This window comes from Cebidichthys violaceus, unplaced genomic scaffold (genome assembly GCF_023349555.1).
Source record: "Cebidichthys violaceus isolate CVI_PGR_0920_01 unplaced genomic scaffold, fCebVio1.0.p SCAF_4, whole genome shotgun sequence".
In the NCBI taxonomy this organism is placed as follows: domain Eukaryota; kingdom Metazoa; phylum Chordata; class Actinopteri; order Perciformes; family Stichaeidae; genus Cebidichthys; species Cebidichthys violaceus.
This window is the reverse complement of record NW_027176594.1, coordinates 16,840,234-16,908,757: the sequence shown is the minus strand read 5'-3', so window position 1 is coordinate 16,908,757 and position 68,524 is coordinate 16,840,234. Positions and strand designations below refer to the sequence as shown.

Below are 68,524 nucleotides of genomic sequence, written 5' to 3'. Positions count from 1 at the left end.
TGCACTCTCGACAAACAATGCTCATAATCAGCTATTTCTTTGCAAACTTGTGTGACCCCCAGCCAAGAAAAAATGCACAAAAAGTACTGCATGATCTGCTGCCTGTCACTGGAGTGTGTTTTCCCCACACAGAGCTGATAATGTAGCACAGCAGTCACCAAAACTGTCCCGTTGCTCTGAATAACTTGCAGCTCTTGGTTTGTTTGTAAAAAGTCAATCTGAATGCAAAACAGACAAGAACTTAAAGGCCACAATGAACTGTGTTTTGCTTGGCTTGGACCAAATGAGTCACTCAAGTGACCTACGGGACGCTTCCTTTGATGAATTCAAAAAAATGCTCCTTGCTAAGTTTGAATCTCCCAAGCTTTCCCCATATCTTTGTTATCTTTGGAAGCATGAAAAACAAAAATCAATGGCTTTATTTATCTGCCTCCCTCCTCCTCACTCTTCTCTTGTTCACCTCTGCATAGTTCACTTGAATCATCCTTTTCAATTGCCTCGCTCTGCCCGTCTTTGCATTTTTTCCAACATCTAGAAAAACAATTCTCAGCTACAAATGGACTCTGTGGCTGCAAGATATAAAAGCAACAAGAAAATAAGAACTTTTTTCAGAGGCAGTGATGCTAACCCTGCCGTTTCAGTACAATAAAAAACCTTTGGGGTTCAGCTTGGAGCCGTGTTTCTCCAAGGCTTTAGAAGAGCCTATTCTCGTTGGACTAAACAATGAACGTGTTGTGCCACTTCCTGAGCTTATGGGCATTTGCGTTTCAGCCGCCCACAGACAGGCTACAGTTGACTCACCGCCCGCAGGTCCTCGATGCGTTTGATAAGCGGAGCAGGCAGTCCGTCAGGCAGCAGAGGCGGAGAAAACAGCCCGCTGGAGGACCCCAGGCCTCGCCCTTGGCCACTTCCTCCTGCTGCTGCTGCTGCTGCTCCTTTAGAACCCGGAACGCCAACTCCCAGAATGCCATTCTCCCTGGCCGCCACCATGGCGTGCTGCTGGTCAGTGTCCAACAAGCTGAAGTCCAGGTCGCCTAGGAGATCCTGCAGCTCCTTCTCATTGGCCGAGCCTAGCAGTGACATCACAGCGGGGTCTGAGGTGAGGTCAGCCAGTGACAAGTCGCTGCTGGCCGTGTTGCCCTGCAGATGGGTGGAGTTGGAGGCTAACAGGTGGTTCGTTGAGTTGGTGGACTGGAGCTTGTTAGCCACAACTCCTGCCAAACCGGGGTGAGCCACGTTCGTGTTTCTTTTCCTCATCTCCTCCTTCTCCCGGGTGAAGCGGCGGAGCATGGCTGCCAGGTACAGTGAGTCCTTCATCAGCTTCTTCCTCTTCTTCTTCTCCGGCCGGTGGAGGGTTAGGGTTGTCACTCTGTTGGAGGAAAGCATTGCAGTGCCTTGTTAGCAAAATGCTTAATACACATTTTAAATGAATGGCAATACAGGTCCTCAAACTGCATCTGGATTTAGTTTCACTTCATTCATTCAGCCTGACACCGAGTACGCTTACATGCACATGCGTATCCAGGTTTTGATTTTATTCAGGATATGACGTTTGACGAAACCCGTGACGCAATCTGCCTGTTTACATGATTTAATCAGTATTCCCTTTTCTGATAATCTCTGTGCAGTTGTGTCTTGATTCGTCAACATCTCAGTCACTATGTTTTGTACCGTCAGAGAATGATCAAAAATGTGGATGAGTGTTCACATGCCACAGTGTCCCAGTTCCTGGAGTACTGAGGGATACTCCAAAAATGTATCATAATATATTTAAATATGGGAAGAGGAACTGTGTGTTCTGCGGGATTAACCTGCAGGCTGCTATGAAAGATCTAACACACGCCCACACACACACACACATATAACATCATCTGTTTCATAATGGCACAATAGAAATAGCTGCTACTATTTTTGGAGGTTACTTTCAGCGTGGCGGCATGTTGCAGTATTTGGCCTATCTGAGCGTGGATCACGGAGTGTTCTCTGAAAGGTGGTTGGCTCGTCACCGCAACTAAGAGCAAGTCACAGTCAGCATTCCTGCCTCATGGTAGATGTATGAGAGGATCCGCACAAAAGCACAGGAGTATAATGTCACGCCGGGAGGTGGATTATTAGCGCAGTAAAGAGTGGACAAATGCATCATCACATATTCACAGTGGCCCACAAATCTACAGGTGTCCAAATGTCAACTTCTCAAGCATAGGAGAGGAACATTTGTCATTTAAATAACAGTGTCTATGTGACATTTACTATTAGAATAGCTTGGATTAATGGCTATGACTCATTCAATTAGGTGGTAGCTTTTCCTACAAGGGTTATAAGGAAAGTGACGAGACACAAGGCAGCTTGCTCAGCTTCTCATGAGCCATTTCAATAAACATAGACCTAAAAATCCCTTACATCAATAAGTCAAAATTCATCAACTGACACAAGACGACCACAAGTGTAAAGACAGACGGTAATATTGCTTTGTCATGATTCTCACCCTTGTTTAGGTACTCTGTTCTTCTTCGGGTTCTTCTCTTCCAGGTTATTCACTTCCTTCTTTTTCCTCTTCTTAATCACCTGCTCCTTGTTGTCATTCGGCTTCTGAAACGAAAGCACATACACTCCTTAACTCAAAGAAGCAGAAGACAGTGAAAATCAATCAATTCTGTCTGAGGAACGCACGCTGTGTGTGTGTGTGTGTGTGTGTGTGTGTGTGTGTGTGTGTGTGTGTGTGTGTGTGTGTGTGTGTGTGTGTGAGAGAGAGAGAGAGAAAGAGTGAGCGTGCACCAGTATGTCCTTCAGAGATTTTTCTTGATGTGGTGACAGATAACATCTACAACACGTTTCACTAAACCCAATGAAAACCAAGCTCCTGTTGGGAGAACACTGATGTGCCTGTTCAGATCCTGCCGTGTCATATGTTTCAATAAACAATGGGAAGTAAGTTTTTGCAGTATTTTTCATCAGAAATGACAGATGCCACTCACCTTTTCTCTAGGAAGCCGTGCTTTATTTACTCCGGAATAAAGAATGGTTTGGTATTAAAGCTCAGACTTCTTAAAGCCAAATAAAACCATGTAATTGCTAACTTCTAAAATGCATTACTATTTCCAAGACCGACATTTGTCCACAAGGTCCAACGTGTTGTTTTGCCTCACTGAACTTTTTATTGGGAGGTAGTGCATTAAAAACAAAACGTCTACAGCGCAGCTAGCCGCTCTGTGAGGCTGTACTTAGGCACAGCAATGTATTGAACTAAATGCTAATGCTAGCATGCTACCATGCTCACAATGACAAGGCTGGTGTCAAAGGAATACACCAGAACAATCCAAGTCTCACTTACCCATTCGTATGCTCACTAGTTCCCACACATGCATCTTCCCTAAAATCTTAACTACTAAAAACAATTCTTCATTAACTGTCTCACACCGAAGTGTACTAAATAGGAAGCTTTTAGCCAAGCTGCGTGTTTGGGAAGACTTTTCTACGTTTCTTGATTCTTCATTCATTTTGGAGTCATGCGAGAAAAACTTTTTCCTTCAAGAATTCAAGGGGACACTGGGCGAGTAATTGATATGCGTAGAATCACTTTTTGGGTGAAGTATTTCTTTAAGCAGATATGTTTACCGTGGTTACCATCTAAGTTTAGCAGGTCGGCATGCTAACCTATGCTAATTAGCAAAGGCAGGAAAAGTCAGGGGATCACCAAAATCATTGGGATTGATCCTCAAAGGAACATGAATGTCTGTACAACATTTAGTGCCAAACCATCCAATAAGTGTCGAGATATTTCAGTCTGGACCAAAGCGAAGGACCGATGGACCAACTGACAATGACACCCCTAGACCCACCCAATCTTACATATTCCCAACACGGATACTTAATACTTTAGGTTCTTAGTGCAAATATTTGGAATAAGTTACCCTCACAAATCAAAGTAATATGCACATATAAATTATAGCTTACCTAAAATGTGACGGTAAAAGCTTATCATCATAGTTTTTGTTATTTTTATAATTTTGTAACATTTAGTTTCTGAATATTTGACTTGGAGTGTTTTTATTGGTGATAATATGGGTTACGTATTGAGTTGGCTTGTTTGTAGTATTATGTTGCCTCAGCCACTTGCATTCCAGCATCTTTGCTAGTTTACGTCAGGCACCATAATGGAAATGAGTTTTGGACTTTGTGTCCTCCTCATCATCTTATGTGTAATTGTATACTCTCACTCATAACTCTTTCTCACAAAGTCACATAAATTAAATCCAACAAAATAAACATTTTCCAGGCCTGAGAGTGATTTTGAAAACCCTTGAATAACAGATTCCTCGTGTTCTGTTCTGAACGCGTTGAAGTAGTCTCACCTTGTCCTCCTCTGGCTCGGAGTCGGAGGCCGCTCTGAACTGCAGCGTGCCGGTGTTGATGTAAAATCCCCCCAGCTTTGTGGTCAAAGAGGCAGGAACCAGCTCATCATACTGAGAAAAATAACAATAGAAGACAGTTTGTAGTATAACGTCACAGTAAATCCTCTTACACAACAAAAAGCGGATCCTGTGCTAATGTTTCTTGATAATTTTACAAATAAGATGGTGCTCTTATGTTGGTCAGAGAAAATGGAGGACTTGTTGTGCGCCAAAATAAATAAAATGTCACAGTCCCTCCAGGCCACAGATGAAACACTTTTCCATCACCGAGCATATCAAAACAAAAAGAGGAAAAAAAGGGTCGAACAGGCGCTGCAGAAAAGACAGCTATCAAAACAACAAAAACAAATATCACACAATAGCGGATATTTCATACAAGGAGCATAATTGTAGCTATTACAGTCAGACAGAGTGATATCCTCTGACTACAGAGCAACAAACACTGTCAAAGAAAACCAACGACGTATCCATGTGTGTGGTCACAAGCAGCACATATGTATTTATGAGTCATGAGGCTGATTTTAGACCATGGTCTCAGGTTGGTTGTAAGAAGGGACAAGGGTCTATGTTTAGAAGAGCCACTGAATGCACTGTATAAAGACACCATGCCAGGAAATAAATATTTAACAGCCGAGGAATAATGTCTGCCTCAACAAAACAAGGAACGAGAACAGCAGTTCAGGAATGTGACGAGGACGGCGAATTAATCAGCAGATAATAAGGGAGAAAAGAGAACAGTGTGCAACGTTATTATTAAGACTGAAGGGAGATATCTGACTAAATAAAAGTGACATCCTCAAAAAAAACTAAACCATAGGTGAAAAATCACCTCATTATTAATAAAGTGAGGGGCACTCACAGCTTCTGAGTTGTCGATAAAGGGGTCTGTGTCGTCGTAGCCAAAGCCTATATCAATCAAATCTTGCATTCTGTCCTTCTTCTTCTTCTTCTCCTCTGTGTTACCCTGAAAAATAATTTAAAAATATTATATAATATTAAGTTTGGATTTTGATTCCCATGAAAATACCTCACACTTATTCTAATCTAAATCTTAAAATAGCCCCTTTTCAGAGTAAGGATTTACAAAATGTCTTCACTTTCTCAATGTGTTTTTATGGGTATTTGGTCCTCTTAAGAGACACATTAGACAACTGAAGCCTGACTGATAAATCCATCATGCCCATATAGGCTTCTTATAGAGATATGCTTATTAGCCGATAAGTATCAAGAAATTGCACAACAGAAACGCCAAACAAACGTTTGAGCTCATTCATAAATGTTTTATTTTAAATGTCACTCTTATGTCCACCACAGAGCACTGACTAGTTTCATTTTTCAACTGTAAAATGTTCCAAAAATGATGTATCTGGGTACGAATTCTTTAAAAAATAAAATAAAATAATAGGGATTTCTATTAAAAAATGTTTATGGTTTGCATTAATGTAAAAAAAAAAAAAAAATAGTATCAGACATTGCATTGTTATTGGATATTTAAATTCTTGGATATCATATATTAGTTGAGATTTTGCTATATAAATTAAATTTACTTGATTATAACAAGTAACTAACTAAAGAAACAAACAGTAATTTAAACCAATATTGCAGCCAATATTATCTTATTGTATATCGTGGTATTGATGATTGTGTGGGTCCATGAGAAACAAGAAATCGCAGTACAGAAATACCAAAGATATATACGAGGTGATTCAGAAACAGTGTCACCATCACATGGGTTGTCCCCCAGAGAGAACTGGCAAGTTGATTATTCAACTGTAAAATGTCCAGCTCATATCTGTTCATGTTCATCAACAGATACATGATTATCAGATTTTTATTTCAACTCTCAAATATGAATATTGGAATCCGCCTCAAAAATCCAATATTAGTCAGGGTATAATTCTAACATGATCAAAATCGCAACCCATCAGAATTGAAGTAAAATATAATAACTCACATATTTATTGTCAAACTTTTTTGCCAGAGCCTCAACCTGGAGCCGCTCTCTCTCGTCGTCGTTGAAGGGGTCGTTGGGATTGTGAGCTGAAGTCAAAGTCGGAGGATTATTCTTTACCTGGAACAAAACAGTGAAAATGATTTACATTAAATATTATGAACAGGAATAATTACATGTCAGAGCTATGGTTCAAGTGCCCCTCACAGTAAGACGTGACTTAAATATAACTAAACCTCAAGGAAAAGAAAAGTCGAATTGACAAAATATCAAAACATTATAAAATTATTAGCAGCAAACTTAAAATAAATGAATTAAGAAAAAACACAATATGTCAAACATGGTGCTTTTGGATTCAATCAAGATACATTTATTCATACTGTGGTTTTGCAACTCATGTAAAGCATAATATGATAAACTGGATTATTATTGTCAAAATGAGGCGAGCTTCTCTCTGATCTCTCAGCTCTGACATTTGCCTTGCTCCCATGCTACATCCTGGTACTTCCATCAGCAATGCTCTATCATCTATCTATCTATCACCCGCAGCCAGAGGGCCAAACTGCATGTGGCACTTCCAAGTGCTGTAATGGCTGTGTGTATGGGCTGTTGCTGGGCAAGTCTGAGTGAACAGGACACAGGTAGCAGCACGAGATGAGCACTATCTCTGTATGTTAAAAGAGAGGAGGTCCCTCGACTAAAAGCTAGAATCTAACTAGAGCTAATCTAGAGCGCAGCAGAAGTTGGATAGCACACAGAGTGGACTGGCTGGCTGCGTGGTCAGAAAGCTGCTGCTGTCTTTTGTGTTGAGTCGTACTAATGGTCAGTTTCAACCACGCCAGTCCACGGAAAGACACGGTGCACTTCCCCCTCTCACTTAGCAATGACAAGTCTACACAAACACTTGCCAAAGCATATAGAATGAACTCCAGCTGCAGTGTCAGCCGGCCTGGTGGCGTTAGTCAAACTGGGAGATCTCACCTGGAGGTTTTGGATGAGTTCACCGTAATTAAACTCGGCGGAGGAGCGGTCGTCGGGCTCCGGTAGGGTCAGGTTGAGCCGCACCGTCGCCCTCTTCTCGGCTCCAGCCTTCTCCCTGTCGCCGTCGCTGGCAGCACCCCCTGCCCCGGTCGCTGCCTCGACCTCCCCGGCTCCACCGAAGTTGAAGTCGGCCTCATCCTCCAGCCGGCGTTTCCTAGACTCCGCGGCGGCTCCAGCTGCGAAGGCCGAGAGGGTGACAAATTGCACTTTTCTCGGTTCGGCCATTTGGATGAGCTGCCTGCCTGAACCTCGCTCCGGACAGACAGCGACAGCGAGGAGAAGAGCTACTTCGCGAAACTACTCCAAATTGGGGGATTGAAGAAGGTTTCGCGAAGCTCCGACGGCTGCTCAGTGCCTACACGGATGTGTGGGCCTCCTCCGCACCATACGAAATGAACTCCAGGGGTTGAGACGGTCGGGGAAAAGTTGTTTTTACGGCAGCTACTTGCATCCTCAATTTGCTATGGGGACGAGACATTCACAGGAGCCATCTTGGGTTTCGGGAGTAAATAAAATATCAGAAGAGAGGGGTCGCTGCGCCTGCGCGTACGCACAGAACGGAAGCATCGCGACACGGGGGGGGCGCGTCACGTCCAATCACCGCGTGCCCCGATCCTAAACCCGCCTCTGTCACAACTGGCGATAATAACAACACTGTTAGTACTATTATGACCTTTATAAAGTGTATGGGTGAAGGACGGGCTGTGGGAAATGCACACCACATGCTGCGTGTATTCAAATATCGATTAACTCATCTCAATTTAACAATCGACGGCTTTCAGTGGAAGCTTTTCTTTCTGTCTATTCAGGGAAATGCTGAATTGTGCATGTTTCTACAATGGCACCAGCACACACTCAAACATCAAATCCTGAACGGAAGAAAGCAAGCCAGGTGGTTGGCTGTCTCAGTTAACCCGCCCAACACAGCTGATTTAGGAAGAGGCACTACTCACCACCTGTTGATATTCAGTAATGGACCTGCTCCTTGTTACAATAAACTTTGGGAAATCATTGAAATCTGACATTGATGCTTGTATATTATGTATGTCTTTGGTAGAAACCACGTATGGAATAACCTGTTAGAAAGCCCCAGGGCAAAATTTTGTTTTGGGCCCCTATTAACCCCCCACATACCGCCTCCTGTGTAATTTAGACAGTCCTGTTGAATTGCAATATTTGCAATTGAAAGATCACTTCACAGATTGTATGCATTGATGATCAGTTTAATCATGTGGAGTACAGCTCCCGTTAGTGTGAAACAATTTGCGTCCACATTAGTGTTATAATATGTGTGTATATACCTAATACACACACACACACACACACACACACACACACACACACACACACACACACACACACACACACACACACACACACACACACACACACACACACACACACACACACAGTTAGGTCCATAAATATTTGGACATTGACACAATTTTCATCATTTTGGCTCTGTACACCACCACAATGGATTTGAAATGAAACAATCAAGATGTGCGTTAAGTGCAGACTTTCAGCTTTAATTTGAGGGTATTTACATCCCAATCAGGTGAACGGTGTAGGAATTACAGCACATTTTATATGTGGCTCCTCCTTTTTAAAGGACCAAAAGTAATTGGACAAACTAACATAATCATCAATGTAATTGTCACTTTTAATACTTGGTTGCAAATCCTTTGCAGTCAATGACAGCCTGAAGTCTGGAACCCATAGACATCACCAGACGCTGGATTTCATCCCTGGTGATGCTCTGCCAGGCCTCTACTGCAACTGTCTTCAGTTCCTGCTTGTTCTTGGGGCATTTTCCCTTCAGTTTTGTCTTCAGCAAGTGAAATGCATGCTCAATTGGATTCAGGTCAGGTGATTGACTTGGCCATTGCAGAACATTCCACTTCTTTGCCTTAAAAAGCTCTTTGGTTGCTTTCGCAGTATGCTTCGGGTCATTGTCCATCTGCACTGTGAAGCGTCGTCCAATGAGTTCTGAAGCATTTGGCTGAATATGAGCAGATAATATTGCCCGAAACACTTCAGAATTCATCCTACTGCTTTTGTCAGCAGTCACATCATCAATAAATACAAGGGAACCAGTTCCATTGGCAGCCATACATGCCCACGCCATAACACTACCTCCACCATGCTTCACTGATGAGGTGGTATGCTTTGGATCATGAGCAGTTCCTTCCCTTCTCCATACTCTTCTCTTCCCATCATTCTGGTACAAGTTGATCTTTGTCTCATCTGTCCATAGGATGTTGTTCCAGAACTGTACAGGCTCTTTTAGGTGTTTTTTGGCAAACTCTAATCTGGTCTTCCTGTTTTTGAGGCTCACCAATGGTTTACATCTTGTGGTGAACCCTCTGTATTTACTCTGGTGAAGTCTTCTCTTAATTGTTGACTTTGACACAGATACGCCTACCTCCTGGAGAGTGTTCTTGATCTGGACAACTGTTGTGAAGGGGTTTTTCTTCACCAGGGAAATAATTCTTCTGTCATCCACCACAGTTGTTTTCCGTGGTCTTCCAGGTCTTTTGGTGTTGCTGAGCTCACCAGTGCGTTCTTTCTTTTTAAGAATGTACCAAACAGTTGATTTGGCCACACCTAATGTTTTTGCTATCTCTCTGATAGGTTTGTTTTGATTTTTCAGCCTAATGATGGCTTGCTTCACTGATAGTGACAGCTCTTTGGACTTCATATTGAGAGTTGACAGCAACAGATTCCAAACACAAATACCACACTTGAAATGAACTCTAGACCTTTTATCTGCTCCTTGTCAATGAAATAACGAGGGAATAATACACACCTGGCCATGGAACAGCTGAGCAGCCAATTGTCCAATTACTTTTGGTCCCTTAAAAAGGAGGGGCCACATATAAAATGTGTTGTAATTCCTACACCGTTCACCTGATTGGGATGTAAATACCCTCAAATTAAAGCTGAAAGTCTGCACTTAAAGCACATCTTGATTGTTTCATTCAAAATCCATTGTGGTGGTGTACAGAGCCAAAATGATGAAAATTGTGTCAATGTCCAAATATTTATGGACCTAACTGTATATATATATACACACAAACACAATTGGCCACACAGATGCTCTCTCTTAAACAGACAGAAAGATGCATTTACAAATTAAACCACCTTAATGTGGACAAAATATCTGCTGTGGCTCTGGAGGAAAATAACCCTGATGGTGTCATTAGGGTTGGCTTGGCCTTGAGAACTATTTTTATATAAAATTATTTGAAAGGCAAGGGCATTAAAACAAAATGGTAAGATTAATTGAAATATGCTTTTGAGTTGCATGATGGGAACTGTAGGATCCAGTGTTTTTGAATCTTAATTTAAACTGCGGACTACAATTTAGGACTTCTCTGCCTCAGCTGCTTTTATTGTATTCTTGTTTTAAACGGTCTCTCACAAAACCCTTAATGGAAGTGCAATACAAAATCAATAGAGAACTCCTTGAATCATGTTATACTAACATACATTGATACATTTCATGCACAACAATGTGCATGTTATGTTAAACAAAACTGCAACTTTGATGCCATTGCCAAATACATAATAAATAAATCAAAATGTTTTTTCCAGAGTTTCTTATTAATACTTATTAAAGAATACTTTTGTGAGTTTATTTGATATCAAAATCTTTCTTTAGCTCTTGATAATCCTAATAATTCATTTTTGTCATGCGCTCGTTTCTTTTTGTTCCTTTTCTCTGCAGGATTTCTTAAGCATAACTGTACTGAATTTCATGCAAATCAATCACTGACAAAACCCATTTACAAAAGTCACATTTTAATACAAATATATAAAGAATTGCAATTCAAAACGTACATATTTTCACAACAATGTGGCAGAGATAATAGTTCCATATTTTTTCATGGGGCATAGATATCATTCATACAATTCAATCAAGTGAAATAACCAAACGCACTATGACTGCTGACGTCTGCATAATGTAGCTACTCTTGATGTAGTGAGCTGAAGTTCAGTACCCAAAGCTTTCATGAGAGGAGAACTTTGTGGTCCTTCGCCCACTTCCTCAGAACTCGGATGATGTATTCAACCTGGGGGTTTCCTGAATTTCGTAGCAGAGACAACACCTCTTTAAGTGTCTCCCTAGAACACAAACATTAAATGTGAGGAAACAAGATCTGATCAAGAATGCACTATCTCTCATATTTCTTTTATTTAGACATCACACCCATCCACTCAAACAGACCACGAACGTTTAATGTTAGTCCAGATTCACTTTCACTGGGTGATGACAGAGATCTCTTTCACACAATGTTTTGCAACAACAACAAAAACAACTAGAAAAAAAAGGTTAAATATGTAACATGTAAGGAAGAAAAAGAGACAAACATACCAAGACTCCTTGTTTGCCAGTACGAGCTGGAAGATGCCGACACAAGCCCCTCTCTTGCCCTCCCAGTAGTTGGATCCTGGGTCCAGTTTCTCCAGCGCATCGAACGCTTTAGCTGCATAGTAGAACTGACCCATCTGAAACAACACGCTGTGGTCATCAGCACTAGTATGCAAAAACAAATGACTTTCCAGGCACAAGTTATACCCCCTATTTACCAAAATAACATTTTGTATCAGTTGAAGTTTATCCAGGACAAAACATGTTTGTGACGCCTGCTTACGCTTTTGGTTGCATTTCAAAAATATGATGGGAAAACTGAGGACATTTTGGTGTGCAACACCTTTAATAACATAAGGACAGCTAAGCTAAAATGTGCTGATGAAAGTCAATAGAACAAAGCGGAAAAACAGGCAGGTAGAAAATGAAATGTGCCATTTACCTCCATTTAAGATGACAATTGGAAATCAAGATTACATTTACAATTGACATATACGAGTTCTAAAACTATTAGTCGATTGACAGAAAACTAACCGGCAACTATAAATGTATCGATTGTTTTGAGTCACTTCTTCTCAAGCAAAATAATTATGCTGCCAGCGCCTTAAAAAATAGAATATTCTGTTTTCCTCAATTTAATATCACTAGGAAGTGAATACCTTTTTGTTTCAGACTGTTGGTAGAACAAAACAACACCGTGGGCTCTGGGGAATTGTGATGGAAATAATCAGCAAATTAACCAATAATAGAGACAATCATTAGTTGCAGCACTATACTTAAATTCAAAGGAAAACGGCAACTAATCATTCATACTAGGGCTGCAACTAAAGAACTAAAAATATTTATTAATCTGTTGATTATTTTTTCGGAAAATATGAAGAAAGTCAATCACAATTTCCCAGAACCTAATGTGATGTCTTCAAATGACTTCTTTTGTCTGACTAAGAGTCCAAAGCTGAAAGATATTCAATGCACAATAATACAAAACTGGAGCTGGAACTGGAGAGTGTTTTCGCTTGAAATATGACAATGAAATATGAAAGATACAATTGATTATCAAAATTGGGAGCATAAATTGACTGATTGTTCCAGCAATAATTCATTAATTTACGCAAATTTACAATGAATTAATGAATACATTAAGTGGTCACCCCCGAGAGGCAGATAACGGAGGATGAAGTCACCTTGTAGCAGTCGTTGGCAATGAGCTGCAGCAGACTGAAGGAATCGGAGGAAGTGCCCATCTTCAGATAAAGCTCCCAGGCAAGCCGACCTCTCTGGGTCATTATGTCTGACAAGAACAAGATAAGTGTTCAATCATCCATCAGTCGCAGGCAGCTTCTGCAACTTTTATAGATTCAGATTTGTAAAATGTGAAACGCCTGTGGGCAGGTTTTATTGATGTGGATTAAGCCAAGAAGGGGAGAAATATCTTTGAATGGAGATATCTTTTTCGTTGAGCTGCTGAAGTGCAAGCGTGAACCTAACTTCTTTAAAAACCTACGGCTAGAAATCTGGCAGTGCTGTTTGACTCTATACAGGCTTCTTCAGTCTTGCTTTCTCCAACTTAAGACCTGTGAGAGCGTTCTTCATGCTTTCATGTCATCGGGTGTAGACTGTGACAGTAACTTGGTTAAAGTCTACCTACAAAAAGCCTCTCGGCTGGTGCTAAATGCAGCAAGCCTATCGGCGAACCCTTGGGGACTGGATGATATTGCTCCAGTTATGATATAAAGTATGCAAAATGTCTACTCCCAGCCTTCTCGCTGAACAAACGCCTCACCAGCAGTCTGGCATTTTCACCCAGTATTCTCACGCTGGCGGCCTGTTGCATTGAGGATTCATTTCCATGATCAGCCCACATTTAATAAATAACCTATAAATCCTTCTGAACCAAATCTTAGCCTGACAACTGTTGAAAGACTGGACCTATGCTCTGATTTCTCAGATATTTTTTGGGACACACATTTATGTTTTAACTCGTATTCGTCTGTATTTGTTTCTTAACTGGGTTTTATTATTCAATAAATCTATAATACGTGAACTACTGTCTTGTTTTTTTACTGCTCTTTAATGTTCTTTTATCTTGCATTTATTCATTCTTTTAAAGTTTGTTTACAATTCCTTTTCATTTTTGAAATGTATATTAAGTTGACAGATGTGTATGAATTGTGCTGCAGGAATGAATTTCCCTTGCAGAAAGATTTTTGTAATCAAATATACTATCAACAGTACGACTACTATACATACAGCACCGTGCCAGCCAGCTGAGGTAAACATAGTCATTCTTGATCTTTTCATTCTGAATCAGCAGAAAAACCTGAAAGAAATATTAAAATGAGTCCAAAATAGTCAGCAACTCATCAGAATTGATCAAAGTCTGTAGATAGCAGTTGAGTAGATGTGTGACGAAGCAAAGTACCTCTTTTGCTTCTTCGTAGTTGCCAAGGGCTGCTTTAGCCTGAGCATAGTTGAAGTTGAACGTGTCATCACTATAGAAGTAACCCTGCAAATAAAAAGCACAATAATGCCTACAGAGAAAAGGCGAAGTGTTCACATGTCCAACAAAAAATGGATACAAAAGCGCACACACACACGCACACGCACGCACACGCACACACACACACACACACACACACGTGCTGCATCTGTAATGAACCACTTGTCATATGAAGTGACACTTGTCACGCAGTGTGTGGGAGTCTTTTTATACTCTCCTACTTACATACTGATACCACTGTGACGTAATACCTGTGCGATTCTTCATTGGAATACATCATTTAATGTCTGCCTTGTACTGAGCAACACTAACCTTGACTGAGTTTAGATATATGAGAACATCTTCAAACTTTCTCAAGAGGAAGAAGCAGGAGGCCATGCATTGTCTGCCAGGAATAGTGTCTGAAAGTGAGAAATCTGTTACACACACACCCTCACAGGGTTGCTTTAAAAGCTCATATTGATCAAATTTCTATTCAATGTACCGCATTCGCTGGCCGAGCCTCCGACCAACTGAAAGAACTGCTGAGCAATTTTCAGGTAATCCCTCTGAAAGAGAAAAGCACAACAACAAACGTTTATCTCTCGGACTAACTCTTATAACATTTGTTTGAGTGTGTCACTATTTCTTTCGCAGAAATACTCACTGATCCAATTTCTTGTCCCAGCGACGCATTTACCACTCCTTTCAAAATATACTCCTGAGAAAATAAATGATCAAGTAAAATATCTTTGTATGATGGCTCGTCTAGTCCCTTTATGGAGAAAGAATTTAAAGAATTTAAAAAGGGAGAAAGGCAACACTGATTATCTTGATGGAAGACACTTTAAAAGCGATAATTCACTTGTGGATAATATACAAGGTATTAAACAAGGAGTTTACCAATCCTTTGATCTATTTTTTTTTCATTGCTGCTTCAGATCCAATCAAAATCCACTTCAACAAGTAAAAAAACATAAAAGACATACAATACACTCCATCAGATTCACAGGTTTTCAGATCCAGGCGACATTGAGAGGCTTTTGAAGATAAAACACCGGTCACATAAAAGAAAAAGGCTCTTCAGGAACTCTTAAGTGGGGCGAGGAGTAAATATAAATGAATATTTAATTTTTTTGTTAAGATATTTATTAGCTTCATCTAATCCGGCTTGATTCTGGTTTTCAGTGTAACTTATAAAAATCCTTGAAAGCAAAATAGTCAGTATTAGCTATGGTTGTGGCTAAATAAAGCTACTGTTGTATTCTTCATGTTAGAGTGAAATTGAGCAGATCTGGAATCTCTTATTGAGACCAAATAGTTACATTGTGCTTGAAAAAAAACCTGTAACACCACATTAAAAACCCAATGTCACTTTGAATCACCACCTGAGGGGTTGTGGGCACCAAATCTTGAATGAGGTTGTAAGCTTCCTGGACATCATCTGGAAGAATAAAATGAAGTATGGGAATCAATGAGCGAGGGTAGCTTTTACACTTAAAACAAGTATACATTTGATTAACAGCAGCATCACAAAGGAATGATGCATTTACTTAACATGCCGCAGGATAAATCTGACGGTGGGAGGATTTAATAATCCCCTACCTTTTCTTTAACACTATATAATATTAAATAAAGCAAAGCATTACATACAAGAGTGTGATCTCATTGTTTTGTATACCATTGTATTATTTTTAGATCACTTAAAACTGATTATAGAGTAGTGTGATTAGTGCTCTTGTGTCATCATAACTTATCCTGTATCTTCAGCTGTTCACCTATCATTCTAATGTAGGACATTTGATACATTTCAGTAGAAATATTGTCCTTGTTTTGCTTGTTCCAGAAAACTGCAATGCCATGGCTAAACACCTTGTCTGAGATAGTAGATGACCAGGTTGAGTCTGGCCTCGGGGATCACATCGATCAGAGGAGGCAGCACCTGCAACGCCCCCTCCCCACCACGAAACACCACCTGCAGTACACACAGGAGAGATTCAGCGTGTGGAAAAGTAGCATGTCGGTCCCTAGTGTACACACACACACCTACACGCTCACAGTTAAGAGCTGGTGAAGAGCTTACCAGGTTGTGTCGGATAAGCTCCTTAGCGAACTCAAAGGAGCAGGAGGAGATGTCGATTAGGTTCTTTAACTCAGCCTAAGAGGGAGCGAGAGCACACGTAAGACAAACCTACCACCACTTACTCCCCCGAAAGAAATGAAAAGGACAAGCAGTCACTGACACAACAATGATGATGCATGCATGGTTAACAAATATATTAAATGCAAAAAAAAAATAAAATGCACAAATACTGTGCACTGACACCACATAAAATATCTTTAATTATTCTGTCTAAAAGTTACAGTACAGTGCTGTTGCTTTAATTTTAAATATTTGCCTTTGTATTATTTGTTGGATTTTTAACACATGCAAGGTGATAAAACCACAAACATTATTTTTTTGGAAAGAAATTAGCTTTTTGGGCGATCTATTCTTACAGAAATAGCGACAGACCTCACTCACACAAAACTTACAAAACAACTAAAATATCAGCTAAGATATGCGTCAATTCCACCCCAAGTACCTCAGCTGCCTTGCCGTTGTAGAGTCTGAAGTGGTTGCAGGCCTTCAGGTTGAGGGCGATAGTGGAGTCCGGCATGCTCTGCAGGTACACAGCCAACACCTCCTGGGACACATCATAGTAGTCCAGCTTGTAGTAACACAGAGCCACGTAAACCTTCAGAGCGAGGAAATCTCTGAAAGACAAGATGCAACGTGGGTGTGAAACTGGCTTTCAGACTTGTAGTTGGACACAAAATATTTCAGATTTTTTTACAGTAACAATATAGTGTTTAGAACAGGACATTTTGTAATTGTTACCCATGTCATGAAGTTAATCCCTCACTATTATCTCATGTTGCTTGACATTATAGTCGGTATTGTGAAAACCCCTCCTTTCCTCTAGGGGTCTGTGTCCCCGTTGACAGGATGTTGATCATCAGCTGATGAGCCACACCTGAGCCTGGTGTTGTTCCAGGTATAAAAGCTCAACACCTATGGATTATTATGGATTTTCTCTTCCTTGGCTAACATGGCTTCAGATATTTTCACATCTGGTCTCCCATTTATGTTACAGCCTTTGAGCCAGGCTGTAACAGAATGCCGATTTAATTTAATTGTTACTTAAATCAGATAAGAAAATAAAGATATCATTCCAATTCATGACAGAGTCAAAGCAGTTGGAGATTTCACGGCATGGACTCAAATGTGATCCGTGTTCAGTATGAGGTTTGTATCTGATGGGAGTCTGCAGTACAGTCCGGACTGCTCTCAACAAGTGCTTCTCCTCTGCGCTGGTGTCTGTATCTCGAGCAGTGATCAATAATTTATAATAATTGTCTTCATTTAAGAGTGAGTACTTGTTTTCCCATGTGGGACAAAGAGGGCCAGAGTTCACTTAAAACCTACCTGTGGTACAGTCTGTAGAATCTGTAACAATATACCTGTTTTCTTTCATACTCAACATAGCATTTCAGCAAACAACAGATCTTATTATTGTAGATTATAACAAATATCTGTATAAATCAACATAATTTCATTATACATTTTTTGTTGAAATTTTGTATGTCAAAAAAGACAGAGACAAGAAGTTGTCACGGGAAAAAAATAGACACAAACGAGGGAAAACCTGAACGCCAAACAAGTTTTGAAAAGGAATGGATTGTACAATGCAAATGACGAAGCAGAAAGGCTCATTTGCATTCCAACAGATGCACCTTTGGCCTACAGATGCCATGAATAGATCCCTGAGAAGTGACACACTCAAAGTCTTTCATTTTTCTCACCCGCGCTACTTCAGAGACAGCATATCAGTGGAAGAGGACGCTAGCTCAGCAGGCCAGCTGTACTGACACTTGAATCATCTTTATGGTTCCACAAGGCGTGATGCTCAAATTAACAACTCGCACCTGTCAAGGTGGCGCTGGGATGGCACATGCACCCAAGTGCAGCTGGTCTGTGAAACTAATTCCTGAGAGTAAACGGCAGGGGAGAGCACACACCTGTTCTGCAGTAGAAGACGTTTATAGATGTCGATGGCCTCCTGGTAGTGGGAGCGCATGTAGTGGATGGATGCCAGGCTCAGCTGGTCCTCCGTCACATCCTCCAGGTTCTGGTGGAAACCCATCAGCCGCTTCTCATCGTTGAACTAAGACACAATATGCGGACAACCGACAATAAACGAACACATCAGCTGATTTTATTGTATAGAAAATCTATGACACAAACACTGGATGGGCCATAAAGTTTTCCTCACAAGATGAAATGAATTATAAGATCAGTATTGTATGTAGGGGTATCACAATGTAGTGGTATTGACGTTAACAGAGATATTTAAAAATGAAATATTGATATGTTAATAATACACAGCGCCTCTAAAATAATTTTATTTAAACAGTTATGGCTACAAACTCTTTCTCCACCTCCCTACACTCATATTATGAGTGTAATGCATTTGCCAAAAAAAGAGACAAAAAGCACAATAAACAAAGTTAAAGATGAATTTGACTCATAGATTTTTTATAGATATTGCGATAATAACGCCATAATTAATTATTTTGGCCATGATAATCGTGTTGTGAAAATCTGATATTGTGACAGTCCTTATTGTATGACATGAATACAGACGTGTATGTTTCTCTCATATCTTAGACATATACCTTTATTTACAGTGCATTGATTGATGAGTGATCAAGTGAAGTCAGAGAGGAAAATTAAACACACAGTCAAATAATATGGCAGTTTTCCAACCTTATGAGCCAAGTGGAAGAGTAGTCGGTTTTGGAGGGGGGACATCGGCGCTACAGACAGCAAGAGACACCAAATGTAGTTAGACAGCAAACCACATGAAAATAAGAGGCACAATTCATTAACATCATGACCACAACTGTAGAAAATAACTGAGGAGTGAATGAATGTGAACTAAAAGTATACCAACTGCCCCATTTAGCAAAATCTTTTAAATCTACTTCTTTGTGTTCCTCAAGCTGCAAAAAAAGTTTTGCCAATAAAAGCTGCTTTACAATAAAAGTAATTATTAGACTTCTTGAATAAAACCTGGAGCACAATTACTGTTTCAATTGAAGGTTGTCCAAGAGACAATTAAATACATAACAATGCCATGGTGTACCAGTGAGCAAGAGGGTTTAATGCAGTGGTTAGAATACAGGACAAAGGAGGACTTCACAAATGTAACAGCTCACCCTTAGATGCAGCCTCCTCAGCCTCTTGATAGAGCCCCAGGAAAAACAGTGCACAGGCCAGAAACACCCACACCTCAGCAGGGCATTCAGGCTTCATGGTCAGAGACTTGTACTCCTGTCACAACAAGATAATGAAACATTACACATGTGATCAAACTCTACAGAGTCTTCTTATGCATTTATCCAACAAGCATTCACAATAATTAGTTATTTAACTACTGCATGTGGGGTATGCATAATTCTGTGTGACAAACTACCAGCACTCATTCAGACACCTCCATACCTCCATAGCTCTCTTGTAATCACCCAAGTGAAAGGCGCAGTAGCCGATCCAGAGGTCCGCATGCTCCTCTTTTTCGCCAATACTTCTCTGAAACTGGAGATGACAGCAACAAATCAGCAGCAGCAGCACTCAGTAGTACAGTGCTGTCTCTATTTATGAAACTTCAATTCCAGGGCATGACACGGGATAATCTGCAGGGGGCAGTGCAGTTGGAAAAAAAGTGTTAACCCCTTTATGAAAGAGCAGCAATTATGTATTCAGCTAACAGTGGCAAGTTTTGAAAAGTGATGGTCTAAGCATGTCACCTAAAAGAAATCAAGGTAGGGACCCACAGGTGGGTTGCAGATTTTATTAAGAGTCGCCAAAAAGAATGATATAGCCTGTTAATTCAGCCTAAGTGCATTCATTTGGTCTCCTTTATTAAGTACTTAATATGTGCACATGCTTTCAATAACACATGCACAAATCAAAGTGTGTTAATAATTGTAATAGAACTTATCTGTCTCCGGCTCCTGCCTTTACCTCATCCCTACCAGCTTGACTTTAAAGTGACACGAAAAAGTGATGATAGACTGTCTTATGAAGAGCGGCTCTTTACAATTCACTCACACGCCTTTGCATCCAATGATTGTGTTATTAACCAATGTGGAGCTACCTCTAACAGTGTAAACGCTCCCAGGTAGTCTCTCTGTTGTAGGTATTCCTCCAACGGGGGAGTCTTGTTTTTCTTCTTTTTCTCACTGCTCACCGGTGTCTCTCCCCCAACGGCTGGCTTCACGCGAGAGAGGATCTGCACAAAAAGTTTGAATTTGTCAAGTTGTCTCAGAACTTTAAAGTTGGTTGGGTCAAACATGCGAGACAATTTTTAGAAATATGTATAAACATGAACTCACCATGTCGACCGATCTCTCTTGAAGACGTAGCTACCCAGCTAGGACTTGTTTATCACTAACCTAGGTAACGTTGGGTGATCCTACCAACGGAAACACAACTTGTTACCGTTAGCTGTTACGCTTGCTAACGTTACCTACCGTTAGGCTTCTAGCTATCCAACCTTATCTTCATGTTACATTAAAACTAACGTAAACAATAGTCTCTTACCGCTAACACGGCAGTGATACAATAACAGTTAAGCACCTTTTTCTTCCACTATCGCCAGGATAATTATGGGTGATCTTATTCTTCCGATCGCATATTTTCAAATTAAAGGCGCAAGCAAAGGACCCGACAACGTAGCGAGGAAGTTTAACACCGAATCAGGTTGAAGACCATATCATGGTTCTCCGCTGAAAACCTCTGAGCGGGCACAACCCCGGGTTGGAGATGGAATTTAAAAGGAAAATATCTGACACTGCAGCCATTTTAGAATAAAACTGTCGAATGACATTTATTGTGAAGTCAAACGGACATTGGGGCTCAACAGGAAACAGCTCAACTCCTCAGTGTTCAACTTGATTAAGCGGTTTGCTCTTTGTTGCTTAGCAACGGAAAGGAGAGAAATGGCTGCTGCAATATACTGTATAGGCCAATATATGTTTTCTTGCATGGCAATTAAGTGGTTTTATTATATTTGTACAGCATCAGTTTGCATCATCTTGTATTTGTTGCCCAGTGATGAACAGGCATAGCACACCATTAATGCTGTAGTATGTGGAGTTACTATGCATGTATACCTATAAATATAAACATTAAATAAACATTTCGCATGATGCATATGTGCATACTTTATGCAGATGAATGAAACAAGACAGTTTTATGAATAACCAGCCAACTTTATTGATTTCTCAGCTCATAGTGCATTTCTCTTTTGTTTTGATGGGACCAGCTAGCACCCTCACAGTCTGAGGTCTGTGCAGTGGGAGCTGCAGACCAGCCTTCAGGTGCATTCTGGGCTCTCCAGTACACTGTAGAGAACAAAAAGGAAACCGTGAGAAACATTTCATTAATATGCTTTCCGTTTAAATGTTTCTACATTTATCCTCTGAAAGCTTCCAAAAATCCACCAGATATTTAATGGGAGTCCCAAACATCTGAATTGCCATGTAGTTTTGCGCCGCTCACCTCCTCTGGATCTCCGTAGAAGTAGAGATCAGGCATGATTTCTCAGGGGAGCTACCATGAGATGGCACCCCTCATCCTCCACAGAGTGGCGAACCTAGTCACACAGACAAGTTGGCGTTTGTTTTTTAGTTTTCTTTCACAAAACATTTTTACTTTCCATCACAGTCAAATAAGGAGTCATGGGACAGTAAAAAAGGCAAACAGGAGCTGAACTGGACCCAACTGGAAACATACTGCCATTTGCTTTGAAGAAACAAGGCAACGTATTGCAAAGGTTACAACATTTAGTGCAGCTGGGCCTGCGAGAAGTACCCAGTTAGTCTAGTATGAGAGGGAAAAAAGCACATCAGTATTTAATGTTCTACTGTGGCTCAGGTCACTATCAAACCCCAGTCATGGGACAGCAGTCCTCATGGTGTTAGCGAAAACCCGGCCATATCACTCTGGCACACTTCCGACACCTAAACACAGACAAGATCAGTGCCAGGCTTTAATGGTGTGCTGCATGTTTAGTGCAATGGAATAAGCTTAAAAAATTTTTTTTTTTTAAATGCTAGCATTAAAAGGGAGTGTAACGTTTGCTGGGCAGTGACCACAGTGCCAATTACGTGATAATGGCAGATGCTAAAACAGTTTAACAATGGTGGAGGAAAAGAAAGACAGCAAACTGGCTCAGTGAAAGCCATTTTATGGGAAGGTTCGCCAACTTCAGCAACCATAAACTAGTGGTCATACCAGACCCCTGTGTAGAATGTAGCAACTGTGCATTTTAATCCTTGCGATTTCAAATTTTACATTAAAAGACAAATAATGTGTCATATTTTTTCTTATTTTAAAGAGAAATGTCTTGCTTTAACAGAACATCTCTTGAACACCAAACTAATGGGATGTTTCATGTATAACTACTTTAAAAATATACAACTTATTGTAGCTTTTTCCATAAACAGACCTGCGTTCCTGGAGGAGCTCTCGGGATTCTTGCCGGCAACAATGGTCGTCACCAGGTCTTCATCACGTTATTGTACAAACCTGGAGAGGGAAAGACACGAGGAAGGTAAATTACTTGCCACACAAACATCTGAATAAATCCAGTTCAACCAAGGTCTTGTGATTTGACTGTCTCAACGTCAAACCTTTTCTGATACACTGAACAGTGTCCAAGTGCAGCAGGACATAAGACAATTAAAATAAGAATGAAAACAAAATAGTTTAACACCAAGTAAAACTTGTAACAGTGAGCCCAGGCAGGGACACAAGCCAGTTTTCACACATTACCACCACACCTGATACATTAGTCTGGAAATGACTTCATAAACAGTGTGATTTCCCAACGAGGCTCTGATTTCATTTAATACAAATAATTACATTTAACCTGAACTGTCAGATTAAATTGCAATGTTGTAAGAGGTTTTCTTTTAGTACAACAACTTATTACTGCCAACAAATTGATTTTAGTCTGGACAGTCAGAAAGACGGATGCATTCAAACTTCCCCCAAATCCACAAGAGTTTGAATTCTAAAAACTGTACTTACAACAGAAATTGACTTTTAACAAACCGTTTTACCTTCCATGTATGCAGGAATTAGTGAAGAAAAGACTCATGGCATTCGTCCTCTAGTGGACACATCTTGAAGTCCAGGTTGGGTCCTTGCTGGTGGGTTCCAGCTGTAGAGGACCCTCAGCACATCCTCCTCCTTCATCTGCAGCCTAACCAGACATCGTTTCCACGGAGTTGAGTGGGAGAGCTGGAAGAGGACAAAAAAAAAAAATATAACATTACACTTTGCAACAAAAAGTCCACAGGAGTACAAACATTGTTGATGGCAAGATCCTAATGTGATCAATGGGGAAATATAGAGTAGACACTCCAGGACCTTAAATAAATAAATGGCAGTCACTCTTGTTATAATAGACACGTGGCCGAAATGGCAGCACAGAATAGTGAACAGGGTCCCCTCCCAAACTTAAAGATACAAGGCTTAAAAAAGATGAGTAAATCTTCAATTATATTGTGAACGTGTATTCTAGATGGAGACATAGAAAGCTAAGATTTGAATTATGTCACTTATTTTAATAGAATGTTAAGTGGCATTATTAAAAGACGTAAAGACAGGTATTTACCAAGAACAACTTATGGCTATTTTTTTTATTTAAACAAATGCCATACGAAAGACATTTACAAAAATACACATTTTGACCTACAAACATGTTTTATTTCTTTAACTTCAGTACAGTGCATAGCCCTATGTTAATGAGTGTGTCCGTGTACAGGCACAGAAGCAACGAGCATGACCGAAGTTTGACCACAGCAACTTCATATTGTGTCCTTGAACGTTACATCGTAGCTGCAGCATAGTGACGGCTTTACTAACATGTAAGTGTAAGTGAACGTAACAAAGAAACGGTGCAGTGCCCGATGTATTTCTCACCACGTGAACACGCCGTATGGAGATCAACGTATTGAGATCACGATGTCGCGGTCCAAAGGGACGGAGAACGGAAGTCCCGTCGTATTTATAGTGAGATCTACTTCCGTATCAGTGATCGTTAATTCATGCCCTCAGCAATGCCTGCCAGGTACCAGTAGACCCGTAGAAAGCCTGAGCGTCTGATGAAAACAAGACTGTTCTTATGAACTGTTCTAGAATCAGCTTTATTGGCCATTTATGCCTACACATGCCTATATTTGACACAACCGTAACACTAGTTTGAAAACTGAAAAAAATCTTGCAGCAAAGTCAACTAACTAGCCTTTTCTAGAGCTTTCAGTTGCATCTCAAGATCTTTTTTAGCAGATAGTGTTTGCACAGTTGTTTTGGAGATCTCAAAGATTAAATAATTATACATATCTTCAATGATTAACTTCCACTTTCACCATGCTATTCTAATAATGGCTCTAATTGACACTTATTCAAAATAAATTAATAAATCAATTAATTAAATTAATTGTCAGGCGAAAAGGCAAGTCGGTAAAAAAGTGTCTTAAGACAGGATTTAAAAGTGGAAACATTTTCAGCAGACTTGCCTTTTCACCTGACAATTAATTTAATACTAACTGGAAGACTGTTCCAGAGCTGAGGTGCCAGTACAGCAACGCTCAATCACCCTTTGACCTTAACCTGGACTCTGGAACAGCTAGCAGGCTTAACCCAACGGATCTGAGTGGCCTTTCTGGACAATATGAGTTAAAATTTCACTGATGTATTCTGGCGCCTGGCCATGCAAAAACTTGTAAGTAATGAGTACAATTTTAAAATTGGTAACCAGTGCAGGGTTAAAGGGGGCTATAATAAATGATACTCAGACCATGCAGAGTTTCCTGAAATGGGCGCTAATATAATGTTAAATGGCCACAGGTTCAAATTTTTTTAAATTTAAATGTGGAAAAAGTTCACTGAATTTTGCAGGGAAGAATGTGGAACAATTTCTACACTGCATACAAATTATGACGTTCTACTTTTAAAGTATTTGTAGATTTGTTGTTGTTTTTGCTATTTTAGTTTATGATGACAATTACGTTAGATTTTCTTTTCAGTTAAAACCTTATACACCCGTAGGTCCCCCATTTGGACGCAGAGTACATCAAAACTTAGAGAGTTTTGTGTTAAAAGTAACTGGCAGAGAACCCACGAAGAACGAATATAGTGATGTTATAGTTCTGCAGAAACCTCAGCGTCCTGGGAACAACATGAACTAGGTCACTTCTACATGAGACAAACACATCTCCCATCAGCCAAGCAAACAAATAACAAAATATCATAAATCATACTCGATATGACTGGGACAGACCGGAGAAAACGGCTGCTACACTCCGTTAGCAACGTGCTACCTACGAACATGCAGCATGAAAAAGCACGAGCGCCTGACGGAGATTACGGACATAGTTTCCATTTCTCTCCCCGGTAAACCATCGCAGAGATATTCAGCTTCGAACACAAAAAGTCACACAGCTTTCATCGAATATTGTACTTACTTTTGGTCGAATCTCAGCGAAAAAATGGAATATCTCCGTACTTCCAATGCATGTTTGTCCAGCTGCTGGTGCTCCGTGTGAATCCGTTCGATTCGTGTCTCTCCGACACTCCTCGGATTCTTGAGAGGGTTGGAAACTCAGCAAATCAGATTTCAGAGCTGGACCTTTTTGAGCTTTATTGGCTAATAGTGCTGTCAATCATCTAGCTTTCAATTCCAGGCAATTCTATTGGCTCCTACGGTTCGAAGGATGTCTCAATGGTGAAAATCGGAGAAGGGGGGGCTGAGATACAGCCCTGAACAGAGAGTCTGAAGCAGGATTTGACCTTAAACTAAATAACTAAAAAGGGCATAGAAAGAGCTTAAAACACTCAAAAAAGGTCCAATCTTCGGTCTATTGATTCAATGAACATCATGAGTGATACATAGAAGTGATATAGAGTGTTTTTGAATTTAAAAAAAACTTTTTTATTCAAATATTGGAATATTTGATCAGTTTTCTAATTTGAAATGCTCTATATTTCATAAATGTTTCACTGTATCTATGTATAGCTGTGTATATAGAGCCTATATCAGTTGTTCTAAGAGCCCAGCATATTAAAAGTCTTGGATACCCATACTTTCCAAAAAACAATACCCTAAAAGTGCTGTTTTTCAAGATCGAGCTTTTGAGTTTTCCAAGTTCTGCTGTGTTCCATCCTTATCTTATGTGAACCAGTAACATGTATTCTGATAGTTCCATGATTTTTCTCATCTCAAAAATATATATATATATATATATTTTTTTTTTTTTTTTTTTTTTTTTTTTATACAATTAATTAGGTATTTCTTATCTTTATTCGAGCTGAGGCCTGCAAATAGGCCTCGTTTTTAAAAGGTTTAAATTAATTTACAACTAAATTCTGGTTACCAGGTGTGTTGTGAGCAATGTTATAACTTGTGTTTACACAAAGTGACTCATAGACACTCAGAAAATATGCCGCCTTATGTCAATCATTGACAATTTCTCTTCAGGTTTCATGATCTGCCAATTGGCAGAAACACTCGGATCTCCTTAAGTGACTCAGGGTTCATCAGGGGACAGGACATGAAGCTCCGCAGCTGTCACTCTTGTTCTGAAGATTTTGGAAACTATAAAACGTATCATTATCTTTGATTCAGTTTGGTGCATCAGACCTTTGCCTCAGTTTTTGACCATGCTCTAGGGATGGTAAAGTTGCTCAGTCCACCACTGAAACATCGCAACAACTTTTGAATGGCTTGCCTATTGTAACAATCGTGGTCCCCAGAGGATGAAACCAATGACGTTGTTGATTTGACTTTTCCTCTTCCATCAGGCCCAAACTTTAATTTGTCCAACACTTTGGTTTATTCCTGCAAAACTACTGACAGCCTGAACTCTGCTTTGTGTTTAGTGTTAATTAGCTACTATTAGCATTTTGCTCACACAATAATGTAAACATGGTGAACATTATACCTGCTAAACAGCATTTTAGCATCGTCATTGTGAGCCTGTTAGCCTGCTAACGTTAGCATTTAGCTGAAAAGACTTCTGAGTACAGCTTTCAAATCTGCTAGCGTGGCTGTAGACTCTTTGTGTTGTTAATTTATAAATCTATTGTTTCTGATGTTACAAAACGTGAACCATCAGATTAGGATATATATATATATATATATATATATATATATATATACATATACACACACACACACACATATATATATATATATATATATATATATATATATGTATTCTTTTTTTTTAAATCATCACAATGACGTTACTACAAACTGTGACATGCTGTAGCTGTGATAGCACAAACTGGTGGGTAGTGGTAGGTCCGTCTGCAGGGTCCTTACAGCTCATCTGTCAACGATATTTCAACCCATCAAGCGTTTTTATTTAAAATTGATCCTTACATCACAGAATCTGATGGGTCACAGATTACAATGCCATGCTACAGTATGTTGTTCAAAGTCAAATGGCAGGCAGGATATCGTGACTTCAAACAGGACTTGATTCCACCACTTGTCTCTCAAGGTCAAATGGAAATAAATTTCCGAAGCAAATCTCTAAAGGGAAACGAGACGAGGCTTCACTGACTTCAGTTGTTCAATTGCAAATCAGTGTCCTGGTTTATTTTACTTCTGGCAGTCAAGCATGACTAAATAATGCCATTGCATAGCCTCTGCCGATTATCTGGAGTGGCCCTCTTCAGAAAGAAAACTGCATTTTCCGTGCATATCAAACTGGGCAATTGTGTCACATTGTAAACCCCTTTTTCTGGGGGAGAGAGGTGTTAAAACACATGGTCTGCTACCAGGACAACCCGAATATCAAGATTGAATTTTGTATAATTTACGTATGCAAACAATGTTTAGACACAACCGGGGACATTCACCGATTTATATGGAGAGGCAACAGAAACACAGGCTTCACACTCATCTCTGTGATTACCTGTAAACTTCACCACCATGGAGATCGTGGTTTTGAAAATGTACTTTATTGTGAGTGTGTCTGCACAGTATGGGAAGCATACATATGTGCAACGTAAGTACACATGGCAGGAAGCTCAACAGTACTGCAGAGATCATTACACTGATCTGTCCTCCATCACTACACCATGGGTTGAAGAGAGACTGAAAAATGCAACAATCGGGAAAATGAGCGAGAAGTTCTGGATCGGTCTCTACAGAAATGCAACACAGTGGAAGTGGTCAGGAGGAGGAGACGCATCAAACGTCCCGTGGGATAAGAACGAACCAGACGACATTTGGTACCAATCGGTTGCATCTGTTTGTTGGCAAAGCTGTAATTGGACTGGATGGCACAACATAAGACCTTCTCAACAACTGTCCTTTTTCTGCTTCAACCTGATTGTGGTGGAGCATGAGAGGACCTGGGAGCAGGCGATGTGGTACTGCAGACAGAAACACACTGCACTCACAAGTCTGGCCTCTGAGACCGAGCACCTTCTGGCCCTGAGGGAGATCAAACCCAATCACATCACTGAGCGGGTGTGGATCGGCCTGCGTTACCTGGGACCGCTGGCTGTGGGTGGACGGTGACCCTCTGGAGTTTGAGGCCTGGCCCAAGGGAGGGGTTCAGGACCACCAGTGTCCAATACGGAACCGCTGTGGAGCTTTAACCAAAGAGGGGCTGTGGGAGAACTGGGACTGCCAGGACGAACTCAACTTCATCTGCTATTAAATGTCATTCATGTTACACAAGTTTTTAACGTTTCACTGGAGGTAACATGTGATTTATAACTTTTTACGGGATACTTTAAAATGTCTTTGTAATTTCTGCTTTGTACAAATATTTCCTGCTATTATTGCCATTTGTACTATGATGACAAGGACAAGTTAGTGTTTGATTTAAGCTGTTATCTTGCTTCTGTCTTTCAAATCAATTTAGAAACTAAATGGCACGGGTTTAAGAGCCACAAACCTGTCAATGACAAGCTTTTTATTAAACACATTTAAATATTTTGTCCAATGTTAAATAGTTGTGAGAATGTCTATTGAAATGTGGTCGGTATGGTTGATGTAACAGTTGCTATCTGGAATGAAAAAAACACAATAAAAAAAATGTAAAAATATTTTTTAAAAAGAATAACGTTTATTGACATTAAAAACCAGCCAGGCACGACGTCTGTCTGAGCAAACACATGCACAGACCAAATATCTACAATAACAAAAGAGTCACAACAGAGGATCAACGAAGACTACAGGGTGGTGTTTTGATGAAGATAAATCAACGAGGCAAAACTTCCATGTGTGAATTACAGCACATGTAGATACACAACTAACACTGAAATCTACTCGCCATTAAAATTCTCTTTGTGACCTTTCTGTCATCTTATCGAGACTTCCAAAAAGTGTGTAATGATCCATTTTGTTCAGTCTTTCAATCTCCTCCACTAACGAGATCTTCCATTTGATATTATTTCCATAAACACTATGGAAATATAATAATCATTTTCAATACATCACCTCTTTTTATATCAACAATAATAAATATTTATAGCGAAGGGAGACTGTACAATGAACATAAAAATTGGGCCTTTGTTTGTTTCCACCAATAATTCTGTATCTAGTCCAATATTTACAAAGCCACCTGTATCAGCTGTATTCTAATGCTGCTGCAGCGAACAAATGTCCCCTTGCAGGATTAATAAAGTATCTATCTATCTATCTATCTATCTATCTATCTATCTATCTATCTATCTATCTATCCTCTCCAGCACCGATAAGTGTTCTGAATAATTTTTATAAACACAGCAGCACATTGATTAAGCAATGCTTCACTTGCAATGTTCTAGAAATATGCTCACAGGAGGCGACTGACTCCTAAACTAAATCTGAAGTAAAGTTTGAAAGTTTGAATTTGTCATTCAAATATTAACTTAATGTGTCGGGGAAAGTGCAAAGTGCAAATGGCATTGCTGTTTAAAAAAAAAAAAAAAAAAAAGCATTTCAATTACAAAACTCATACAAATCACAAGTCTGAATTTTTGTCTGCTACTTTTCTTAAGCCCAGATGTGACGGACTATCATTACTTCTTTAAACTCACATCTGGGTTCACTATGCTGAGCCACAAAATGCATCACAGTGGCGTATAAACTCAAGCATAGTTGTGAGCGGTACGGCAACAAAAGGCTTTATCGTGATTTTCTTCCCATAATGCAGCTGTGTGAGCGCTTGTGATTGTCTGAGTCAAGTTAAATATCCAAGTCTGCTTGTTAATTGGCAAGTAAGAAATGTTGCTCAATCTTATGCAAGTTTAGAAAACATGGCAGAAGCCAGAGCTCTTCTCTCTGCGGTGCTTTGTTTTTTGGTTACCTCAGCAGATGCACCAGCACACCAGCCAGCTTTCTGAGAGTCCCAGTTGTCTCGACAGCATTTTAAAATACCTCGTCACAGCACAGTCACAGAGCCTCTTTCTTTTTAGTGGCAGCCAGACCTCAGGGTGTCCAAACATAAACAGTGAGAGAGGAATAAGTCCACTTCACAGCAGGGAGTGTCACTTCAGCCCAAGATTGACATTAAGAGTGTGTCAGGTCACGTGCAACATCACAACCTCAAACGTACAGACACATTTTCACAAACATTTAAATAACAACACACACACACACACACACACACACACACACACACACACACACACGGTTGTTTTTCTCAAAAACTTGGTCGTGCTGGTTCACTGTCTCTACGAGCTCCTTGGATCTCTTTTCTTCTTTCGTGGGGCTTTCAGTGAGAAAATAATGTACATCATTATCCCTCTTATTTCATCCTGTCTTATTGTGACTCGTCAATGATGCTCTTCAGGATTTGAGGCCCATTCGAGCCATCAGCTGTTCGTAGACAGTCCAAGCCATAGCCGCCATCAGGGTGCGACGCAGAGACCGGGGGACAGCCCCACGAAAAAACCCGGCCATGCCGTGCTCCTGAGGGAGAGACCAGGAAAGATCAGTATGATACTTATGCAGTCACCATGCTGCACCCTTCTTGCCAACAACAATGAGCGACGCTTCTCCCTGAAAATGAAGTGCACATGCGGCAACACAGAAACGGACAGCTGTGATTAAATGAGCACACACCGTGTAGATGTAGCGGATAGCGTCCGTCGTGCTCCAGTGGGATGGGCTGATTTGAATGTGGGTCTTCACCACGTCTGCTGGCTGTGTGGCCAGCGACGCCATGACGCCTGCCACCATCCCACAACTGAAGTTCACCAGCGGGGCATAGGGCGACGACGTCACCTCTGAGAGACGAGAGAAAGTAGAAGAGCATGTTTCAAGTTTCTACCCAAATTAAACGCAAATATTTACAGAATGTCCAGAAAAAGTGTGTTAACACGCTTTCTATCCACGATCAATTGGGCACATTGACATAAACAGCTGGTGACGCTGTTTGTCCAGTTGGGTGCCATTAAATGATTATTAAATGACGGCAGTCAAACCTCAAACAACGGAAGACGATGGAAAATAACGTATTTATTTCTAAGTCATGTATTTGAGAACAGATGTGTTTATCTGTTGCAATCTTCCGTCTCCAGTGGCGAGTGACATTTAAGTTCATGCACATCGTGATTTATTCGCCTGTCTCCATTGCACTTGGTTGCATTTAGTTTCTATCGATACACCAACTTTTCTAACTCAGCAAAGACTTTCTGCAATTTTTCGACTTTCATTTTTAAATGTATTTATATTTATTCTGCTGTTTCCACTCAGATTTTTTATTAATCAATTGAAAATGCGCAAATAAACAGGTGTATATGTGTTGCTGCTGTATGAAAAAATCGTCTTAAGACATATATTCCAAAGCACTAATTCACGATACACTTTACCAATGTTCTGTAGAACAAGGACAACACTTAAGACGACCCGCTGCTCATCAGATCTAGATAGAGAAAACAGCGCTTCACATTTTGACGAGCTGACGCAGTGAGGCTCTCACCTTGAGGCAGCGCCTTCTTGGCCTGGCTGTAGAACATGACGTAGATGCCGGAGAACGGAGCGTCTCGGAGCAGCGTGGCAGTCAGCCCTGAGAACAGAGCCCTGAAGCCCTCCGTCTCATACACACTCCTCAGAGCTCCTGCCACACTCACATAGTTGTAACAGCCACTCTGAAACAACATACGGACATGGAAAATGTTGCCAACACTAATTGTCTTATCGCCTGGATACAGTTTTTTTATTTATATCTTTGTATCTATTGTTTCTGATGTTATAAAATGTGAACCATTCGATTCTGTGACCAGATTAGGATATATATATATATATATATATATATATATATATATATATATATATATATATATATATATATATATATATATAAATAAATATAAATATATATATATTTTGTTTTTTCACAATGATCACAATGACGTTACTACAAACTGTGACATGCTGTAGCTGTGATAGCACAAACTGGTGGGTATAGTGGTAGGTCCGTCTGCAGGGTCCTTACAGCTCATCTATCAACGATATTTCAACCCATCAGGCTTGTTGATCTAAAATTGATCCTTACATCACAGAATCTGATGAGTCACAGATTACGATGCCATGCTACAGTATGTTGTTCAAAGTCAAATGGAAATAAACTTCCTAAGCAAATCTCTAAAGGGAAATGCGAGGAGGCTTCACTGGTTTATTTTACTTCTGGCAGTCAAGCATGACTAAATAATGCCATTGCATAGCCTCTGCCGATTATCCTTTTCGGAAAGAAAACGGCATTTTCCGTGCATATCAAACTGGGCTATTGTGTCACATTGTAAATCCTTTTTTCTGAGGTATTTCATTTGGTTGAGACGAACAGGAAACATGGAGAGAGAGAGAGGTGTTACAACACATGGTCTGCTACCACAACAAACCGGATATCAAGATTGAATTTTGTATAATTTATGTATGCAAACAATGACGTTTAGTCACAGCCGAGGACATTCACCGATTTATATGGAGAGGCAACAGAAACACAGGCTTCACACTCATCTCTGCGATTACCTGTAAACTTCACCACCATGGAGATCGTGGTTTTGAAAATGCTCTTTATTGCGAGTGTGTCTGCACAGTATGGGAAGCATACATATGTGCAACATAAGTACACATGGCAGAAAGCTCAACAGTACTGCAGAGATCATTACACTGATCTGTCCTCCATCACTACACCATGGGTTGAAGAGAGACTGAAAAATGCAACAATCGGGAAAATGAGCGAGAAGTTCTGGATCGGTCTCTACAGAAATGCAACACAGTGGAAGTGGTCAGGAGGAGGAGACGCATCAAACGTCCCGTGGGATAAGTACGAACCAGACGACCGTTCGGACCAATCGGTTGCATCTGTTTGTTGGCAAAGCTGTAATTGGACTGGATGGCACAACATAAGACCTTCTCAACAACTGTCCTTTTTCTGCTTCAACCTGATTGTGGTGGAGCATGAGAGGACCTGGGAGCAGGCGATGTGGTACTGCAGACAGAAACACACTGCACTCACAAGTCTGGCCTCTGAGACCGAGCACCTTCTGGCCCTGAGGGAGATCAAACCCAATCACATCACTGAGCGGGTGTGGATCGGCCTGCGTTACCTGGCGGACCGCTGGCTGTGGGTGGACGGTGACCCTCTGGAGTTTGAGGCCTGGCCCAAGGGAGGGGTTCAGGACCACCAGTGTCCAATACGGAACCGCTGTGGAGCTTTAACCAAAGAGGGGCTGTGGGAGAACTGGGACTGCCAGGACGAACTCAACTTCATCTGCTATTAAATGTCATTCATGTTACACAAGTTTTTAACGTCTCACTAGAGGTAACATGTGATTTACAACTTTTTATGGGATACTTTAAAATGTCTTTGTAATTTCTGCTTTGTACAAATATTTCCTGCTATTATTGCCATTTGTACTATGATGACAAGGACAAGTTAGTGTTTGATTTAAGCTGTTATCTTGCTTCTGTCTTTCAAATCAATTTAGAAACTAAATGGCACGGGTTTAAGAGCCACAAACCTGTCAATGACAAGCTTTTTATTAAACACATTTAAATATTTTGTCCAATGTTAAATAGTTGTGAGAATGTCTATTGAAATGTGGTCGGTATGGTTGATGTAACAGTTGCTATCTGGAATGAAAAAAACACAATAAAAAAAATGTAAAAATATTTTTTAAAAAGAATAACGTTTATTGACATTAAAAACCAGCCAGGCACGACGTCTGTCTGAGCAAACACATGCACAGACCAAATATCTACAATAACAAAAGAGTCACAACAGAGGATCAACGAAGACTACAGGGTGGTGTTTTGATGAAGATAAATCAACGAGGCAAAACTTCCATGTGTGAATTACAGCACATGTAGATACACAACTAACACTGAAATCTACTCGCCATTAAAATTCTCTTTGTGACCTTTCTGTCATCTTATCGAGACTTCCAAAAAGTGTGTAATGATCCATTTTGTTCAGTCTTTCAATCTCCTCCACTAACGAGATCTTCCATTTGATATTATTTCCATAAACACTATGGAAATATAATAATCATTTTTAATACATCACCTCTTTTTATATCAACAATAATAAATATTTATAGCGAAGGGAGACTGTACAATGAACATAAAAATTGGGCCTTCGTTTGTTTCCACCAATAATTCTGTATCTAGTCCAATATTTACAAAGCCACCTGTATCAGCTGTATTCTAATGCTGCTGCAGCGAACAAATGTCCCCTTGCAGGATTAATAAAGTATCTATCTATCTATCTATCTATCTATCTATCCATCTATCCATCTATCTATCTATCTATCCTCTCCAGCACCGGTAAGCGCTCTGAATAATTTTTATAAACACAGCAGCACAATGATTAAGCAATGCTTCACTTGCAATGTTCTAGAAATATGCTCACAGGAGGCGACTGACTCCTAAACTAAATCTGAAGTAAAGTTTGAAAGTTTGAATTTGTCATTCAAATATTAACTTAATGTGTCGGGAAAAGTGCAAAGTGCAAATGGCATTGCTGTTTAAAAAAAAAAAAAAAAAAAGCATTTCAATTACAAAACTCATACAAATCACAAGTCTGAATTTTTGTCTGCTACTTTTCTTAAGCCCAGATGTGACGGACTATCATTACTTCTTTAAACTCACATCTGGGTTCACTATGCTGAGCCACAAAATGCATCACAGTGGCGTATAAACTCAAGCATAGTTGTGGCAACAAAAGGCTTTATCGTGATTTTCTTCCCATAATGCAGCTGTGTGAGCGCTTGTGATTGTCAAGTTAAATATCCAAGTCTGCTTGTTAATTGGCAAGTAAAAAATGTTGCTCAATCTTATGCAAGTTTAGAAAACATGGCAGAAGCCAGAGCTCTTCTCTCTGCGGTGCTTTGTTTTTTGGTTACCTCAGCAGATGCACCAGCACACCAGCCAGCTTTCTGAGAGTCCCAGTTGTCTCGACAGCATTTTAAAATACCTCGTCACAGCACAGTCACAGAGCCTCTTTCTTTTTAGTGGCAGCCAGACCTCAGGGTGTCCAAACATAAACAGTGAGAGAGGAATAAGTCCACTTCACAGCAGGGAGTGTCACTTCAGCCCAAGATTGACATTAAGAGTGTGTCAGGTCAAGTGCAACATCACAACCTCAAACGTACAGACACATTTTCACAAACATTTAAATAACAACACACACACACACACACACACACACACACACACACACACACACACACACACACACACACACACACACACACACACACACACACACACGGTTGTTTTTCTCAAAAACTTGGTCGTGCTGGTTCACTGTCTCTACGAGCTCCTTGGATCTCTTTTCTTCTTTCGTGGGGCTTTCAGTGAGAAAATAATGTACATCATTATCCCTCTTATTTCATCCTGTCTTATTGTGACTCGTCAATGATGCTCTTTAGGATTTGAGGCCCATTCGAGCCATCAGCTGTTCGTAGACAGTCCAAGCCATAGCCGCCATCAGGGTGCGACGCAGAGACCGGGGGACAGCCCCACGAAAAAACCCGGCCATGCCGTGCTCCTGAGGGAGAGACCAGGAAAGATCAGTATGATACTTATGCAGTCACCATGCTGCACCCTTCTTGCCAACAACAATGAGCGACGCTTCTCCCTGAAAATGAAGTGCACATGCGGCAACACAGAAACGGACAGCTGTGATTAAATGAGCACACACCGTGTAGATGTAGCGGATAGCGTCCGTCGTGCTCCAGTGGGATGGGCTGATTTGAATGTGGGTCTTCACCACGTCTGCTGGCTGTGTGGCCAGCGACGCCATGACGCCTGCCACCATCCCACAACTGAAGTTCACCAGCGGGGCATAGGGCGACGACGTCACCTCTGAGAGATGAGAGAAAGTAGAAGAGCATGTTTCAAGTTTCTACCCAAATTAAACGCAAATATTTACAGAATGTCCAGAAAAAGTGTGTTAACACGCTTTCTATCCACGATCAATTGGGCACATTGACATAAACAGCTGGTGACGCTGTTTGTCCAGTTGGGTGCCATTAAATGATTATTAAATGACGGCAGTCAAACCTCAAACAACGGAAGACGATGGAAAATAACGTATTTATTTCTAAGTCATGTATTTGAGAACAGATGTGTTTATCTGTTGCAATCTTCCGTCTCCAGTGGCGAGTGACATTTAAGTTCATGCACATCGTGATTTATTCGCCTGTCTCCATTGCACTTGGTTGCATTTAGTTTCTATCGATACACCAACTTTTCTAACTCAGCAAAGACTTTCTGCAATTTTTCGACTTTCATTTTTAAATGTATTTATATTTATTCTGCTGTTTCCACTCAGATGTTTTATTAATCAATTGAAAATGCGCAAATAAACAGGTGTATATGTGTTGCTGCTGTTTGAAAAAAATCGTCTTAAGACATATATTCCAAAGCACTAATTCACGATACACTTTACCAATGTTCTGTAGAACAAGGACAACACTTAAGACGACCCGCTGCTCATCAGATCTAGATAGAGAAAACAGCGCTTCACATTTTGACGAGCTGACGCAGTGAGGCTCTCACCTTGAGGCAGCGCCTTCTTGGCCTGGCTGTAGAACATGACGTAGATGCCGGAGAACGGAGCGTCTCGGAGCAGCGTGGCAGTCAGCCCTGAGAACAGAGCCCTGAAGCCCTCCGTCTCATACACACTCCTCAGAGCTCCTGCCACACTCACATAGTTGTAACAGCCACTCTGAAACAACATACGGACATGGAATATGAATATGGAACACATATATTGAAAATGTTCCCGACACTAATTGTCTTATCGCCTGGAAACAGTTTTTTTTATTTATATCTTTTTATCTATTGTTTCTGATGTTATAAAATGTGAACCATTCGATTCTGTGACCAGATTAGGATATATATATATATATATATATATATATATATATATATATATATATATATATATTGTTTTTTTTACAATGATCACAATGTTGTTACGACAAACTGTGACATACTGTAGCTGTGATAGCACAAACTGGTGGGTAGTGGTAGGTCCGTCTGCAGGGTCCTTACAGCTCATCTGTCAACGATATTTCAACCCATCAGGCTTGTTGATATAAAATTGATCCTTACATCACAGAATCTGATGAGTCACAGATTACGATGCCATGCTACAGTATGTTGTTCAAAGTCAAATGGCAGGCAGGATATTGTGACTTCAAACAGGACTTGATTCCACCACTTGTCTCTCAAGGTCAAATGGAAATAAATTTCCTAAGCAAATCTCGAAAGGGAAACGAGACGAGGCTTCACTGACTTCAGTTGTTCAATTGCAAATCAGTGTCCTGGCTTCACACTCATCTCTGCGATTACCTGTAAACTTCACCACCATGGAGATCGTGGTTTTGAAAATGCTCTTTGTTGTGAGTGTGTCTGCACAGTATGGGAAGCATACATATGTGCAACGTAAGTACACATGGCAGGAAGCTCAACAGTACTGCAGAGATCATTACACTGATCTGTCCTCCATCACTACACCATGGGTTGAAGAGAGACTGAAAAATGCAACAATCGGGAAAATGAGCGAGAAGTTCTGGATCGGTCTCTACAGAAATGCAACACAGTGGAAGTGGTCAGGAGGAGGAGACGCATCAAACGTCCCGTGGGATAAGTACGAACCAGACGACATTTGGTACCAATCGGTTGCATCTGTTTGTTGGCAAAGCTGTAATTGGGCTGGATGGCACAACATAAGACCTTCTCAACAACTGTCCTTTTTCTGCTTCAACCTGATTGTGGTGGAGCATGAGAGGACCTGGGAGCAGGCGATGTGGTACTGCAGACAGAAACACACTGCACTCACAAGTCTGGCCTCTGAGACCGAGCACCTTCTGGCCCTGAGGGAGATCAAACCCAATCACATCACTGAGCGGGTGTGGATCGGCCTGCGTTACCTGGCGGACCGCTGGCTGTGGGTGGACGGTGACCCTCTGGAGTTTGAGGCCTGGCCCAAGGGAGGGGTTCAGGACCACCAGTGTCCAATACGGAACCGCTGTGGAGCTTTAACCAAAGAGGGGCTGTGGGAGAACTGGGACTGCCAGGACGAACTCAACTTCATCTGCTATTAAATGTCATTCATGTTACACATGAAGTTTTTAACATCTCACTAGAGGTAACATGTGATTTACAACTTTTTACAGGATACTTTAAAATGTCTTTGTAATTTCTGCTTTGTACAAATATTTCCTGCTATTATTGCCATTTGTACTATGATGACAAGGACAAGTTAGTGTTTGATTTTAGCTGTTATCTTGCTTCTCTCTTTCAAATCAATTTAGAAACTAAATGGCACGGGTTTAAGAGCCACAAACCTGTCAATGACAAGCTTTTTATTAAACACATTTAAATATTTTGTCCAATGTTAAATAGTTGTGAGAATGTCTATTGAAATGTGGTCGGTATGGTTGATGTAACAGTTGCTATCTGGAATGAAAAAAACAATAAAAAAAAATTTAAAATATTTTTTAAAAAGAATAACGTTTATTGACATTAAAAACCAGCCAGGCACGACGTCTGTCTGAGCAAACACATGCACAGACCAAATATCTACAATAACAAAAGAGTCACAACAGAGGATCAACGAAGACTACAGGGTGGTGTTTTGATGAAGATAAATCAACGAGGCAAAACTTCCATGTGTGAATTACAGCACATGTAGATACACAACTAACACTGAAATCTACTCGCCATTAAAATTCTCTTTGTGACCTTTCTGTCATCTTATCGAGACTTCCAAAAAGTGTGTAATGATCCATTTTGTTCAGTCTTTCAATCTCCTCCACTAACGAGATCTTCCATTTGATATTATTTCCATAAACGCTATGGAAATATAATAATCATTTTCAATACATCACCTCTTTTTATATCAACAATAATAAATATTTATAGCGAAGGGAGACTGTACAATGAACATAAAAATTGGGCCTTCATTTGTTTCCACCAATAATTCTGTATCTAGTCCAATATTTACAAAGCCACCTGTATCAGCTGTATTCTAATGCTGCTGCAGCGAACAAATGTCCCCTTGCAGGATTAATAAAGTATCTATCTATCTATCTATCTATCTATCTATCTATCTATCTATCTATCTATCTATCCTCTCCAGCACCGGTAAGCGTTCTGAATAATTTTTATAAACACAGCAGCACAATGATTAAGCAATGCTTCACTTGCAATGTTCTAGAAATATGCTCACAGGAGGCGACTGACTCCTAAACTAAATCTGAAGTAAAGTTTGAAAGTTTGAATTTGTCATTCAAATATTAACTTAATGTGTCAGGAAAAGTGCAAAGTGCAAATGGCATTGCTGTTTATAAAATTAAAAAAAAAATAAAAAAAAAAAAATAATAATAATAATAATAATAATAATAATAATAAAAAAAAAAAAAGCATTTCAATTACAAAACTCATACAAATCACAAGTCTGAATTTTTGTCTGCTACTTTTCTTAAGCCCAGATGTGACGGACTATCATTACTTCTTTAAACTCACATCTGGGTTCACTATGCTGAGCCACAAAATGCATCACAGTGGCGTATAAACTCAAGCATAGTTGTGAGCGGTACGGCAACAAAAGGCTTTATCGTGATTTTCTTCCCATAATGCAGCTGTGTGAGCGCTTGTGATTGTCTGAGTCAAGTTAAATATCCAAGTCTGCTTGTTAATTGGCAAGTAAGAAATATTGCTCAATCTTATGCAAGTTTAGAAAACATGGCAGAAGCCAGAGCTCTTCTCTCTGCGGTGCTTTGTTTTTTGGTTACCTCAGCAGATGCACCAGCACACCAGCCAGCTTTCTGAGAGTCCCAGTTGTCTCGACAGCATTTTAAAATACCTCGTCACAGCACAGTCACAGAGCCTCTTTCTTTTTAGTGGCAGCCAGACCTCAGGGTGTCCAAACATAAACAGTGAGAGAGGAATAAGTCCACTTCACAGCAGGGAGTGTCACTTCAGCCCAAGATTGACATTAAGAGTGTGTCAGGTCACGTGCAACATCACAACCTCAAACGTACAGACACATTTTCACAAACATTTAAATAACAACACACACACACACACACACACACACACACACACACACACACACACACACACACACACACACACACACACACACACACACACACGGTTGTTTTTCTCAAAAACTTGGTCGTGCTGGTTCACTGTCTCTACGAGCTCCTTGGATCTCTTTTCTTCTTTCGTGGGGCTTTCAGTGAGAAAATAATGTACATCATTATCCCTCTTATTTCATCCTGTCTTATTGTGACTCGTCAATGATGCTCTTCAGGATTTGAGGCCCATTCGAGCCATCAGCTGTTCGTAGACAGTCCAAGCCATAGCCGCCATCAGGGTGCGACGCAGAGACCGGGGGACAGCCCCACGAAAAAACCCGGCCATGCCGTGCTCCTGAGGGAGAGACCAGGAAAGATCAGTATGATACTTATGCAGTCACCATGCTGCACCCTTCTTGCCAACAACAATGAGCGACGCTTCTCCCTGAAAATGAAGTGCACATGCGGCAACACAGAAACGGACAGCTGTGATTAAATGAGCACACACCGTGTAGATGTAGCGGATAGCGTCCGTCGTGCTCCAGTGGGATGGGCTGATTTGAATGTGGGTCTTCACCACGTCTGCTGGCTGTGTGGCCAGCGACGCCATGACGCCTGCCACCATCCCACAACTGAAGTTCACCAGCGGGGCATAGGGCGACGACGTCACCTCTGAGAGACGAGAGAAAGTAGAAGAGCATGTTTCAAGTTTCTACCCAAATTAAACGCAAATATTTACAGAATGTCCAGAAAAAGTGTGTTAACACGCTTTCTATCCACGATCAATTGGGCACATTGACATAAACAGCTGGTGACGCTGTTTGTCCAGTTGGGTGCCATTAAATGATTATTAAATGACGGCAGTCAAACCTCAAACAACGGAAGACGATGGAAAATAACGTATTTATTTCTAAGTCATGTATTTGAGAACAGATGTGTTTATCTGTTGCAATCTTCCGTCTCCAGTGGCGAGTGACATTTAAGTTCATGCACATCGTGATTTATTCGCCTGTCTCCATTGCACTTGGTTGCATTTAGTTTCTATCGATACACCAACTTTTCTAACTCAGCAAAGACTTTCTGCAATTTTTCGACTTTCATTTTTAAATGTATTTATATTTATTCTGCTGTTTCCACTCAGATTTTTTATTAATCAATTGAAAATGCGCAAATAAACAGGTGTATATGTGTTGCTGCTGTATGAAAAAATCGTCTTAAGACATATATTCCAAAGCACTAATTCACGATACACTTTACCAATGTTCTGTAGAACAAGGACAACACTTAAGACGACCCGCTGCTCATCAGATCTAGATAGAGAAAACAGCGCTTCACATTTTGACGAGCTGACGCAGTGAGGCTCTCACCTTGAGGCAGCGCCTTCTTGGCCTGGCTGTAGAACATGACGTAGATGCCGGAGAACGGAGCGTCTCGGAGCAGCGTGGCAGTCAGCCCTGAGAACAGAGCCCTGAAGCCCTCCGTCTCATACACACTCCTCAGAGCTCCTGCCACACTCACATAGTTGTAACAGCCACTCTGAAACAACATACGGACATGGAATATGAATATGGAACACATATATTGAAAATGTTCCCGACACTAATTGTCTTATCGCCTGGAAACAGTTTTTTTTATTTATATCTTTTTATCTATTGTTTCTGATGTTATAAAATGTGAACCATTCGATTCCGTGACCAGATTAGGATATATATATATATTGTTTTTTTTACAATGATCACAATGTTGTTACGACAAACTGTGACATACTGTAGCTGTGATAGCACAAACTGGTGGGTAGTGGTAGGTCCGTCTGCAGGGTCCTTACAGCTCATCTGTCAACGATATTTCAACCCATCAGGCTTGTTGATCTAAAATTGATCCTTACATCACAGAATCTGATGAGTCACAGATTACGATGCCATGCTACAGTATGTTGTTCAAAGTCAAATGGCAGGCAGGATATTGTGACTTCAAACAGGACTTGATTCCACCACTTGTCTCTCAAGGTCAAATGGAAATAAATTTCCTAAGCAAATCTCGAAAGGGAAACGAGACGAGGCTTCACTGACTTCAGTTGTTCAATTGCAAATCAGTGTCCTGGCTTCACACTCATCTCTGCGATTACCTGTAAACTTCACCACCATGGAGATCGTGGTTTTGAAAATGCTCTTTGTTGTGAGTGTGTCTGCACAGTATGGGAAGCATACATATGTGCAACGTAAGTACACATGGCAGGAAGCTCAACAGTACTGCAGAGATCATTACACTGATCTGTCCTCCATCACTACACCATGGGTTGAAGAGAGACTGAAAAATGCAACAATCGGGAAAATGAGCGAGAAGTTCTGGATCGGTCTCTACAGAAATGCAACACAGTGGAAGTGGTCAGGAGGAGGAGACGCATCAAACGTCCCGTGGGATAAGTACGAACCAGACGACATTTGGTACCAATCGGTTGCATCTGTTTGTTGGCAAAGCTGTAATTGGGCTGGATGGCACAACATAAGACCTTCTCAACAACTGTCCTTTTTCTGCTTCAACCTGATTGTGGTGGAGCATGAGAGGACCTGGGAGCAGGCGATGTGGTACTGCAGACAGAAACACACTGCACTCACAAGCCTGGCCTCTGAGACCGAGCACCTTCTGGCCCTGAGGGAGATCAAACCCAATCACATCACTGAGCGGGTGTGGATCGGCCTGCGTTACCTGGCGGACCGCTGGCTGTGGGTGGACGGTGACCCTCTGGAGTTTGAGGCCTGGCCCAAGGGAGGGGTTCAGGACCACCAGTGTCCAATACGGAACCGCTGTGGAGCTTTAACCAAAGAGGGGCTGTGGGAGAACTGGGACTGCCAGGACGAACTCAACTTCATCTGCTATTAAATGTCATTCATGTTACACATGAAGTTTTTAACGTCTCACTAGAGGTAACATGTGATTTACAACTTTTTACAGGATACTTTAAAATGTCTTTGTAATTTCTGCTTTGTACAAATATTTCCTGCTATTATTGCCATTTGTACTATGATGACAAGGACAAGTTAGTGTTTGATTTTAGCTGTTATCTTGCTTCTCTCTTTCAAATCAATTTAGAAACTAAATGGCACGGGTTTAAGAGCCACAAACCTGTCAATGACAAGCTTTTTATTAAACACATTTAAATATTTTGTCCAATGTTAAATAGTTGTGAGAATGTCTATTGAAATGTGGTCGGTATGGTTGATGTAACAGTTGCTATCTGGAATGAAAAAAACAATAAAAAAAAATTTAAAATATTTTTTAAAAAGAATAACGTTTATTGACATTAAAAACCAGCCAGGCACGACGTCTGTCTGAGCAAACACATGCACAGACCAAATATCTACAATAACAAAAGAGTCACAACAGAGGATCAACGAAGACTACAGGGTGGTGTTTTGATGAAGATAAATCAACGAGGCAAAACTTCCATGTGTGAATTACAGCACATGTAGATACACAACTAACACTGAAATCTACTCGCCATTAAAATTCTCTTTGTGACCTTTCTGTCATCTTATCGAGACTTCCAAAAAGTGTGTAATGATCCATTTTGTTCAGTCTTTCAATCTCCTCCACTAACGAGATCTTCCATTTGATATTATTTCCATAAACGCTATGGAAATATAATAATCATTTTCAATACATCACCTCTTTTTATATCAACAATAATAAATATTTATAGCGAAGGGAGACTGTACAATGAACATAAAAATTGGGCCTTCATTTGTTTCCACCAATAATTCTGTATCTAGTCCAATATTTACAAAGCCACCTGTATCAGCTGTATTCTAATGCTGCTGCAGCGAACAAATGTCCCCTTGCAGGATTAATAAAGTATCTATCTATCTATCTATCTATCTATCTATCTATCTATCTATCCATCTATCCATCTATCTATCCTCTCCAGCACCGGTAAGCGTTCTGAATAATTTTTATAAACACAGCAGCACAATGATTAAGCAATGCTTCACTTGCAATGTTCTAGAAATATGCTCACAGGAGGCGACTGACTCCTAAACTAAATCTGAAGTAAAGTTTGAAAGTTTGAATTTGTCATTCAAATATTAACTTAATGTGTCAGGAAAAGTGCAAAGTGCAAATGGCATTGCTGTTTATAAAATAAAAAAAATAAAAAAAAAATGAAAAAAAATAATAATAATAATAATAATAATAATAAAAAAAAGCATTTCAATTACAAAACTCATACAAATCACAAGTCTGAATTTTTGTCTGCTACTTTTCTTAAGCCCAGATGTGACTGACTATCATTACTTCTTTAAAACTCACATCTGGGTTCACTATGCTGAGCCACAAAATGCATCACAGTGGCGTATAAACTCAAGCATAGTTGTGAGCGGTACGGCAACAAAAGGCTTTATCGTGATTTTCTTCCCATAATGCAGCTGTGTGAGCGCTTGTGATTGTCTGAGTCAAGTTAAATATCCAAGTCTGCTTGTTAATTGGCAAGTAAGAAATATTGCTCAATCTTATGCAAGTTTAGAAAATATGGCAGAAGCCAGAGCTCTTCTCTCTGCGGTGCTTTGTTTTTTGGTTACCTCAGCAGATGCACCAGCACACCAGCCAGCTTTCTGAGAGTCCCAGTTGTCTCGACAGCATTTTAAAATACCTCGTCACAGCACAGTCACAGAGCCTCTTTCTTTTTAGTGGCAGCCAGACCTCAGGGTGTCCAAACATAAACAGTGAGAGAGGAATAAGTCCACTTCACAGCAGGGAGTGTCACTTCAGCCCAAGATTGACATTAAGAGTGTGTCAGGTCACGTGCAACATCACAACCTCAAACGTACAGACACATTTTCACAAACATTTAAATAACAACACACACACACACACACACACACACACACACACACACACACACACACACACACACACACACACACACACGGTTGTTTTTCTCAAAAACTTGGTCGTGCTGGTTCACTGTCTCTACGAGCTCCTTGGATCTCTTTTCTTCTTTCGTGGGGCTTTCAGTGAGAAAATAATGTACATCATTATCCCTCTTATTTCATCCTGTCTTATTGTGACTCGTCAATGATGCTCTTCAGGATTTGAGGCCCATTCGAGCCATCAGCTGTTCGTAGACAGTCCAAGCCATAGCCGCCATCAGGGTGCGACGCAGAGACCGGGGGACAGCCCCACGAAAAAACCCGGCCATGCCGTGCTCCTGAGGGAGAGACCAGGAAAGATCAGTATGATACTTATGCAGTCACCATGCTGCACCCTTCTTGCCAACAACAATGAGCGACGCTTCTCCCTGAAAATGAAGTGCACATGCGGCAACACAGAAACGGACAGCTGTGATTAAATGAGCACACACCGTGTAGATGTAGCGGATAGCGTCCGTCGTGCTCCAGTGGGATGGGCTGATTTGAATGTGGGTCTTCACCACGTCTGCTGGCTGTGTGGCCAGCGACGCCATGACGCCTGCCACCATCCCACAACTGAAGTTCACCAGCGGGGCATAGGGCGACGACGTCACCTCTGAGAGACGAGAGAAAGTAGAAGAGCATGTTTCAAGTTTCTACCCAAATTAAACGCAAATATTTACAGAATGTCCAGAAAAAGTGTGTTAACACGCTTTCTATCCACGATCAATTGGGCACATTGACATAAACAGCTGGTGACGCTGTTTGTCCAGTTGGGTGCCATTAAATGATTATTAAATGACGGCAGTCAAACCTCAAACAACGGAAGACGATGGAAAATAACGTATTTATTTCTAAGTCATGTATTTGAGAACAGATGTGTTTATCTGTTGCAATCTTCCGTCTCCAGTGGCGAGTGACATTTAAGTTCATGCACATCGTGATTTATTCGCCTGTCTCCATTGCACTTGGTTGCATTTAGTTTCTATCGATACACCAACTTTTCTAACTCAGCAAAGACTTTCTGCAATTTTTCGACTTTCATTTTTAAATGTATTTATATTTATTCTGCTGTTTCCACTCAGATTTTTTATTAATCAATTGAAAATGCGCAAATAAACAGGTGTATATGTGTTGCTGCTGTATGAAAAAATCGTCTTAAGACATATATTCCAAAGCACTAATTCACGATACACTTTACCAATGTTCTGTAGAACAAGGACAACACTTAAGACGACCCGCTGCTCATCAGATCTAGATAGAGAAAACAGCGCTTCACATTTTGACGAGCTGACGCAGTGAGGCTCTCACCTTGAGGCAGCGCCTTCTTGGCCTGGCTGTAGAACATGACGTAGATGCCGGAGAACGGAGCGTCTCGGAGCAGCGTGGCAGTCAGCCCTGAGAACAGAGCCCTGAAGCCCTCCGTCTCATACACACTCCTCAGAGCTCCTGCCACACTCACATAGTTGTAACAGCCACTCTGAAACAACATACGGACATGGAATATGAATATGGAACACATCTATTGAAAATGTTGCCGACAATGTTACAGGCGGCCGTGGTGGAGTACCAGTTGAAGATTGTGGTTACAAATGTATGCATGCTAGGAGTAAAGATCATGTATTGGATACAACGTCTCTTACTCAGAGATACAGATACATTCACTGGAGACCATATTTGTTATGCTCAGCTGTGCAGTCTCACGTCAGCTAATGAGGGCTAAAATGAAGCAGAACTGGTTAATAAATAAGGTGGAGGTGGACGTGTCGTGAAAGGACATTATCACTCTTTGTTGAATATGTGCGTGTCATACATACACAAGGGATTTAGGCGAAAGTAACTTGTTTAAAAAATCTATTACAAAACACAAATATCCTTCTAGGCAAGATAAAGAATGGGGATGGCATATTCCTGTGTCACAAAAGAAGACTCCATACTCAAAAGTCATAAGTATAACTACAAAATAAGACTCTATTGGTGGCTTGAGTGTTCATAAAATACTTTTGTTGGATCAATATTTTTAGATTTATTGTCACCTATGTATTTCAAACATGTGTGAAGGCCTATTATTCCGGGAGGAAAATCTCATTAGAAAACACGTGGTTCATAAGAAGGTACTGGAAACAGCTGACAAAGGAAAAAAATCATTGCCTTAACGCTATCATACATCAACAATTGTCTTGAATTGTAAACTGCCCAGTTAACAATTCAACAACATCAATTAAAACTGGACTGTGAGCAGATGATCGGACAAGTGTTGAAGTCCACGAGTCGTGCAGCACATCTCAGGTCAGAAGGGCTCCGAGGTCTCACGCTGTAAAAAAGAAACTGCCGCTCACCTCAAAGCGCGTCTTGATGACAGTGAACGGCAGCATGGAGACACCAGCCACAGCTCTGGCGCCCGCTCCGAGCAGAACAGCTTCGCCAGCGTTGGGGGCCCGCTCCAGGAAGTAGTGCTGCTTCAGGGAGTAGAAGGTGCTGAAGTAGATGCCCACGCCGGGGATGCAGCGCACAAATGACTGCCAGAGAGAAACAGCAGCGTCAAACGTGTTTCACAATTTGAGTAATACAAGCAACGGGATGTGTAACTGCAGGAATTCTTGTAAGTGTTGAAAATAAAATGTCAGGTCAGTTACTTACTGGTGAAACTCCCTTCCACAGACTGAAGAAACTCTCTGTTCTGATAACGTTGATTAAAACGGTAAACATCCCCACCTTTGGTGCACTGCGGGATGAAATTTAAGAATGGTTACAGACACATTCAAAAGGTGCACAAACATGAAAAACAAAAAAGATATGGGCACTCAAAAACAGACAAAGATAAACAGTTTGGATCGTTAAACAATAATTAACTAAGGCCCCAACCTGCGGAACGTTGTTTAAAATAAAAATCAACTTTTGGCCGTTAACATTTCCGGTTCCTGTTACCAGTGGGGCTAATTGCAATCTAGCGGCCTGACAGTGTAATTACACAGTGCTTGGTGTGACTAATTGCCCTATATGGGTCAAAACAGCAGTGTGTCCTGCCATGCTGTGCATGTGTCACTTTGTATCTGGAGAGCATGTTGTGGAAAAAGGTCGAGCAAAACAAAGATAACACCAGGGGCATGCTTAAGTGCATGCGTCTGACGGCATGCAGCAGAATGTGTGGTGTATATGGGTTTGCATGTTCATGCACATGAAGTGTGTCTGTGTGTTACATGGGCGCACGCGCACACGCACACGCACACGCACACACACACACACACCCCGGCTTGGCATTGTTCTGCAGGGTCTGCAGCCGTGTCTTGATCAGATCCAAAGGCTGGAAGAGCAGCGTAGAGCAGGTGCCGCTGACTGAGCCACACATAAAGGCTTTGAGAGCTGGGTGAGCCTGAGGACGAGGACAGGCAGAGAGAGACAGACAGTGAGAGGGACAATAGAGGGCAGAGACAGGATGGAAGGATGGAAAGAAAGAGAGGACGGATGGATGAATGGCAAAGAGAGGAGGACAGAGAAATGAGAGGGTGGTGTTGGAGGATGACAGAGAGAGGGGGAGGGAAGAGGCAAAGGGAAACATAAAGGATTAGTCACAGTGTAAAAAGCATAATGTGAAAATACGACATTCAACATTTTTCTCGCCATTGGTCACCTCTCCATTAATGCAACAATATTATCTTAAAAAATATCTGCATTACGATATCCTGACAAAAAAGAAATGTGATCCAAAATAAAGATGATCTCATATACATGTAACGGACTTCAAGAAATATGCTTGTATGACATTACAAAAAACTAAAACAAGCCTGTAGCACAGAGCAGAGGCCAGGTTCCACACAGTGGAGATGATGGAGATGTGCAGAGACAGTCCACACACACACACACACACACACACACACACACACACACACACACACACACACACACACACACACACACACGGCTGTTGGATAGAATTAAACTGAGACTCGACATCCTCTGTGGTTACATGCCTCATGGACAAACATGAGACACAAACATGGACAGACAGACAGATAAACACAACATGTTGAAGCATTTGAAGGTTAACACTTCCATAGAGAAATATGTAAACAAAGAAAAGAAAATGTTTCTAATAAGGCCATAACAATAACTACAGTTAAGACAACAAACACAAAATAAAATGTCTGCACCATACATTAGCTGTCTGCTATACACACTTTCATTCATCACATACTATATGTAGCGTCTACACACATGTGCCACATTATTGCGCGCATTACACACAAACACACACTCCTACCTTCCTGCCCACAGCTCTGCTCTGAGAATCCTCTTTTTCCTGCATTTTGCCCTTTCACCTCCTTCTCTCTGTGATGCTGCTATTACAAATAGCATATTAGAATATACACGTCCATCTCTCTCACAAACCTTCCTTCTCTCGCTCTCTCTCTCTCTCTCTCTCTCTCTCTCTCTCTCTGTCTCTCTCCAGTGCCGACCCACGGTGGCTTTTCTCCTGCCTCTCTTCCTACCCCCACCCTGTTTCACAGCCTAAGCAGCTGCTTAATCCAGCCTGAGTTTTCCTATAGAATTCTATCTTTATCTTTCAGAGACACACCAACACATCTGTATTGCCCCCCCCCCCCCCCCCCCCCCCCGCGAAGCTCACTGCTAAATTGCATCTTCGTCAAACTGTATGAGTCATGAAGTGGCTCTGTGTGTGTGTGTGTGTGTGTGTGTGTGTGTGTGTGTGTGTGAAAGTAGAGAAAGAGAAAAATCCCCCCCCATCTTCCCAGCCATTATAAGACATTGCATATTTTTGATAACGGTTCGAGAGTCCAATGTCTGAATATTTTTAAGAAATAAAAGGATATTCTTGCATTATTATGCTATTGTATTATTTTCATATAAGTGGCAGAGGATGCACCCCATGTAGGCTGAGTCTGTGACAAGCTGCCTTTTCCCGTCATTCTTAAGCTACACTAAAATAAAAAATTCAATGAAATCCCTAAACAAAATAAAAGACAAAAATAAACACAATAGCATTTCTCGCAGTTATCTCTGGGACAATATATTGACCACCAAAATGAGTTACTGTGGCAGGCCTATTTCCAGAAAATATTTCCAAATAGGCAGCAGCCATATTATAATGATCACGAATTATGCATTTCTGGCATCCAACGTGGATGTGGACAGGCAAGTCTCAAATGGCATTAGCAACCAGCTAAAAGGCAGCTCACATTTCTTAATTGGTTTTCTGGACAATTTACTATCTCTCACACACACACACACACACACACACACACACACACACACACACACACACACACACACACAGCAATAAAGGATTGTTATCAGTATTGCCCACATGTAGTTTCAATTGCTGTGCCACCAGGTTGGACTGGGTGTTTCTTTTCTATCATTAATCAACCGCTGGTAGCTTGGTTGGACAGTCAGAAGGTTGAAAGTGAAAATTGTGTATCTGCAAAATATTATTATAAAGGTCACACACACACACACACACACACACACACACACACACACACACACACACACACACACAGACAGACAGCATTTCAATTGGTTATATTTCAGCTGCTTTATTCGTACATTAAAATATATGCTGATGAAATATGCGTTAGTTCACCTCTTGACTGACAGATTGAGAACACTGACTGTATGACGACCAGAACAAACAGGTGCACTCACCGCTGCTAACTCCATCTTTGACCTGGATGCTGAGTCCAGGTTCTGCCCTGGTGCCGCCGTTTTTGAAGCTGGTGAATTTCAGCCAACGTTACTAGAAGAGGGGGGAAATAAGATGACAGCTGTTTGTCACATTTCAAAACAACATGGTCGTTTGCAAAGTCTCCATGAAGCATGTAGCAGGAAGCTAGTTTAGCTAATTAGCAGTCAGGGTACCGGTATGCTAAGGAAACGGTAACGTTGGTACGACACCAGCCTCTCCTGACAGGCTAACATTGACTAGCCGGGCACATCCAAGTCAGACATAGCGACAAGCGACTGGTGACAACACAGTGGGCTACTTTAAAGGCAAACGCCGTGAAAACCTGCCAGCTATGACATCCAGTTTATTAAAGGATCGCCGAAGCTTCACTCAGCCAGATACACTACTTGACTAACGTTAGCTAGCTAACAGTAGCTTGCTAACTTAGCATGCTAGCTCTTCTTACCTGACTTTGATGCGTGTCAAGGATTGATGGAGGTGATGGTCACATCTGCCAGCTTCAGGAGCGCCATGTTTAGTATTTAATTTAACTTTTGATTCGACTTTCCCTGCGAAAGTTTCTCAAGCGTCTACTAGTTGTAAACACTATTGCCAGGCTGAACACAGAACTTTCTGGCAATGCTCGTCAGCTAGCTAACGTCAGTGTTAGCCCACCCTAGTGACGTTAGCGAAGTTTTTAACTTTAGTCTGGTTCTATGTAGCTTTAACGCGGTTAATGCTGTGCCGTGGGTCGTGGCCCCAAAGCTGTTTTTTTTAGATAGAAAATGTGAACCTTAGTAATAGATGTCATACAACAGAGACTGACGTTATCGTTACTTGCTGTGCTGCTGCGACTGTTAGCGTCTGACTAGCTAAGCTAAGTTCACCTCCAGCGCAGCGCCGACACACATCAACTCACATGTCACACACTCAGGACACCACTCTAGTTCACAGGGGGCATTGGTTGGTTTGTTCAGTGATGAATTGGTTGGTGTGCGAGATCGGTTGTAAGGCACTAATATATGTAAAATATAAAGTAGAGTTCATATTCTGCTGTTTGTTAGAATTTCTTAAAAACAACAAAAACAAAGCCAGTTAGTATGTGCACAATGCATGTCTAACAGTGGCCTCAGAGTGTCGCTGTTGTACCGTGTGTCAGTCCTCGTATGAAAAGAATTTGAATGTATAATTAGTTGAAAAACACATTTGATACAATGCATGTATCGTACTGTACATTATCCTGCAACCATTTAACTTTATTTATTTAAACCACTAAATGGAATTACTTTAAACCACTAAAAGTCTAATTCCATCAGCAAAACTTAATGCAGTGTAAATTTAATGATTTGAATTTCAATCCAACAATTTAACCTCCCTAAAAAACATGTGCCTGACTATTATTGAGTCTCAATGTTACATAAATACATTATAAAATAAATAACTATGCATGAATACAGAAATGTAATGAGTGATATCATGTAATGTCTTAAACACTTAAGGGCTCCGTGGGATTTTAAGATGTTTGTGTAATTCACAGCCTACATACGTGAGAACCGTCGCAGTGTGGCTTAGTAGCCCCAAATGTTTTAGTTATAAATCGTTAATTCAAAAAAGGAAAAAAGAATCATGAAGTCCTCTCATCAATGGGTAATGTAGAAGCATAAATCAACTGGCAGATTATATCCGACTACTGTGACTTAATCTTTTGAGGTCCTATGCTGTACAAACCTGAGACAAATCCTCCTATCACAATCAAACCAGCGTACCCTCCCTTAATACTACAATATTTAGTTTAACATCAGTTAAAGTGTACAAAGGTGTAGGTTTCGTTCACAAATCAATGTTTTTGGAGAGCTGCATTTAGTCTCACAGGAGAGGACTCGCTGCAGTTGAATGTTCAACCTCAGACACTATAAAGGTTCAAAGACTCCATTGCTGATGGGATGCTTGCTGAGACCAAGAAATATTTGCAATAGAAGGCAGCTTTTCTTTTTTTCAAGCCATTATAAGTCGTTCCTTATTTAGGGCAATAATTTACTCAGGTTTACTTTGAGAAGAAATGAACACAGAGGGAATTTTTCCCCTAAGAGGGGCTCTTTTCACAGCCAGTTAGACAAGACGATAATGGTTTCAGTGTGCGCATTGGCATGCAAGTAGTGTTTTAAGACCGACTTGGGAAAAACTAGCCCTACTCTTTCAGCCCAAACTTTTCAAATTGACAAAAGTCACACGAGACGAGGAAGTCAAATGCATTTGATAATTTGTCAATTTATTGCATTTAAGGCATTTGTTGAAATATAGATTAGCCTTAAAATATTGGCATCACTATGACATGTAATTGGTTTGATAATACACTGGTAGGGTATCAGATTTTATCTAAAATATGCATGAAACATTGAGAGGATAATGTGCTAATAGAAGCCCCCCTCTGCTATGCTAAGCATAGCGCTAAACATAGTACAGTGAGAGCTACAACGTGATGGCCCACCACCAACAATCCATAAAGTGTAAAACCAGAGAAAAATGATACATCAACCAAGCTATCATAGATGATGGTACAACATTTCTACCAACGTATTCACCTTTTTCGACTACACCACCTCTGATGAACTGAACAATTTCCAATCTCGTGTCCATTGTCTGTGTTGGCGTTGAGCAAAATTAGTTGAGGTAATAACACAAAATTATGTCACAGTGAGAGGAAAAGCCTACAGTACAAAAGCAGATTCATGCTAACAATACCAAATGTGAACCACAGTTTCAAACTGCATCAAAAACTCCCAAAAGACCCATATTTGTGTGCAAAACAAGCATAAAATGTCCAGTGTTTCCCCCCCAAAAATGGTACAGCAACTGCACATAAACCTCAAGCACAAAAAAAATAATGAATTGCAATGGCTTGTTACAAGTGTGATACTATATAATATACCCATTAAGTAGAAAAATAGACAAAAGCATGTGTAAAGCCTTAGAAAAATACCGCTTACATTCACTGAGTTGAAATAGATTTTTTTGGCCACACATAAATGTATTTTATGGAAAGCAACAATAAGGCTACACGACAAATGTCAAGGGGAATACATGGCTAAATCCTCTAAAAAAAGTCTTAATAGCTTTCATGGCTTTTTTTTTTTTTTTTTAAACTATCTGCATGTTGACTGTGGTCATTGTATTATTTCCCTCTTGGCCCTCCTCCGTTCACTCAGGTGCAGGCTCAGGTGTCTCAGTCTTCACGTCCACATCCTCATCGCTGTCCAGGCCAGTGCGATTTATGATACGACGCATATTGAAAGGCACGTCCCCACGTCTTTAAAACAAACAAATACATAATGGATCAAACAGTCAGGTGCTGCACAGATACTCTATACAAGTAGAGAAGACGAGACGTACAGTATTAATGAATATATTAAAAAATAAGATTATGCAGCCACAAAAGGCTTTATACAACTTTTTTTTCCCCACATAAGCAGCACTACTCCAAGACTTCTAAACAGAACTTTCAGCAACTTAATGCAGCTTCGTTTTCGATTGACCCTCTTCGAAAATTCACATCCCCAGCATGCAATGCGAGCTTTCTATTTCACATTTGCAGTCTCAACTATTCTGAATGCAAACTCACAAAAGGGAAACATTTCAAAAATGCTAAGGGCAGCGAAATTAACCACTCTGTACAGCACAAAACATAAATGGGGAAAAACGTTACATATGAATATATGCTGAAAGAATGGGAACATCTATTACAATTTAACATAATTCATTGCATGCATTAACACACACACACACACACACACACACACACACACACACACACACACACACACACACACACACACACACCGCAAAGTTCAAAGTGTAATAATATGAGGAAGTACGTCTCAAATGAAGGGCAGCTGCAGTATGTGCTACATTTATTTAATAAACGCATGTCAGAAACATTACAGAAAGTAATTACACCGGACCCTGAATATCTATATTTGGAGACGTAGCAATGCTCAAAAAAATGTAATAGTGGAAAGAAATTAATACTTTTAATAATGACCGCAGCAAAAAAAGAATGGAGCAACCTTGTTAACAATATACAAAAGAAATAGAGGGGGAGTTATCTCTATAGAAAGATATATTTCTGTATGTGAACTGAAGCTATGATGGAATATTGACATTAATGGTAAGTTGAGAGGATGTATGCGTGTGCTGGGGTGAAGGGATGGGGCAATGGAATGAGTGAATGCTTTAATGATGAAGAATTCTTAATAAAAATATAATAGGGGCCTCTACCTGAGCTTGCTCCTCAGAGTGCTGACTTCCCGGTTCATCGTGTCTGCCGATTCATTGGCTTCATCCAGCTCCCTCTGCATCTTTCTACGTTGGGCGTTGGATCGTGTCACCTCCTCCTCTGCCTCCTCTAACTGACGCTTCAGCTGACGCATTCGGCTGTTCGTCTTCTCCGCCTGCAGAGACAAGTTTCACTAAGTGAGGAGAGCACCAACAGAGGGACAAGTGCCAAAGACAGTACAAGCACATCAGCAAGGATTTGAGTCAGGAACAAACTACACAACAGGACTCCTCTGTCCTCCCTTCAACAATCTAAAAAAAAGGAGATTAGCGATGAGTCTTACCTGGTCTTTGTATTGGTCTGTGTTGCGCCTCTCATCATCGACCTGTAGCAACACCTCTTTCAGCTTCTTCTCTGTGCGCCTGGTCAACCTGGAGGCCTGCTGGCGCTCCCTGAATTGAGTAGGAAAAGCAGTGAGGACGCAGTATGGGGCTTTTTTGATGAATTCACTATATATCAGTCTGTACTAAATCATGAGTACACGGACACAATTACTGAAACTTTTAGGATCCAGGTATTTTTTTTGGAACACCAAAAAAAACAACTGACAACTGTTGTGGTCAGTTGGGAAACCAGTCAAAATAAAAATGGAATGATATTTCAAAGTGTCCATTGCACTGGCACTCACTTTGACTCTATGTCGAGCTGTTCCTCCAGCATAGCGATCTTGGCCTCCAAGGAGGTGATGGAGGATTTATACTTGGACTTGATGGTTCCCTCGAGCTCCTGCAGCTTCAGTTTCAGCTCCTTATTCTGGCGATCCATCTGGGAGCGAGCCCCCTCCAGCCGCAGGGAGCTGCTGCGTTCTTCAGCCAGCTCCGTGGTCAGCTGCTCGGCCTAAAGTCAGAAACGTGCAGTGGAGAAGCACTGTCAAAGACTTCAGTCACCCTGGGTATTCCTTTAAAAATCGTTAATCGCTGTGTTGTTTCTTCACCGCAAAGTCCAGCTGACAATAACTTTAGACATTTGCCAAGGATTTCATCCTGATAAAAATAAAAAAAATGTATATGTTCAGGCGTGGTGTTATTACTGATGCTAGAGGTATCAAACTTAAAAATAAAAAAGGTAGGTATTTAGGAGCAGTGGGCTTGGGGATCGATCTGCCAACCTTGTGACAACGAGCTCCAACCCCCCCTGAGTGTAAACACATTCCTTCCTTTTATACTGAACACTAAATGTTTTCTCCTACTTGCAAACAAAATGATAAAATGATCAGCTCACATGATCAACATATCTGCGATGCTGTGTGTCCGTACCTGCAGTGTGCTTCTCTTCATACGATCGTTGACCATCTCGGTGTTGAGCTGCTCTTCCTCCAGCTCCTCCTCCAGCTGGGTGATACGAGACTCCAGCCTCCTCTTCTCATCTGCCAGCAGCGAACTGGAAACGAGTGAGGAAGAGGAGCGACAGTAAATTAATACAGACAGATTTCCTTTGTTGCTGTGAAATTAGATAGATAGATAGATAGATAGATAGATAGATAGATAGATAGATAGATAGATAGATAGATAGATAGATACTAACTTTATTGATCCCGCGAGGGGAAATTATTTTGTTACAAGCAGCATGGATGCATTTATCTATATTCTTGGGTGCATTTTACATGTTTTTATTTCAATACTATGTTTTGGTTCATACTTCTTGGTGTTGCTGCTGCTAATCTCTTCCTGGAGCTCATCTCTCTCGCTCTGAACCTGTCTCTTGACTCTCTCTGCAGTGGCCAGCTCCTGCAGGAAGCAGAAGACACAAAGAAAGGATTTAAACTTCAAAGCTTAATACTAAACAGTTGGGACAGCTACCTGGAAGCAATGTGGCAATTTGAGCTAGTTAGACTCCATACAGTGGACAGCAAAAAACAAGTTAAAACAATCACGTTCCACTGAACTGAATAAAGCCAGCGTTCCAATGCCCCTCTATACACTAATATCAGTGTATATCAGTATGCATTTTGTACCAATACATTTATTTACTCAAGTGTCTTTTGTGACACGTTTGTTGTTATTCCATTTAATCCAAAAAGTGTTCCCCCTCAGGAGGCAATAAAAACAACGTTGAATCTTGAAGCCAGTGTACTAACAAAGTTCTCATATGCTAATATGAAATGATGTCCGTTTATTCAGGTGTCCCATTATTACTTTCATACCTCCTGGAAGTGCAGGGCGTCTGCCTCCATGACCTTGAGCTTCCTCTCGGTCTCCTTGGCTCCGTTGACAACTTCGTCTCTGGACAAACGCAGCTCTTCCAGCTCTCTCATCTGCTCTTTCATGAGAGCCTAGAGAGTAGACATGCGGTTAGACACCAATCATTGTGCGGGATTCACTAATCAGTGTGTGACAGGACTGCCTACTCACTTCTGAAGTGGCAGGTGGACCAAACTGTAATTTTTTTATTCAAGTTACTGGTATGTCCCCATGTATAACTGAACACTGGGTTAAAGATAATATCTCATTTTATGTTTATGAAAACAGGTGGCCTATATTCTGAAAGGTGTGATTTATTGTCAAATGTGTAAATAGCATCAGAACACATTAATAACTTGCAGTACATTTTTTTTAGTGTTAGTCTGACTATTATAAGTCCTGTCAACTAACTTGGAAGTGATATGAGGCTCAACCGCGTTTTGTTTTCATTTGTCATTGTGTCCGTTTATGTTAATTTCTCAGTTAAACTAGTGATTCAATTATGGGTTATGAGCCAATCTCACTTTGGCAATTCGTTTGCTTATGTGTGAGCACATTGGAGGCCTAGATCACCTGGAGTTTTTTCAGCTGTTTTAGGGCCTCATCACGGCCCTTGTTGGCAGCATCGATCTGGATCTCGAGCTCTCCCAGGTCCATCTCCAGTTTCTTCTTGGACGAGAGAGCCTGAGAACGCTGCTTGCGTTCATCTTCCAGCTCCACCTCCATCTCACGCACCTGAAGGGCAGGAAAAATCATTTTGATTTGCGATTTAGTCACTAAAACTATAACATTTTCTTGCAAGCAAAAGGTACGCAGAAATTTAATTTTGTATACAACTGTGCAACCCTTTGTGGGGAAAAAGTCAGTTTAGAGTATCGTTTCGTACCTGTTTAACCAGCTGTTTCCTCCTCTCCTCTCCCTGCTCATCTCTGGCCTGCAGGTCTCGGTCAAACTGGGCCTTCATGGCCTGCATGTTGACCTCCAGACGCAGTTTGGCGTCCTCCGTGGCCTGCAGCTCATCCTCCAGCTCCTCCAGCTGAACTCTCATCTCCTCCAGCTGCTGATCCATGGCACGCTTTGACCTCTCCAGCTCGTGAACCTGCGGACAAGGAGGTTGCATTGTTACACAATCAGCGTTTTTCAGCATTCAGTGAAGAGGGGCAATGCTGCCAATGATTATGAGCAACAGCCTGCTTTAATTTTGCTGAGAGCAATGATGCAATCTCTTTAGCTTTAAAAAAACAAACATACGTTTCCAAGGTTGACATTTTTAGCCCAAAACAATTAATTCCAGCTCTCCGTGCACCAAAAGATGTCAAATTGCATTTTTTCTCTTACACTCTTGCCAACATCATCCTTTGAGGAGACCAAGTCTTCCATCTCAGCTTTAAACAGCTTATTGGTCCGGTCCAGCTCGTCTTTAAGGTCTGACATGGTCTCCAACTCGCGGGCCAGTGTCAGCGCTCGCGTTTCCTTCTCCCTGGCCTCAGCCTCGGCCTTGTCACGCTCCTCTGCATACTGAGTAGAAATAGTTTTCTCTTCGGCCAGCATCTAGGGAGAAGACACCAGGAGAGGCAGTTACAGCACACTGAAAACTTTTTTTTTTTAATTTATTTTTTAAACTTAACACTTTTGAAAAAAAGGTGACATTTTGTGGTGAAGCGAACAGTGTATTCAAAACTATTTGAGAATAATGATCCCACATTTTCAGATTAGTTTTTTCTATATAATCTGATGACACTTATTGCTGTTGTGATTCATTTTTGTATAATTATATCTGTTGCTTGAGTTTTGCTTTTACTTTTTTGTCTGCAAAGTTTTATGCAGTCTTAAACCAGGTCTTCCTTTCAAAACAGGTTACAAAACATACCTGGTTAAATTAAATATAATCTCATCCTAACCCTTTCAACTGCCAAAAGAGAAATATGCAGCCTTTTGCTGAATTACTTGTTTTTGCTCTGTGCACAAAATACACTGTTGACATGATACCTGGTCAAACTTCCTCTGCTTCTTCTCCAGGCTGGAGACGATCTGCCTCAGGTGGTCCTGGTCCACTATGAGGTCATCCAGCTCCTGCTGTAAACGGGTTTTTGTCTTGTCCAGTTTGTCGTAAGCTGCCGTCTTCTCCTCCAGCTGCTGCATCACGCTTTCCAACTCCCTCTGTGATCGCTTGCGGCCCTCCTCTGCCCCCTCCACGGACAAGGTCTCATTTTCCAGCTTCTTCTTCAAGTCTGCCAGCTGAAGACATGAAAGAAGGAGGGCATTAGAAGGACAAGAAGAAAAATCTGTGAAAGTTCGGGGAGATTGTGGAATCTGATGAATGAATCAAGGCTACGGGAGGGAGGATGTCCTTATCCATCACTGATTTGGGGACAGTCTGAAATCAACTCTCTTGAATAATAAAGATCTGAGAACACAGTACAATTTCAAAAACTGCTGTTGAGTGCGATGTGACAGAGAGCGTGACACTGTGCACCGACCTGGGTCTGCAGAGTGGTGATCTGCTTCTCCACGTTCTTCTTGCCCTCTTCCTCTTCCTCCAGCATCTCCCGCAGGTTGTTCTGTTCATCCTCCAGCTGCCTCAGGCGGCTGGAGAGGGCGAGCTTCTGACGAGTCTCCTCTTGGAGCAACTCCTGGAGGTAAGAGAAGAAAAAAGACAAAACATCAGAAAAAAACATGCTAAAAACCCTTTGAACTCAAGTTTTGTTTCTAGTTGTTTTGCATGCATTTGTTCACATCATAGTAAATTTGCACTATTAAAAGTCATGCTGAATTAGCTCTTGACAGTTCCTGTTTGAAGAGTTTCTGCACATTCATGGGGACTATCACTAGATTACTTTTAAGTTAAAAAGGAACGTCTTTTTTCCAGAATTTCTGAGCAGATTTACGGACATAAAGGATATAAATATCCTTGGTAAGTGGGAGTCACACTGAATCTTAAAACGTGAATCATTTCTGTGTTCAAATTTGACTGAGAAAAAAAACAAAAAACAAGTGCGAAGTTTGATGTGTGGGTGATGCAAACATGTTGCAAAGATGTGTGGCAGATACGGTGTCGCTTGTACGCCAATACTGCATGTCCATCTATGGAACAAAATGTGTAATCGACTTCTTGTTTCAGACAAGAGTGCATTTGACGCAATAAACATGCATTTGTGTTTGTACCTGTGCATCCTGCAGCTGAGACTCGGTTGCAGAAAGGTCTTTGCTGGATTTGATGTTCTTGTTGTCCGCTTCACTCAGGAGGCTGTTGACATTGTCTACCTCCAACTAGACACCAGAAAGAAAGAAAATTAATAATGGACAAAATATAATTAGCCACTCAACCCATACTAACAGAAATATCATCACAAACTATCGTCCTTTCCGCCACCTACTCTTCCTTTACTTCCCATTCACTCAGTTCTCCGCCCTTGAAATACTGTACCTGCATCTTGGTCATCTTGTCGGCAAACTCCTGCCTCTGTCGTTCACTCTCACTGTATTTGATCTGCAGTTCTTGGACCTGGGCTTCGGCCTTCTTGCGACGTTGTTCAGAGTCACCTTTGCCTTGTGTCAGAGTCTGCATCTCGATCTGCAACTCGTTCCACTCGCTCTCCAGAGCATGCTTGGCTTTGTCCACAGACGCCTTGTTCTGCAGGAGCAGCATACATGAAGCATGTGATTGTTGCTATTCAGATGTTTGTTAAGCATTCTCCTCTATTGACCACCCAATTCATTCTTGCACCTGTTCTCCTGATTCCATTCCTACCAAACTGTTCAAATCTGTCTTTCATTGCTTTATGAAGAACACTAAAAATACTATTAAAAGCTCCGTGCAGAGTGGCAATTTCTAATCTTTTTCTGAACAAAATACTGTTAAATAAAATTTGATCGATCGATCGATCGGTGGTGCAAGATCGATGCAAGTGGTGCAAGACAAGTGCAAGATCGATCTTGCACCTGTTCTCCTGATTCCATTCCTACCAAACTGTTCAAATCTGTCTGTCTGTCATCAGCATATGAATGATTTGAAAGTTAACAGGATTGAGATCATCAGAGGAAAGGGAAATGTGAACCAACTAATAAACTGAATTAATATTAATGGACTTTTAGTACCAACTACAAGCAGCTCAGTCTTGTCTGTATTCAGCTGTAAAAGTTTCTGGACATCCAGCAGAGACAGGAAATGTATTCACACTTGCCCACTGTAGTCAGAAACCCTGGTATTATTTTGGATACCAATCTCAATTTTGAACATCACATTACCAGTATCACCAGAACAGCATTGTATAACTTATGTAAAAAAAAAAATATCAGGTACCGGGAGCCAATGAAGGGATTTCAGTACCAGACAACATTCAAAATTCTGCTTATAGTCTATAAAGCATTTAATGGTTTAGCTCCTCAGTACATTTCTGACTTGCTCACTGATTATATTATTATTATCATTATTATAACCTGATAAGGCCTCTCAGATCATCAGGCAGAATTATCCTCGCTGCACCCAGAATTAGATCCAGGTCAAGAGTGTGTGTTTACAGGGGTTTCTATTTGATTATGTTGACGTTTTATTTTTCATTGCTGTGTGGTTGGCTGCATGCTTATATTGTTTAGGCTACCTGTGTTCTTATGTTTATGCCTATACAGTATTTTTACATTCTGCCTTTAAAATGTAGAGTACTTTGAGTTTACCTCTAATGAAATGTGCTACATAAATACGATTGCCATTGCCATTACCCTCTTGGCCTGTTCCAGCTGTTCATTGAGCTCGTCAAATGCCTGGTTGTGTTTTTGTCTCATGTCAGCCATCTGCTGCTCGTGGATCTTGGCCTCTTCCTCCAGATTCTTCTTCAGATGGGTGACCTCCACCTCCCGCTTGGACCTGCAGAGACAGAATGAGGAAGTGAATAAGAAACAACGAGAAGTGAGAAGCGAAACAAATAAAATGTATAAATCTTTGCACACTCATGTTGCCGTCAGTCTTCCACATGAAGACTTCGATCTGTCCATCTAACACTTTTAAAACACCACACTTCTGGCAGTTAGACTACATAGTTTTGACCGTTACCTCAGCTCCTGCTGTGCTGCGGTGGAGTCCAAAGTGTCCTCCAGTTCAGTCTTGAGGGCCTCCAGCTCCTCTCCCAGGTCCCTGCGGTGTTTCTCAGCCTTGGCACGCGCCTGCCTCTCCAGCTCCAGATCCTCCTGCAGCTCGGAGATCTGAGCCTCCAGCTCCCTGATCTTCTTCTGGGCCGTGTTCTTGGCTGCAGCCTCCTCCTCGATCCTGAAGGTGAGATAGAGAGGACGGATGAGATTGACAAACAGGTACTCCGTGTGTTAGTTCTCACTTCCAAGAACATTCACTGCATCTAAAGCTTTAAGTTAAAAAAAAGCATTTATTTTTGTTAAACCTGGACAGTGCAGCGAGGAGTTCCTCCTCCTTCTTAGCCAGCTGAGCTCGGAGTTCATCAATCTGAGCCTGCAAGTCTGCCATCTGGTCATTGAGCTCACTGGAGTCTCCCTCAAGTTTACGACGGTTCTTCTCCAACTCCTGACGCACCTTTTCCTCTTTTCTTAGACGATCTGTGTGCGAGAAGACAGAAACACAAATGTTATTTACTTTTACTTGCAAAAGGTTAAAATAAATAAAAAAAATGGACATGGAGGTGTAAGGAGAAAAAAAAAATGTCCATCCTCAATCTAATATAATAACATCCGATTACAGGCTCTCACACTCACAACACCAAACAATTAAAAGAAAACAAAAAAAACTCCTTAATAGAAAATATACAGTAGCTACATGTAAATATAGTGCCTCTGTGCTTTTTTGTTGTTGATTAACCTCTGCAATGGGCTACATTAATAGAGTTCGATTGTGTTCACATGTCTCTCATATCGTTTGGGCGAAATTTTGAAGTTTTTCCTCTCCATGGCACCTCCCTTGCTTCATAAAATGGGTGTGATGGTTCGATTTTTTTTTTATTAAACAAATGAAATTAAAATGAATTTTAAACAACGAAAATAATTATGAATCATATATGAAACAATGGCTACTTGCCCTCCAAATCTGTGATCATGGCTTCATGTTTATTCTTGAGTTTCTGCAGGCTCTTGGATTTCTCTTCCTCCTCAGTCAAGTTGGTGGTGAACTCAGAGATCCTCTCCTCCATCTGTTTCTTCTCCTGAGGTTATAAAAAAAAAAAAAAAAATTACTCATTGCCCAGGTGTAAATTGTTTTGTTTATTTAGGCTGCATTTTTCTGGTGAATGCTGAAAGTGTGGGCTACGTTAACATGTTGTACGAGACCTTGAGGAGCTTGTTGTTCTGGTCTTCCAGCACCATGACGTCCTCATCTAGCTTCTTCAGCTTGGCGTCCGTGGTGAGCTTCTCCATCTGGAGTTTCTGTCTGGCTGCTTCCTCCTCGTCCAGCTGCTGTTCCAGGTCCTGGATGAACAACAAACAATTTGCAATATTGAAGCATTTTCAGTTTTTTGTTCCCCATCACATCTCACATTGTGTATCCCGCAGGACTCAACTGACCGTGATGTTCTGCTGCATCTTTTTTCTCTCGGTTTGCAGCTGGGTGGCCCTCTCTTCTTCCTCCTCCAGGCGAGACTCCAGGTCATGTAAGATCTCCTCCAGCTCCTGCTTCCTGGTGGCCAGACGAGATCTCATCTCCTCAGCCTCCGCACACAGCTCCGTCTCTGCCTGGAGCTGCTCTTGAAGAGCTAACTTCTCAGCATTCAGCTACGGGGAGTCAAAGAAAGTGAGACTGGATAATCACATCTCGGTGCTGCATCATTCTGAATAAGAAGACTCATGACTCAATGAAGATAGACCAATTAATTAAGCCACTTATTTAAAATAAGGCTGACCACAGCTTAAGCTCCCTCCAGTGTCTTCATGGAGACTCCTACCTGTTGCTGCTTCAACTCAAATTCTTGAAGCTGCTGCTGAGCCTGCTCTTGGCTCTCCCTCACTTTGTCCAGTTCCTCTTCTTTGGCCAGCATCTCCTCTTCCTGCCGAGTCACTTGCAGCAGAGGTTTCACCTGGAAGAAAAAAAGAAAAAAGGCGTTGGAGCATATGGCGATGTTTTTTAGGGTGGATGAAATGGCACTCTCATGAGAAACTGAAGACGGCGAACGGAAATCTTTATAAAAAGTGTAAAAATAATTAAGTTTGCATTAAGTTATAAGTGCAGCTACAGTACAATAAAAGGCCAGTGATCAATATATGCCTGATTTAGATGTCAATATCTCACAAATGATGTCAAAGTATGTAGTCAAAAGTCTACATATCTATATCCAAAGCTGATGAATTCAGATTTGGGTCCAAGATGGAGCAGAGTTGCGAAAATGAGGGCTTGCAACTCGACTTGGGACATGTCTGCTAACAATATTCTTTTAGTTATTTAAAAAGGATCTTTCTTTAGCTTTTGTAAAAATGGCAGCATAGTAATCGTTGCTCAGCTTTGTCCGAGATTCATAATATTGCAATAAAAAAAATGATAAGCTGATTTTAAAGTCTGTAGAGTGATTCAAAACAATACTTTTGGCTTGTTTTGTTGAAATAACAAAAACATTTAAATCTGGATACGTGTATTTTTCTTAACCATGACACCGGCATGGTTCAACTACTGCTGCCCTGTTATTGGGTTGTCCAGTGACGAGCAGAGTCATTAATCTCTTACCTTGGTGAAAAGCCTCCACCACTGCCAGTTCCTGAGTTTCAGGTAAGCAACACAGTTCCTCTGGATAACTTTCATGGCCGTCAGCTGTTGCTGTCTCTTGGTAAAGGCTCTGAAGTCAAAAACAATAACATATTTTGCCATCTTGTGTGTTCTGTTCCATGTATTCATTCAACTATGCAAATATGTTTCTTGATAAAATATGTTCAGTGCTAATCCTTCATACTTGCGAGCCACATATCCTCTGCAGAAGGCCTGGAAGCTGATGATCACATCAGTGATCTTTATGTCTCTCTCCTCCTCCAGGTGAGCCAGGACTCCGGCTCTGAAGAACACTTTACTTTGTCCAACGCGGAACAGGTTTGGGTCCAGCTCCAGAGCTTTGATCTGACATGAAGAAGACATGAAGAGACTCAATGATGAGTCCCAAACCTCGAAATGGAGAACAATGAGCCATTTCTTTTCGGATTTATTGTTCTTACCATGAGCACACAGGCTTGCTTGCCGTCCATAAAGCCCTTTGGGATGGCGTTTGGAGTGAGGATTTCATACCTGAGAGACAGACAAGCAGAATTAAATTACTCAAGTAGTTTGACAGGAGTTGTTTTTAGAATTAAATGTGCCTATTTTTTATTTTTTTTAACTTCAGGCCTTTTGTAGTCATGTAGTTAAAGGCACATTCACTGTTGTGGATGTAGGTCTGTGAATGATCTCTCTTTTTTTGGTCTTAATTTTTCGTGTTTGTCCTACTTGAGAACTTGATGAAGTTTAGACCAGGACTGGGTTTTTAATTGGGTGTGTAAAATATATAGTAATTGTTTGTCACCTTTGTCTGAACTCCTGGAAGACGATACGGTTGGGGAAGCCCTGTCTGCAGATGCGAATCCCCTCTAGGACTCCATTACACCTCAGCTGGTCCAGAACCAGGTGAGGCTCCAGTTTACCAGCCTGATGAAGAAACAAAAAGCATCATTGTGTTTCATCTGAATGGAGCGTCTAGCAAATAAGGGTGTCATACGTTGTACAAATATGTGACATCATGCTGCATTAACAAAACAATCTTGTCCAATGCACAATGTGTCAGGACTTTAATGAGAACTGGTGGATCCCCAGATGTCAAGTGAAGCAGAAGACTTTTCCCAGCATTAATCTCTAGTTCTTTTCTTCTTTGTTAAAGTTGATTAGCACCAGTATGCCAGCGCACATTGGTAGTTCATTATATTGAATGTTCCTTCACTTGTACCACGAGTGTCGTTCTTTGTTCTGTACCTTCTTCTCGTGGTTGGGGATGATGCAGCGGACGAAGTTCGGGTTGGTGTTCCTGAGCGTGGCCATGAGGTTACTCAGCTGCTCCTTGTACAGCTGGCCCACGGTGCGGAACATGCCCTTACGGGTTCTGGATGCACCGTGAATTGAGTCCGACATTCCTGCCACCTTATCCAGGCCGACGATACGGTCCACTGCCAGGACACGGACAAGGTGGAAAACAATGTTGTCAGTGTGTTTTATGATGCTGAAATTAAATCATTATTTCTCATAATGAAAACATATTTGTAACTCACTTCTTTCACATGTACGTAGATAATAAAATACATTTTATTTTAATTTTATTATTAACACCAGAAGGCAAAAACAAATATTTGAAAACCTACTACTATTGGTGCATCTCAGTATTTATATTTTACTGACAAACAAATTGAGGGTTATTTTAATGCGACAGATCCAAACTAGGTCTTGTCCATTGCACACTTGAGTGTGTAGAAAAATGAAATGAAATTCATGCACAATGTCAGCACCAAGTTTATTGGGAATGCCTAAGATGTTCCAGTCATGGACCTTCAACAGGTATCAAATGTTGCATCTCCAATAATTTCAGCATCAACAGTAGCACACAGCAGTAAGCGCTACGTGACTTTGAATAAATTGAGTTACTTACTGTCTTTCCACAGCTCGGCAACAAATTTGTCCGTAGACTGGTTGAACAAAGATGCCACACACTCATTCAGAGGGTCCATGTTCTTCATCAGCCACGCGTCTGCTTTGTAGTCAACCTGCACCAGAGGAGAGACATGTTTAAAATGAAAGACTGCAAAGTTGAGGTTACCAGATCATTGTTACTTTGAGTTAATGACGCTTGATGTCCCGTTTTATTCTGAAGCACAGAACATTTAGGACATTGACTTAATTTACAAATCAAATGTCTACGGTGTGTAACCAGTGGCCTTACTTTGTGTACTCAGAATTGAGCCAGGGAAATGTGTTGTGGCCATCTAGTGGTTGAAAACAACTACGAGAACAAGTACAATTTTCAGCTGCTTTTACTTTACTTGAGTACTTTATACTCATACTAAGAGGAAAATGTACTTTTTACTCCAATACATATTTATATGACGGATGTAAATACTAGTTCAACTGCAGATTGAGATTATTTATTTATTTATTTTTTTTTAACAGAGTATACGATCACTGAATTAAATATGGTTCTTTCTTCTAGATCAAACAACCCAATAGGTTATAAAGTAGCTAAAATATGATCTCCCTCCACCAACTACAAAATCAAAATACTTCAGTCATGTTAGTCCACCAATAATAATAAAACATCACTCTTTAACAAACTCAACAATATAAACTTTATCATTATTGACCTTTCCAGCATAGTGTATAATGCAGAAATCGGCGTCGTCCTTGAGTTTCTTGGGTTTCTGGAACTTGGGGTTTGTCCCCTGCTCCTGAACCACCTTCTCCACAAAGCTCTTGTCTGTGGCTTTAGGGAACCAGCACTCTTCATCCAGCAGAGCCAGGATGCCTGGAGGACCGGCCTGTGATAAACGGAGG

General features: G+C 40.9%; 7 protein-coding genes, 1 long non-coding RNA gene and 1 other non-coding gene across 15 annotated transcripts in view; all 9 read right to left on the bottom strand.

Annotated features, from left to right (window-relative positions):
* Positions 1-7,914, bottom strand: part of ubn2a (ubinuclein 2a) — a 22,805-nt gene extending 14,891 nt beyond the window's left edge. For 2 of the 3 annotated variants that reach the window (XM_068727030.1, XM_068727031.1), the window contains exons 1-6: positions 7,345-7,914; positions 6,367-6,483; positions 5,272-5,376; positions 4,353-4,463; positions 2,486-2,589; positions 802-1,369 (exon numbers count right to left, since the gene is read on the bottom strand). In XM_068727030.1, coding sequence (XP_068583131.1) covers positions 802-1,369; positions 2,486-2,589; positions 4,353-4,463; positions 5,272-5,376; positions 6,367-6,483; positions 7,345-7,629 — 1,290 coding nt within the window. In that variant the 5' untranslated portion in view covers positions 7,630-7,914. The remainder of the gene's footprint in view (positions 1-801; positions 1,370-2,485; positions 2,590-4,352; positions 4,464-5,271; positions 5,377-6,366; positions 6,484-7,344) is intronic. The other variant, XM_068727032.1, reaches the window with a different exon arrangement.
* Positions 7,915-11,206: 3,292 nt separating this feature from the next.
* On the bottom strand, positions 11,207-20,945 carry ift56 (intraflagellar transport 56). Of its 2 annotated transcripts, XM_068727664.1 has the most exons (19): positions 20,905-20,924; positions 20,697-20,776; positions 20,459-20,593; positions 19,804-19,896; positions 19,521-19,635; positions 19,069-19,118; positions 18,321-18,466; positions 16,844-17,015; positions 16,342-16,416; positions 16,131-16,233; positions 15,647-15,702; positions 14,926-14,979; positions 14,764-14,827; positions 14,592-14,680; positions 14,202-14,285; positions 14,030-14,099; positions 12,964-13,070; positions 11,783-11,916; positions 11,207-11,532 (listed from the first exon to the last, which is right to left on the bottom strand). In XM_068727664.1, the coding sequence occupies exons 2-19, from the start codon at positions 20,697-20,699 to the stop codon at positions 11,418-11,420; spliced, it is 1,665 nt and encodes a 554-aa protein (XP_068583765.1). In that variant the 5' UTR covers positions 20,700-20,776; positions 20,905-20,924; the 3' UTR covers positions 11,207-11,417. The 2 variants fall into 2 exon arrangements, with proteins under 2 accessions (XP_068583765.1, XP_068583764.1); XM_068727663.1 differs by having other exon boundaries at positions 20,697-20,945.
* A 609-nt stretch (positions 20,946-21,554) lies between these two features.
* Positions 21,555-24,372, bottom strand: LOC137885026 (uncharacterized). The gene is made up of 5 exons (XR_011104784.1): positions 24,295-24,372; positions 23,430-23,610; positions 22,814-22,893; positions 21,865-21,958; positions 21,555-21,707 (listed from the first exon to the last, which is right to left on the bottom strand). It is a non-coding gene; the product is annotated as an uncharacterized lncRNA (long non-coding RNA).
* Positions 22,227-22,369, bottom strand: LOC137885524 (small nucleolar RNA SNORA62/SNORA6 family). Its single transcript, XR_011104824.1, has one exon. It is a non-coding gene; the product is annotated as a small nucleolar RNA SNORA62/SNORA6 family (small nucleolar RNA).
* A 5,065-nt stretch (positions 24,373-29,437) lies between the features above and the next one.
* On the bottom strand, positions 29,438-32,481 carry LOC137885184 (mitochondrial glycine transporter B-like). The gene is made up of 3 exons (XM_068727340.1): positions 32,301-32,481; positions 31,442-31,605; positions 29,438-31,288 (listed from the first exon to the last, which is right to left on the bottom strand). The coding sequence occupies exons 1-3, from the start codon at positions 32,479-32,481 to the stop codon at positions 31,166-31,168; spliced, it is 468 nt and encodes a 155-aa protein (XP_068583441.1). The 3' UTR covers positions 29,438-31,165.
* Positions 32,482-34,493: 2,012 nt separating this feature from the next.
* Positions 34,494-37,568, bottom strand: LOC137885183 (mitochondrial glycine transporter B-like). The gene is made up of 3 exons (XM_068727339.1): positions 37,388-37,568; positions 36,528-36,691; positions 34,494-36,374 (listed from the first exon to the last, which is right to left on the bottom strand). Exons 1-3 carry the CDS (start codon positions 37,566-37,568, stop codon positions 36,252-36,254), a joined length of 468 nt encoding a protein of 155 aa, XP_068583440.1. The 3' UTR covers positions 34,494-36,251.
* Positions 37,569-40,250: 2,682 nt separating this feature from the next.
* LOC137885182 (mitochondrial glycine transporter B-like) lies at positions 40,251-42,468 on the bottom strand. The gene is made up of 3 exons (XM_068727338.1): positions 42,288-42,468; positions 41,429-41,592; positions 40,251-41,275 (listed from the first exon to the last, which is right to left on the bottom strand). Exons 1-3 carry the CDS (start codon positions 42,466-42,468, stop codon positions 41,153-41,155), a joined length of 468 nt encoding a protein of 155 aa, XP_068583439.1. The 3' UTR covers positions 40,251-41,152.
* Positions 42,469-44,190: 1,722 nt separating this feature from the next.
* On the bottom strand, positions 44,191-52,391 carry LOC137884924 (mitochondrial glycine transporter B-like). 3 transcript variants are annotated; one of them, XM_068727018.1, is made up of 8 exons: positions 51,977-52,391; positions 51,492-51,582; positions 49,073-49,197; positions 48,465-48,549; positions 48,164-48,343; positions 47,136-47,304; positions 46,277-46,440; positions 44,191-46,123 (listed from the first exon to the last, which is right to left on the bottom strand). In XM_068727018.1, exons 2-8 carry the CDS (start codon positions 51,504-51,506, stop codon positions 46,001-46,003), a joined length of 861 nt encoding a protein of 286 aa, XP_068583119.1. In that variant the 5' UTR covers positions 51,507-51,582; positions 51,977-52,391; the 3' UTR covers positions 44,191-46,000. The 3 variants fall into 3 exon arrangements, with proteins under 3 accessions (XP_068583119.1, XP_068583121.1, XP_068583120.1); XM_068727020.1 differs by lacking the exons at positions 51,492-51,582; positions 51,977-52,391 and adding an exon at positions 50,080-50,394; XM_068727019.1 differs by lacking the exons at positions 51,492-51,582; positions 51,977-52,391 and adding an exon at positions 49,327-49,448 and having other exon boundaries at positions 49,073-49,285.
* Positions 52,392-53,753: 1,362 nt separating this feature from the next.
* Positions 53,754-68,524, bottom strand: part of myh9a (myosin, heavy chain 9a, non-muscle) — a 27,618-nt gene continuing 12,847 nt past the window's right edge. For both annotated transcript variants that reach the window (XM_068727830.1, XM_068727831.1), the window contains 28 exons: positions 68,335-68,508; positions 67,626-67,740; positions 66,959-67,149; positions 66,516-66,637; positions 66,172-66,241; positions 65,916-66,076; positions 65,693-65,801; positions 64,920-65,051; positions 64,543-64,749; positions 64,309-64,446; positions 64,061-64,184; positions 63,414-63,585; positions 63,074-63,286; positions 62,743-62,887; positions 61,451-61,657; positions 61,189-61,293; positions 60,504-60,656; positions 60,013-60,261; positions 59,362-59,574; positions 58,910-59,122; positions 58,597-58,758; positions 57,987-58,115; positions 57,482-57,570; positions 57,100-57,223; positions 56,472-56,680; positions 56,127-56,235; positions 55,786-55,958; positions 53,754-54,817 (listed from right to left, as the gene is read on the bottom strand). In XM_068727830.1, the coding sequence (XP_068583931.1) occupies positions 54,709-54,817; positions 55,786-55,958; positions 56,127-56,235; positions 56,472-56,680; positions 57,100-57,223; positions 57,482-57,570; positions 57,987-58,115; positions 58,597-58,758; positions 58,910-59,122; positions 59,362-59,574; positions 60,013-60,261; positions 60,504-60,656; positions 61,189-61,293; positions 61,451-61,657; positions 62,743-62,887; positions 63,074-63,286; positions 63,414-63,585; positions 64,061-64,184; positions 64,309-64,446; positions 64,543-64,749; positions 64,920-65,051; positions 65,693-65,801; positions 65,916-66,076; positions 66,172-66,241; positions 66,516-66,637; positions 66,959-67,149; positions 67,626-67,740; positions 68,335-68,508 (4,317 nt within the window). In that variant the 3' untranslated portion in view covers positions 53,754-54,708. The remainder of the gene's footprint in view (positions 54,818-55,785; positions 55,959-56,126; positions 56,236-56,471; positions 56,681-57,099; positions 57,224-57,481; positions 57,571-57,986; positions 58,116-58,596; positions 58,759-58,909; positions 59,123-59,361; positions 59,575-60,012; positions 60,262-60,503; positions 60,657-61,188; positions 61,294-61,450; positions 61,658-62,742; positions 62,888-63,073; positions 63,287-63,413; positions 63,586-64,060; positions 64,185-64,308; positions 64,447-64,542; positions 64,750-64,919; positions 65,052-65,692; positions 65,802-65,915; positions 66,077-66,171; positions 66,242-66,515; positions 66,638-66,958; positions 67,150-67,625; positions 67,741-68,334; positions 68,509-68,524) is intronic.

Excerpts from the sequence above, each read along its gene's own strand:
- ift56 (XM_068727663.1), bottom strand. Across the intron at positions 18,467-19,068 it reads TCTTCCACTTGGCTCATAAG|TTCAACGATGAGAAGCGGCT; the intron begins GTTGGAAAACTG and ends ATTGTGTCTTAG. Across the intron at positions 17,016-18,320 it reads CGTCTTCTACTGCAGAACAG|AGATTTCCTCGCTCTGAAGG; the intron begins GTGTGTGCTCTC and ends CTTGTCTTTCAG.
- LOC137885184 (XM_068727340.1), bottom strand. The coding sequence starts at position 32,481 with ATGTTGTTTCAGAGTGGCTGTTACAACTATGTGAGTGTGGCAGGAGCT. Across the intron at positions 31,606-32,300 it reads CAAGAAGGCGCTGCCTCAAG|AGGTGACGTCGTCGCCCTAT; the intron begins GTGAGAGCCTCA and ends CTCGTCTCTCAG. Across the intron at positions 31,289-31,441 it reads CTATCCGCTACATCTACACG|GAGCACGGCATGGCCGGGTT; the intron begins GTGTGTGCTCAT and ends TCTCTCCCTCAG.
- LOC137885183 (XM_068727339.1), bottom strand. The coding sequence starts at position 37,568 with ATGTTGTTTCAGAGTGGCTGTTACAACTATGTGAGTGTGGCAGGAGCT. Across the intron at positions 36,692-37,387 it reads CAAGAAGGCGCTGCCTCAAG|AGGTGACGTCGTCGCCCTAT; the intron begins GTGAGAGCCTCA and ends CTCATCTCTCAG. Across the intron at positions 36,375-36,527 it reads CTATCCGCTACATCTACACG|GAGCACGGCATGGCCGGGTT; the intron begins GTGTGTGCTCAT and ends TCTCTCCCTCAG.
- LOC137885182 (XM_068727338.1), bottom strand. The coding sequence starts at position 42,468 with ATGTTGTTTCAGAGTGGCTGTTACAACTATGTGAGTGTGGCAGGAGCT. Across the intron at positions 41,593-42,287 it reads CAAGAAGGCGCTGCCTCAAG|AGGTGACGTCGTCGCCCTAT; the intron begins GTGAGAGCCTCA and ends CTCGTCTCTCAG. Across the intron at positions 41,276-41,428 it reads CTATCCGCTACATCTACACG|GAGCACGGCATGGCCGGGTT; the intron begins GTGTGTGCTCAT and ends TCTCTCCCTCAG.
- LOC137884924 (XM_068727019.1), bottom strand. The coding sequence starts at position 49,448 with ATGGCGAGAAAAATGTTGAATGTCGTATTTTCACATTATGCTTTTTAC. Across the intron at positions 46,441-47,135 it reads CAAGAAGGCGCTGCCTCAAG|AGGTGACGTCGTCGCCCTAT; the intron begins GTGAGAGCCTCA and ends CTCGTCTCTCAG. Across the intron at positions 46,124-46,276 it reads CTATCCGCTACATCTACACG|GAGCACGGCATGGCCGGGTT; the intron begins GTGTGTGCTCAT and ends TCTCTCCCTCAG.